This window comes from Panthera pardus, unplaced genomic scaffold (assembly GCF_024362965.1).
Source record: "Panthera pardus isolate Hobbes unplaced genomic scaffold, ASM2436296v1 HiC_scaffold_8, whole genome shotgun sequence".
Taxonomy (NCBI): Eukaryota; Metazoa; Chordata; class Mammalia; order Carnivora; family Felidae; genus Panthera; species Panthera pardus.
The window spans coordinates 99,377,258-99,449,346 of record NW_026527013.1 but is presented as its reverse complement, the minus strand read 5'-3'; the positions used below and the strand labels follow the sequence as shown (position 1 = coordinate 99,449,346).

Sequence of the window (72,089 nt, the reverse complement as noted above, 5' to 3'; positions counted from 1 at the left end):
GAAAGAAAAAAATGTTGTCATTTTATTTACTCAGACTTTATTTTTATGTTCTTTTTTTTTTTAATTTTTTTTTTTAAATTTTTGAGAGAGAGAGACAGAGCACAAATGTGGGAGGGGCACAGAGGAGGACACAGAATTCGAAGCAGGCTCCAGGCTCTGAGCCACCTGCACAGAGCCTGATGCGGGGCTCGAATTCACAAACCGTGAGACCATGAATGACCTGAGCCCAAGTCAGACGCTCAACCAACTGAGCCACCCAGGTGTCCCTCTTTTTAATTTTTAAAATATTTTTATTTATTTATTTCTGAGACAGAGAAAGACAGAGCATGAGTGGGGAAGGGGCAGAGAGAGAGGGAGACACAGAATCTGAAGCAGGCTCCAGGCTCCCAGCTGTCAGCACAGAGCCCGACGCAGGGGTCGAACTCACAAACCATGAGATCATGACCTGAGCCGAAGTTGGTCACTCAACCGACTGAGCCACCCAGGTGCCCCTAGGTGTCCCTCTTTTTAAATTCTTAATACAGCTCTAAAATTTTCCTTGAAGATTTGTTCATTATAGATTTGAGTTCTTAGGCTCTACAGTTTTCAATGTTACTATAAATGGTATCTCCTTCCTATTAATGTTTTTTGGCTAATTATTGCCAAAATTGAAAGTTGAAATTTTTAAACTAATTTTGGCAAATTTGTCAAACTCTGTCAAAATTCCCAATACTTTTATATTTGTCTGCTAATCCCTTTGAGTTTTTTATACAGATACGAAAAATAATAGTTGTTGTTCCATTTTAATCCTATACCTCTTATTTTGTTTCTAATATTATTGTTCGGCCAGCATTTCTAGTATTACACCAAATAATGGTAAGCACTGCAGCCAACCTTCAAAACTTCTCTCTATTCAGGGGGCGCCTGGGTGGCTCAGTCAGTTAAGCGTCTGACTTCAGCTCAGGTCATGATCTCACAGTTCCTGAGTTTAAGTCCTGCATCGGGCTCTGTGTTCATAGCTCAGAGCCTGGAGCCTGCTTCAGATTCTGTGTCTCCCTCTCTCTCTGCTGCTCCCCCACTCATGCTCTGCCTCTCTCTCTCTGAAAAATAAAAATAAACTTAAAAAAAAACCCAACTTCTCTATTCAGTATAATGTTGGCTGTAGATTTTTAGTAAATAAGCTTTATTTAGGGAAAAAAATTCCTTTAGGTAACATTTATTAAAAATAATCTTTATCAAATTTTCCCCCAGCTATTGGAATAACAGATTTTTTTTCTTTTAGTCCCTTAATGTGTAGAGATTCTTATGCTAAATGACCTTTGTATTCTCAAGAGAAAAACTTACTGATCATGATGCTATTGTTTTTTAAAACAACGCCACTTGATCCCATTAGCTAATAATTTTATTTATAATTTTTTAATCTACATTCATAAGTAAAGTAGATATATTTTTTTTCTTACACTGTTTTCACCTGGGTTTGAAATCAAGGTTTTATTAGCTTTATAAAATTACTTAAACAGCTTTCCCTCTTTTTATATTTTCTGGAATTACTCATATAAAGTTTAACAGTTCTTTAATAATTTAGTGAAACTCAGCTGTAAAATTGTAAAAATGCTTGATTACCATAAAGAAATGTAATTGTATTAGTCTATTAAGCTTTTCTATTTCTTTTTGGGCCAATTATTCATTTCATGTTTTTTCTCAAAATTTATATATTTTATCCAAGTTTTATTGTTGCTATTCTCTATTTCACTGCTTTGTTTTTTTCTTTTACTCCTTTGATTGAATTCTTAGCTCATGTGTTTTCAGACTTTCTTGTTTTCTGATAAATATATTTAAAATCTATATTCCACATTAGCTATATTTGATTGCCCTCTGGTAACTCCCTTTGGTGAGGGAGGGATTTTCCCACCTGAAACAGTATGAAATGGCCAAACATAAGACACCTGACATGAAACATATGAGACTGGCAGTTGTGTTAGTAATATACCTACAATCCAGGAGAGGAGGACACCACACACCATGGAGGGCCACAAGGGTTGTATGTGGGAACAGAATGGTCTATTTTTTTCCTACTGGAAAAATTTGTCCAACAGCACATTTTATGGGAATCTTATGTTATCATTTTCTCAGCCTTACATCACGGAGAATATCATAAAACCCTAAGTTCAAAAATTTTTCCTTTAACACTTGTGTTAAACAGTAACACAAATATTACTCTATTGTCTTCCATCTGGGAAAAGTTTGATAATAGCAATAGTTAAAACTGACAGAATGCTTACTATGTGCAAATGTGTTCAGAGCAATGTACATACATTAACTCATTTAATGTTGATAATAGCAATATCATTCTTGTTTCTTTATAGATATAATACCCTGTCCCCACACTCCACTTCCATTTTGGAAGCTTGTAGAATTTTTCTGTTTTGGTTGATGTTCTTAAATGTTAGTATATTATGCCTGGGTATGATTTTTTTTCATCCACTTTACTTACCAGGTCATGGCCTTTTTATTTTTATTTATTTTTCAATATATGAAGTTTATTGTCAAATTGGTTTCCATACAACACCCAGTGCTCATCCCAAAAGGTGCCCTCCTCAATACCCATCACCCACCCTCCCCTCCCTCCCACCCCCCATCAACCCTCAGTTTGTTCTCAGTTTTTAAGAGTCTCTTATGCTTTGGCTCTCTTCCACTCTAACCTCTTTTTTTTTTTCCTTCCCCTCCCCCATGGGTTTCTGTTAAGTTTCTCAGGATCCACATAAGAGTGAAACCATATGGTATCTGTCTTTCTCTGTATGGCTTATTTCACTTAGCATAACACTCTCCAGTTCCATTCATGTTGCTACAAAGGGCCATATTTCATTCTTTCTCATTGCCACGTAGTATTCCATTGTGTATATAAACCACAATTTATCCATCATCAGTTGATGGACATTTCGGCTCTTTCCACAATTTGGCTATTGTTGAGAGTGCTGCTATAAACATTGGGGTACAAGTGCCCCTATGCATCAGTACTCCTGTGTCCCTTGGGTAAATTCCTAGCAGTGCTATTGCTGGGTCATAGGGTAGGTCTATTTTTAATTTTTTTGAGGAACCTCCACACTGTTCTCCAGAGTGGCTGCACCAATCTGCATTCCCACCAACAGTGCAAGAGGGTTCCCGTTTCTCCACATCCGCTGGTCATGGCCTTTTTAAATCTAAGGTCTTATATATATCTTTAGTTCTGAAAAATTCTTGTTTATTATATCCTCGAATATTTCCTTTCCTCCACTTATTTGGATTGGTTTTGTGGGTTATATTTTCTAGTTTTATTGAGATATAATTGACGTATAACATTGTATAAGTTTAAGATGGACACTTCACATATGGAATTTAAGAAACAAAACAGATGAACATATGGGAACAGCGGGGGGGGGGGGGGGGAGAGGAGAGAGGGAAACAAATCACAAGAGGCTCTTAACAACAGAAAACAAACTGAGGGTTAATGAAGGTGGGGGATGGGTTAGATGGGTGATGGGTACTAAGGAGGGGACTTGTTATAATGAGCACTGGGGTGTGTATGTAAGTGATGAATCACTGAATTTTACTCCTGAAACCAGTATTGCACTGTTTGTTAACTAACTAAAATTTAAATAAAAAGTAAAAAAAAAAAAGATGGACATGATGATTTGATACATTGATATATTATAAAATGATTACCACAGTAAGGTTAGGTAACCTATCCATCACCTCACATAACTACCTTTTTTGTGTGTGCTGAAGACATTTTAGATCTACTCTCAGTAACTTAAGTATATGATAAGGTACTGTTAACTGTAGTCACCACGTTGTATATTACATCCCAGAACTTATTCATCTTATAACTGGAAGTTTATACCCTTTGACCAATATTTCCTCCTTTCTGTCACTTTCAGGTCTTGGCAACCACCCTTTTACTGTTTCTATGAATTTGGCTTTTTTAGATTCCACATAGAAGTGATATCATACAGTATTTCACTTTCTCTGTCAGACTTATTTCACTGAGCATTATAATCTAAAGGTACATCCATATTGTTACAAACGGCAAGACTTCCTTCCTCTATTTGTTCCCTCTTATCTTTCCTTTTATATTTTCTTGCCTGTTCCTTTCTAGGAGAGTTCTCTAGCTCATCTTCCAGCTTACTAATTTATTTTCAGTTTTGTTGAGTTCCTTCTTTATTTCAAGTCTCATGTTTTGATGCCCAGTTTCTTTCACTGCTATATTCATTCTTACAATGATTTGTGTCTGTTTTGTGTTCCTAATAATCTCTCTTATTTCTTTGAAAAATCTTTATTATGCTTAAAAAATTTTTTCTTCCATCTGGTACATTAAAGGTGCTTCATCTAGTACAGGTTGTTCAGTTTGTCTTTTTTTACAGTGCTTACACCTCAGAAAACGTCTACTTTGGCTGGTAATGTTTCCAAACTGAAGCAGCAAAAAGCCTAGGCCCTGTCTAGCACCATCAGAATGTTTTTGGTATTGGGGAGGGGATTCTCCTTGTAGAACAAGGTCTCTGATGTTATAATTCACTGTCTATCACTCATTCCACTTGTTTTCCTCCCCACCAACTAGGCAGCTGGCTTTGAAACCTTCCTATACCTTGGCCTACCATTTATCAAAAACTACCTCTCTGAACTACAATCACCTATTTCACACGGTATTGAAAGGAAAAGGGAAGAGAATGTGATAAATTCTTAAGGGTTAGCCTTCTGCATGTATGGGTTTTGTTTGTTTGTTTGCTTGCTTGCTTTGTTTTTATCACTCTTCACCCAAGCTAGAGAGCTCTTCCCCATCGATTGATCCAGAGCACAGGATGGCCCCTTGCTTTGAACTGTCATGCACCTCATACTTGGACCTAACCTCTTTCTGTCTCCCAGGATCTTCAATGTCAGCTTCTAGGATCCCTCAAACTTTTGTCTTTCTCTTTTAAGAAAGAGGTTGAGGTTCTCTTTTTTCCCTTTCTCTCTTGACAGGACCAGCCAAGTATTGTCTGGTATCCTAGTCCTCACTTATAAAATGTGTCTAAGAAAACATGTCAGCCCAGAAATATATTAAGGCTGAGTTTTCACCCAGAAAGTTGTAGCTTTACAATGATAGAAGAAGGTATTTCACAGACTTGAGGTGGCAGTTTTGTGCCAAGGTATGTAGCTTTTAGAAAGAACATAGCCAGGGTAAGACAGTATGACAGGCCTTGATAACTACATATACCTCAGTCATATTATTAACCTCCAGTAACTCTGCAGAGAATTTATCATTCATTTTCCTCTTTTTTTCCTCTCCTCTCCCCACTCCTCTTTCCCTCATTCCTGACTGACCTCTTTCTCTGCATGTGAAATGATCAGACGCTGCTTGCCCACAGCAATAGGAATCCACACAGTGGGGTGCAGGTAAAAGCGGATTTGCAGCAGGAAGTTTGGTGGAGGGACAGAGAAGCACTTTCCTCTGTAGTCAGAGGATTATGTCTAGACGAGGATGCCTGATTTGACTTCCAAATTAAAATACTGCAATGCAATTTCCCCAACAACAATAGGTGATTCTTATAAGCAAAGCAGTATATGGTTCTTTGCTCTTCTAATTGTAATGTCCCCTCTGATTTCTTCCATTAACATGCTTCTTGCCAGAAGCAAGTCAGACAATTGAGTAAAGACAGCTGGATTAATCATTCCAAAATATCTATAGTCTACAAAAGAAAAATATTACCAGAAATCGACAATTTTTATTTTCTCCCAAAGTAAAAATGTGCAAAGGACTATTCAAAAAATGTTATTTTATTTGTATTCTATGTTTATGTAAATTCACAAGAATAAGTGGTTTCCTATGACATCATCTTCCCTCCTAAGTAGATAATTAACTGACTGGTACACTTTCCAAAAGAAGGCTTTTACCAAATAAGGACTGTTGCAAATGCAAATGCACAAAGTGAACACTCGATGAATAGAAAAATAAGAGAAAGAGAAGAGAAAGAGTATACCTAAGTAACTCCTTCTTAAGAATAATAATGTTATTCATTTACTTCAGAATTTCTTATTCAGATAGTCTCAATTTATTCAATAAAGAAAGAAGGTTTATGAGGCTATTCTTCTGCATTCTTTAACATCTAAATCTATTTCATTATGACCAGAACCTATTTCAGCCAATTAATTTATCCTTCAAAAGTATGTCATAATCATTCCCTTCCTTCTTTCTATACCACTATCACATCCTTATCCCCTGTCCTTATCCTCTGTTTCAGTTACTATTGCTGCATAACAAACATGCCAAAACTCAATGGCTTAAAACAATTATTTAGTATTTATCATGTGTTTGTAGGCTGACAGGGGTTATTTGGGGCTCAACTGCTTCCTAACAATCTCTCTATAGTCTGTATAGACTAGCCAAGACATGTTCTTCTCTTGATGACAGCAGAATTAAGTCCAATCACACAAGTGCTTCTTGAGTCATACTAACATTCTAGCAGCCAAAACAGGTTACAACATCAAGTCCAGAGTCAAGGGGTGAGAGTGGTACGGTGGAAGAGAGAGGAAGTGAATTTTTGGAATTGTAATTTAACTTACCTTATCCCCTTATTTACATATTTTGATATATCAACCTCTTAGCCACTCTTGATGATTGTAGAATCACCCTTGTCCAATGCCTACTATGTATATTTTCCAGATTAGTCTTCCTTAAACAGCACTTTTATCATGTCATTCATCTCTTCTAAAATCATGAATGGATCTCAATTTCCAGCTGTACTTTGTCTAAAGTCTTCTTCCTGTCTTTCAACGTGTTTCTTTTTTTTTTTTTTTTTTTTTTTTTTTTTTTTATTTATTTTTGGGACAGAGAGAGACAGAGCATGAACGGGGGAGGGGCAGAGAGAGAGGGAGACACAGAATCGGAAACAGGCTCCAGGCTCCGAGCCGTCAGCACAGAGCCTGACGCGGGGCTCGAACTCACGGACCGCGAGATCGTGACCTGGCTGAAGTCGGACGCCTAACCGACTGCGCCACCCAGGCGCCCCTCTTCCTGTCTTTCAAAACCCTTCATGATTTGGCTATTCTCCATTTCCTCAACACATATCCTCCACTCTGATAAAGCTAGGCTCTCCAATATATTATGAACATCCTCATCTAGGTACTTTTGTTCATACAGTTCCTCCCACCACAAATGCCACCTTGTTTTCCCCAGTCCTAATTTCATCTTCTCCACAAAATTCCCTAGGTAATTTTCCCCAATTTATATCCCTTTTACCAAACATTGCCTGGCATTATAGTAAGTGCTGGAGATACCATAGGGAAAAACACCCAGTCCCTATATGATAACAAATTGGATAACCTAGAAGAAATGGATAAAGTCATAGAAACACCCAACCTTCCAAGACTGAATCACAAAGAAATAGAAAACCTGAATAGACTGATTACAAGTGATAAAATTGAATCAGTAATTTAAAAATTCCTAAGAAACAAAAGCCCAGAACCAGACCATTCACTTCATAGATGAATTTTACCAAACATAAAGAGTTAGTACCCATCTTTTTTGAATTATTCCAAAAAATTGAAGAGGAAGGAATACTTTGAGGGCAGCATTACCGTGATATAAAAAGCAGATAAAGACACCACAAAAAGAAAATTATAGGCCAATATCCCTGATGAATGTAGATACAAAAATTCTCAACAAAACATTAGTAAAACAAATATATCGAGTGGGATTTATTCTATGGATGCAAGAATGGTTCAACATATGCACATCAATCAACATTCTACATCACATTAACAAAACAAAGCATAAAAACCATGTACGATTACATCAATAGATGCAGAAAGAGCATGTGACAAAATTCAACATTGATTTATGATAAAAACTTTCAACAAAGTGGATACAGAAGGAATGTACTTCAACATAATAAAGATCATTATGACAAATCCACAACCAACATCATGCTCAACAATGAAAAGCTGAAAACTTTTCCTCTAAGGTGAGGAACAAGACAAGGATGCCCATTCTCACCACTTCTATTCAACTTAGATAAGATGTCTTAACCATAGCAATTAGGCAAGAAAAATAAACAAAAGTCACCCAAATTGAAAAGGAAGAAGTAAAACTGTCTTTGTAGATGACATAATATTATACAGAGAAAATCCAAAGGACTCCACCAAAAAGTTATTAGAACTAATAAATTAATCCAGTAAAGTCACAGGACACAAAACTAACATAGAGAAATCAGTTGCATTTCTATACACTAATAATATACTGTTAGAAAGACAATTTAGGAAAACAATCTCATGTACAATTGCATCAAAAAGAATAAAATACCAAGGAATAAATTTAACCAAGGAGATGAAGACCCATACACTGAAACTATAAGACATCGATGAAAGAAACTGAAGCCAATACAAATAGAATACTATTCCATGCTCACAGAATGGAAGAATTCACATTGTTAAAATATCCATATTACCCAAAGCAACCTACAGATTCAGTGCCATCCCCATGAAAATACCAATGACATATTTTTCACAGAACTAGAACAAAGAATCCTCTAAAATTTATATGAAACCACAAAAGACCCTGAAGAGCCAAAGCAATCTTGATAAAAAAGAACAAAGCTGGAGATATACCAGACTCCCTGATTTCAAACTATATTATGAAGCTATAGTAATCAAAACAGTATGGTAGTAGCCCAAAAGCAAATATAAAGATCAGTAAAATAGAATAGAGAGCACAGAAGTAAACCCATACATATATGGTCAATTAATCTATGACAAATGGGGGAAAAGACATTCTCTTCAATAAATGGTGCTGAGAATAGTGGACAGCTACATGCAAAAGAATAAAACTGAATCACCATCTTACACCATAAACAAAAACAAATTCAAAATTAGTTAAAGACTTGAATGTAGGACCTGAAACCATAAAACTCCTAGAGGAAAAGATAGGTTTAAGCTCTTAAACATATTAGCAATTTATTTTTAGTCCAGTCTCCTCAAGGCAAGGCCAATAAAAGCAAAAATAAATGAGATTATGTAAAATTAAAAATATTTTGTATAGTGAAGGAAACCATCAACAAAACTAAAAGGCTAAAAAACTAAAATATTTGCAAATCATACATCTGTAATGGCTTAATATAACAAAATATGTAAAGAACTTACACAACTTAATATCACACAACTTAACTAAACAATGGGCAGAAGACCTGAACAGACATTGTTTCCAAAGAAGACCTGATGGCCAACAGACACATGAAAAGATGCTCAACATCCGTAATAATGATGGAAATGCAAATCAAAAGCACAATGAGATACAGCCTTACATTTGTTAGAAGGGCTATTATCAAAAAGACAAAAAATAGCAAGTGTTGGCAAGGAGGTGAAGAAAATAGAACCCTTGTACACACACTGTTGGTAGAAATGTACATTGGTGCAGCCACTATGGAAAACAGTATAGAGTTTCCTCAAAAAAACTAAAACTAGAACTACCATATAATCCAGCCATTCCACTTTTGGATATTTATCCAAAGACAACAAAAACACTCATTTGAAGAGATATACGCACATTGTAGCGTCACTACAATAGTCAAGATATGGAAGGAAATTAAGTTTCCCTCAACAAATGAATGGATATATATATATATATATATATATATATATATATATATATATATACACATACATGCACCCAACACAATGGAGTACCACTCAGCTATAAAAAAGAATAAAATCTTGCTATTTGCAACAACATGGATGAATCTAAAGGGTATTATGTTAAGTGAAATAAGTCAGTCAGAGAAAGACAAATACATGATTTCACTTACATGTAGAATCTAAAAAACAAAACAAATGAAAAAAAAACAGACTTACAGATACAGGAAACAAATTCTTGGTTACCAGTTGGAGCAGGGGCTGGGGAGAGGACAAAGTAGGTGAAAGAGATTAATAGGGACAAATTTGCAGTTATAAAATAAGTAAGTCATGGGATATAATAATGTACAACATAGGGAATATAGTTAATAATATAATTTTGAATGGTGAGAGTTACTAGACTTATTGTGAAGATCATTTCATAATGTATAAAAATTGAATCACTATGATATACATCTGAAACTAATAGGATACTGTATGTCTATTGTACTTAAATAAAAAAAATAATGAAATAAATATAAATAAAAGTCAATAAATATATTAGGTAAAAAAAAATTTCCTAGTCCCTGTCCAACATGCTGGTTGACAATCTCTTCGGAAATAGTAAGGTGATAGAGCTGTAGAGAGGTAAACACAGAGGACACAGAAATGCATATGAGGAGCATTTAATTCCTATCTTGGGAGACTATGAAAAGACTTAGAGGACAAGTTCTCTAGAGTTAAATTTATGTGGTAAGTGAGAGTTATTCAGCTGAAAAGGGATTAGTAGAAAGCATTAACAGTAGAAGGAACTAAGAAAGGAAGAAAGATCCAGCATATTTGAAGTGCTGCCCACAATCCTGCATGGCTGTGGCATTGAATGTGAGACAGAGAGAGGAAGGAAATAAGGCTAGAGAGGAAAGCCATGTATAAGGAATACGAAACTGAAGTCAGCAAGGAAGTAAGTAGCATGCTTAAGCAGGGACATGACATAATCAGATTAGTGTTTAGTTTTTTTGTTTTGTTTCATTTGAGATATAATTGAAATATAACACAGTAGTTTTAGGTGTACAACATAATGATTCAATATTTGTATATATTATGGAATGATCACCACGAATCTACTTAACATCCATCACCATACATAGTTGCAATTTTTTTCTTATGATGAGAACTTTCAACATCCACTCTCAGTAATTTTTAAATACACAATATGGCGTTATTAACTATAGTCACCATTCTGTACATCACATCTCTATGTCCTGTTTATTTTCTATTTGGCAGTTGGTACCTTTTGACCCCTTTCACCCATTTCATGTCTCACAACCACCCACTTACTGCTGGCAAACACCAATCTGTTATTGATATTTGTGACTTCATTTTTTAATTCCACATATAAGTGTGATCATATGGTATTTGTCTTTCTTTGACTTATTTCACTTATAATGACCTCAAGGTCCATCCATGCTATTGCAAATGGCAAGATTTCCTTTTTTATGCCTGCATTCCATTTTCATATATTATACATCTATATATTATTATTACATATATAACAGTATTTATATATATATTATAAATTTTATTATACTTATAAATTATTTATAAATGTTATAAATATATAATATATATGTAATAATATAGTATAATATGACCTAATATAATAATAATATGTAATATGCCTATATCATTTTCTTTATCCATTCATCCAACTGATGGACATTTAGTTTGTTTTTATGTCTTGGCCATTGTAAATAATGTTTCAATGAGTATGTGGGTGCAGGTGTCTTTTTGAGTTAGTGTATTTGTTTCCTTTGGATACAGAATTCCAGAAGTGAAATTGCTAGATCGTACACACAAGTACACAAGTGTTCTTTTTTCTCCATATCCTCTCCTGTTTTAAATTTTTTAACACAGATTAATTAGTGTGTTAAAAAGATCACTTTGGCTGCTTTGTGGACCATGGATTAAAGGGAGATAAGAAGAGAAGCAACACTCATACGTGGAATTTAAGAAACAAAACAGATGAACGTATATGGGAGGGGGGAAAAGAGAGAGGAAACAAACCATAAGAGATTCTTAACAGTAGAGACAAAATGGAGGGTTAATGGAGGGAGGTGGTGGGAGAATGGGCTATATGGGTGATGAGTACTAAGGAGGGAACCTGTTGTAATGACTGCTGGGTATTGTATGTAAGTGATGAATCATTGAATTCTACTACTGAAATCAATATAGCACTGTATGTTAACTGACTGCAATTTAAATAAAATTAGAAAAAAAAAAAAGAGAAGAGAACTAAGTCCAGTTCAGAAGGTTGTTGTAATAATCCAGGTGAGAGATGAGTGTGGATCAAACTATAGTAGTGGAGAAAGTAGATTATTTCAGAGATACCTATAAGTGGATTTAACAGGTCTTGGCTACTAAAATGAAATGAGGGTACAAGGCAAAGAGCAGTGCCACTAGTTTGGGGAGCCAGAGAGGGAAAAGAGGAGATATGGAGAAGTGGAAAGTAGTGCAGAGCAGGATGCAGAGGTGGACAATAAAGCGGGGGAGGGGGGGTGCACACCACACCTTGATGCTAATTAAAGAATGATGTTTGTTGTAGATATCATCAAGTAGGCAGATAAGGAGGTCCTTCCTAGCACCCCTGAATCACTCCACATAGGTGAACACTTATAAGTGTCCTGCTGGTGAGTGGAAGTAAGTTCAAGTTCGAATGGGCCTAGGAGGAGTGCTATGGCCCAAAGTTGCCTGAGATCCAGATCAGCCCAGTTGTGGATACCAGGGGTGGGGTACAAAGTTGCTGAAGGTAAGACTATGGGTATATGTGTACTTTCTCCTTACTCGACTTAGAACACTGATAGTTAACAATTCCTCATTCCTTAAATACATATCCAGTGATAGTGTTCCTGAGACTTGCAGCTCAACCTTACTCATTTGATGTTGCTACACTAATAGTGTTCTACCAAACAAGAAATGAAAGAATTAACTCCAAAAAGTCAGTTTTACATTCAATAAAAATTTATATTCCTTTTAAGGAAAATGAAATTAATAATCATTTACATCTGGAGAAATAAAATTTCCTTTGCTGGAAGAATGGTCAAAATATACATATTGCATCTTAAAAACAAAGACAGACATGGAGTTTTTATGTTAATATCACTGATATTGGAATGTTGCCCCAAAAGAAAATAGCATCCATAGGAATGACAGCTATACACTCAAGGGAGGGGACAGTGTGCTTGATGGTTTACAATGCGTTCAATTACTGGGTAGATCAGCGACTCAAGGCTTTTAGCAGTGCAAAAGGCTGTTAGATCACTTACCAACCCCTATTCCATACCCCCACCAGCACAGGATTCTTCTCTTTGGTATGTTCATAAGGACTCTGTTCAGTCTCGTTTTAAAGGTCTTACGCTTGGAGGTTTTAATCACCTTCTTTAGAAGACTCTTCCCTCCTATCATAGGAAATATGTCCTTAAGGGAAATTCACTGATACTTAACCCATATTTTACTTGTTATAATTTCCTATTACTCTAATTAATACCTTTCTCTGAGCTTTTCCTTGTGACTCACCCACCCTGTATCACCTCTTCCTCTGTGGTGTTTTTGCCATTTAGATCCCTTGCATGTGGATAGTCATCCTGAGTCTCTAGTCAGTCTTAATAGTTAGGAAATGTTTAAGCCTGTAGTACTAATAAATCAGCTCAAGGTATAATTAGAGGCTTAACTCTGCGAAGAGAAGATGTAACCCATTTGTTAATAACATCACTTAGGTCTTTTGAAAACATTCCTGCCTAAAATAACTGAGTCAAATAGAGAACTAGCCTTAAACAAAATGTCAAAATAATGGGCTTTGAGGACACTGAGAGCCCAATTCCTCTACTGAAAGTGTAGCTAAGAATGCGCTGCCGCTTTCTGCTAGTTATTCCATAGGCAAGTTGACTTTTAGCTTCTCCAAAGTTGATTAAAATTCAGTTGTGATTAATATTCGCTGATGTACTAGATACTTTCATTTAATCCCCACATTATACTCATAGACAGTACACTACGGCTAAGAGATGTTAAGTAACATTTATGATACCATACAGTAGAAAGTGAAAGACTCAGGATATAAATCCACGTCTTTTGACTCCAAATCCTGAGCTCTGGAAATGTTATTCACCTGACTAGGAGATGATTACATTATTACTTAGTGGGCTTGAGTCTCTCCACTACACCCTGAGGCCTTAGCAAAATATCTGCTTTGTATTTTCTGCTGTGCCATAAAGCATCTGGGCACTAAGAACAAGCATGTTTATGGATGTATATAGAGCTATGGAATTCATATTCTCCACCTTGTAGTAATCCATACTTCCTTGCTCAACCTACTTCACATTTATTCCTTTTGTGTTCTTATACAAAATGGCCGCTGCCCCCTTTTATGGACAAGGTGCTCTGAAAAGTTTTCCAAAGAGCACAGAGTAAGTAGAAAGTGGCTGAGTTAAAAATCAAACACAAATCTCTCTGATTCCAAAGCTCTTCCTTCATTTGTTGAAAATAAGTGAAGGAAGCCTACTTTGCTTCCTCATCAGGAATCTTTTGGGGGGGTGGGGGGGGGGGCGGCGGATAACCAAAGAGTGATTGCAACATGTTTTGCAAAGTAAAATATGTCAGGGAAGAACTGATAGTATCAACAAGCTCCATAGGAATTGTGTAGATGATGAACTTTAAGACTCACTAAACTAGTTTTTCTGTTGTGTAATTCCTTTTCTTGTCACTCTCCTAAATATGCAATGTCATCTCTTATGTACTGTAACCTGTTCAGTGATAGCTAGTTCTAATTTTATTGCTACTTGGGTAAATTATGTTTAAAATTAAAGTTAGTAATTTTTAATGAAGAGAACATTTTCTATGACTAAGTAAAATATCAAAAGAGCATGTAACCTGACAAAAACTACTTCAGCCAGGTAGTCAAGGTGATTATCAACAGTGATAAATCATGGGATTAAATTGGCACTTTATGTCTGTGGTCTTGCTTCCAAAGATGGTAACTTCCATCCAATTGAGAAAAAAAATTAGAAAAATCTCATTAGAGGGACATTTTACAAGATAGCTAATATAGATATAGCTAAAACCAAAAGTACTCCTCAAACCTGTCAAGGTCATCAAAAACCAAGAAAGTCTAAAAAATTGTCACTGTCAATAGAGGCTTAAGGAGAAATGATTAAATGTAATATGATATCCTGGAACAGAAAAAAGGACATTGGGTAAAACTAAAAAAATCTAAGTAGAGTACAGACTTTAATTAAAAACAATATATTGATATCGGTTCATTAATTGTGACAAATATACCATACTAAGGTAAGATGTTAATGACAGAGGAAACTAGTTGTGGGTTATATGGGATTCTCCATACTATCCTCATAATTTTTCTATAACTCTAAAACTGTTCTAGAAAATAAAGTTTATTAGAAAAATAGCTAAAATGAAAGATTATGTAAATAGAATTTTGCTTTGAATAAATTCCTTAAAATATATATTCTCCTCCCATTTTCATGGTTTTGTTATTTTGTTAAATTTTTTCTAATATTTTAGAATATTCTAAATAAATAAATATTTATTTTTGGGAGAGCACAAGTGGAGGAGGGGCAGAGAGAGGGGGACAGAGGACCCAAACTGGGCTCTGCTCTGACAGGCTGACATCAGTGAGCCTGTTGTGGGGCTCAAACTCATGAACCGCCAGATCATGACCTGAGCCGAAGTCGAATGCTCAACTGACTAAGCCAACTAGGTGCCCCTCATGGTTATTTTTTTTTAATTGCAAGCACACAGGAAAAATAGCATTTTTTAAGTTCACAGTAAATGTGTTTATCATGGAAGTCTAAAAAATTACTTTTCCCTTGCTATCATGAACAGAGATGAAGAAACTCAGGGCTATTTTTCTTTAGCTTATCATTGATTAATTATGATCTTTAAAAAGTCATTTTTCCATTTGTAAAATAGATAAAATTCTACTTCATGGGAGGCTTATATAGTTTAGTGAAATGAAATAGATAAATAGTGCCTAAAAGAGAATTACTTTAGGGCTAAAGTTATAATATCAGAGCTTTTTAAAAATAATCAATGATCCATTTCACCCACTGACCAAAATATTTGACTTTCCTGTCAATGAATATGACTATAATGATTTTATTCCTTTGTTGAATTTTCTTCACACAAATCAGATGCACTTAAACTTGGCTTAAATACCAAAACATGCTGACACAAGTTGAGGACAGAATTGCATAGACAGTCCACACCCTGGCTCCTGCTCAGTTTTTAAAATCCAAGACACAGTATAACCCAGCAAGTCACTGTTTCATGAATCAGCCCCTCGATGTGAGGGGGAAAGTCCTTGGCAACCTGACTGTGCTGTTCTAAGGTAAGAGAAGTGATTGCCTAGGGAGAAGACATCAAGGCCACCACATGTATAGACTTGCTCTGCCCAGGATATGGGGAATTTTGCTTTGCTTGGAATCAGCCCCAGAATTCAGAAGTAAGCTAACTATAGCTTGCTTCTCTAATATCCTAAAAATTCATGCTTTTCATAAGACCCTATGTGCTGGTTTTCATATCTGTGCTTGCTTTGCTCTGCTCACCATCCCTGAGCCCTTGGAGTTGACACACCATTGCTTGATCTAGTCAGGTAATGTGAACTGGAGTGAGGCAATCAGCCATTCAATTCAGTCACAGGTGTGAGTGTAGAAACAACCTCACATGTAATCAAAGGAAGTCACAAGACAGCAGAGGCAACTGCAGGTTTTGAAAAGAGACATGATTAGGTCTATACCAGAATCTAGGTAGCTAGAGTGGGGTATGGTCACCACTTCTGTGGTGTCTGTTGTTGTTATGGTTTATGCTATCATTGCTTAATTCAAGAGAATCTCACCTGGTGGGACCAACAGGAGATAGAGAGGCTACTCTTCTGTGGGGTCCAGTCTCTGACCTAAGGTTATTTCCAACTGCTCCTTTTATTCCCTCAAGTAGGCCCATGGAACTCATGTGATTAGACTTATGACTCATGGTAGTTACTAACAAGAATTTTATGGAACATAAATTCACCACATGACTTTAAAGTTGTAAGACTGAATTTCATAGCCTGCATTCCTTTTCTCTTTATTGCTGTGCCTACTGCATCTATCCCTAGAGATTCCTCTTTTTTCTCATCTCCAAGACTGGCTGTGAGTGGATCATGTACTCTCTAGTACTTAGTTGTTAACAGTATGGACATGCACACCATTTCTGCTTTAGAAGTTTAGACCAAAGTACTATAGGAATGCTGACACCAGAAAAGAAAAGAATGTAGTAAGCATGGGGGAAGTTGTAAAACAAAAACAAAAACAAAAAAAAAACAATAAATTATATAAAAGTCTTCCAGTCATAATCCCTAGTCTGAAGTTGTGGGATAACACCCATTGGTATTCAGTTCTTGTTCATAAGGGTGAAGTTTGAAAGAAATAAACTTTTATTTCCTATCTAGGGGTAATGTTTATTTTTCAGAAACTTTCAACTAAATGTTACCAAATGTAGTGGGCATTTTCACAGGAATGGGTATTTAAGGAATTACTACCTCCTTAAACATACTGAGATACTTACATCCCTATCCAAAATTCTTTGAATGCTAAGGAGTTATTCAGTCAATATACTCAAAAAGAAGAACTTGACTTCAAATTTTACTTCTATCATTTGACTCATGAGGGTAACTCACCAGAATTTTATTGAATATATATGTGATTCTGAAACAAATGCAGAAGGCTCTGTGGCTTGGTTTCTAATTTCATTATCATCTCTCTACTCAGCAATGTTGCTTGGACTCAATGCTAGTCTAGGGTTTTTTTCCTCATTTAGATCCAGAGCTTCATCTGACAGAGTTTAGGCTTATGTTCGATAAAGTCACTAGAAAACTTTATTAATTTATAACACTAAGAACATTAATTTTTTTTCTCTAGATACTGACCTCAGAATTGAACCAAGGACAGACACAGGCCTAATGACTATGGAGGTAGGGAATAAAGCAAAGAGAACATTTTTTAAGCTGAAACAGCTTGAGGAAACTTCCCCTTACAATTATGGCACCACAGACTTATATCTGCCCAGGAGCCTAAATATTCCTGTCACTAGTCTGGGGGCCCTTAGTTTACAGACATGCCCCCAAATTCTTTATAATTCCCATCTTTCTGGATGCCATATGTACCCACACTTTCTGTATCTTCACCCTCAATGCAACCCTCTTACAACCTTTGAACAATGTCTTCTACGTTCCATTTAGCTGACTTCCAATGGGAAAAAAGTGCCTATGTATATTAATTGCTGTCAGTCCCACAGTAGGACTTGCCTTTTTTTCTCTCCTTTAAAAAAAAAAAATGTTCTAGCATTCATCTTATTTTGGTCTGTTTTGTATATCCAATTATTACAATTGCATACAGCAATTAACTCACCACATTTCAAATTTGTAGTTATATCATCAGTGACTAGGTACCATAAGCACAAACGAGAGCAAAATGGTATTATAAAATCGCAAAGGAGAATCATATAGGATATACATTCCTTTGTTCCTCATCCTATATATGTGAATGGGGGAATTAATATAGGTTGACATAATGGTAGGGATCTTGGCACTTTAATACATAACAGTAAATGAAGGAGTGTAATTGAACAATTGCCAATCTTGTGTTCAGTCATTACTGACTTGAGGTTTTATTTTTAAATGTTTATTCATGTTTGAAGGAGAGAGTGTGGTAGGGGAGGAGCAGAGAGAGGGGAACAGAGGATCCAAGGCAGGCTCTGTGCTACAGCAGTGAGCCTGATGTGGTTCATGAACCATGAGATCATGACCTGAGCCAAAGTCAGCCACTCAACCCACTGAGCCACCCAGGAGCCCTACTGACTTGAGGTTTTAATTCAATGGACATTTGTTTTGTTCTAAATAGGAGTGTTTACAAATCTTTGACAGAATAGCAGAGAAGCATGCAGAGTGGGGAAATCGTATTGTAATTATTATTAATAAACACACTATAATTAATATAGCCTCTGAAGTATTTTTACCTAAATTTTGAAAGGATCCTGTGATTGGGATAACTGGATATGATAAAGAATAAAATTGGACCCTTATTTCACACCATGTATAAAAATTAACTCAAAATGGATTACTGACCTGAATCTTCATGACCTTGGATTATGCAATTGTTTCTAGACGTAACCTAAAAGCACAAGTGATAAAAGGAAAAACAGATAAATTGGATTTCATCGAAAAAAAATTTTTTTAAGTTTATTTATTTGAGAGAGACAGAGACAACGTGAATAGGGGAGGGGCAGAGAGAGATGGAGAGAGGGAAAATCCCAAGCAAGCTCTGCACTACCAGCACAGAGTCCAACGCCGGGCTGGAAATCAAGAAACCATGAGATCATGACCTGAGCCGAAACCAACAGTCAGATGTTTAATGGACTGAGCTGCCCAGGCACCCCAAGCTTAAAAACTTTTTAATTGTAACTATGTGAGATGATATGTTAATTAGCTTAATTGCAGTAATCATTTCACAGTCTATATGTATACCAAATCATCATGTTGTACACTTAAATATATACAGTTTAAAATATATAAATTACAAGATTAAAAGCTTTTTGCTTCAATGGACACTGTTGAGAAAGTGAAAAGGCAACCCACAGAATGGGAGAAATTGCAAGTCATATATCCAATAAGGGACTTGTACCCAGAATACATAAAGAATTCTTATACCTCAACAATAAAAAGACAACCCAGTTTAAACATGGGCAAAGATTTGGATAGGCATTTCTCCAAAGAAGATATATAAATGTCCAATAGCACTTGAAAAACTAAACATCATTAGTCATACAGCAATGCAAATCAAAACCCTAATGAGACACTACTTCACACCCATTGGGATGGCTATAATCAAAATGACAGACAATGACAAGTGTTGTCAAGGTTATGGAAAAACTGGAACCCTCATACATTGCCAATGGTAATGTAAAATGGTGCAATGCTTTGGAAATAGTTTGATAGTTCTTCAAAATGTTAAATATAGAGACACTATAGGAGTCAGCAATTCCACTCCTGCTGAACTCATTCCCAGTTATATCCCATGAAAAAATGAAAACAAATCCACACAAGTTCATAATAACCAAAAAGTGGAAACAACCAAAATGTGCATCAACTGATAAATGGATAAACAAAATGTGGTATGCCCATATAATTTTATATTATTTGACCATAAAATGGAATTAAGTATCCATACATGTTATAACATGGATGAACCTTGAAAACCTTATGCTAAGTGAAAGAAGCCAGACACAAAAGACCACATATTATATTTTCAATTTGCATGAAATGTCCATAATAGGCAAATCCATAAAGAAGGTGATTAGTGGTTACCAGGACCTGGGGGAAGGGGTAATGGAGACTGCTAATGGATATTGGGTTTCTTTTTGGAGTGATGGAAACATTTTGGAACTGGATAGCAATGATAGTTGCAAAACTGAATATACCAAAACCCTGGAGTTGCAGCCTTTAAAATGGTGAATTTCATGGTTTGTGAGGTAGGTATATGGAATATCCACACTTTAAGGTAAAGAAACAATGGTTCAAAAATGCTGAAGACTTTATTAGACTAATGGTTCTCAAAATGTGGTTTGCAAATCAGCAGCATCAAAATCACCTGGAAGCTTGTTAGCAATGCACATTCTCAGGTTACTCCCCAGGTCAAAGGAGTCAGAACTTTTGGAGGAGGAGCTCAGCAATCTGCGTTTTAACAAGCTCTGCAGGTAATTCTGATGACACTCAGGATTGAGAGTCACTGGGTTAGTTATAGCTTTAAAGCTTATTGCTCTCCTGGTCACTAGATGTATAGCCTTTGGCAAGTTTCTTGACCTTTCAGTGCCTCAAATTATTCATCCAGAGAAATCGTTCTTCACAGGGTTATTATGAGGATAAATGTTTAAACACAAGTAACTTGCTTGGAAGAGAGTTTGCCACTCAGTGAGCTGAGTACTCAATAAGAATCAGCTTCTGTTATGTAACAGTACTGAGCTGATATAGGAAACAAATGTAGATCCCTTCACTTGGGGAAACTGAGTCACAGATATAAGTTTTCTAGTAGCCACATAAAAAAAAGTAAAAAGAAATGATAAATTAATAACATATGTTATTTAACTCAATGTGTTAAAAATATCAGCATTTCAATATGTAATCAACACAAAGTTTTTGGATAGCTTACACTTTCTTTTTCAAACTGAGCCATCAAAATCCAGTGTGTTTTATACTTAGAGCACGTCTCAATCTGAACTAGCCACATTTCAATTGCTCAGTAGTTACCCGTGGCTGGTGGCTGGTATACTGGACAACACAGCTCTTACTCAAATGCTATGCTCTTTTCCTTACCTAAAGTTCCTAAAAAAAATTCAGCATGTAGTCTTTGAGGATATTCAAAGAGTGGAATGATGAGGTGGGGACAAGCATAGAGCATCCTTTACTAACATATTCCATCTTAAAAGGTGATGTTGGGTTGCAGATGAGCTTTGAATCCATGTCCTCAATTGCATATTATTACACAGGAATTATCTGGTGAACTGCCTGAGAAGATTTTTTTTTTTAAGCTTTAATTCACTTTATTTTTCTTACAGCTGAAGCCTGGGTCCTCTGCATGGAGACTCTGGTGTGGATCTTTACAAGATGGTCGGTAAATTCCTGATAAGGAGACTTGGTGAACACAGTCTCTTTCCAGAGGTCAGGGGTAGGTCTTGGAAATGGCATCAAAAGTGGCCTTGGCAAGGTTGCCCAGGGTGGCAGTGCAGCCCCTCGCTGAGGTATAGCAGTCGTCCATACCGGCCATCATCAGTAGCTTCTTGGGCACAGGGGCTGAGACAATGCCAGTGCCTCGAGGGGCAAGGATGAGGCACACCAGCACAGACCCACAGTGGTCATGGGACAGTGTGGGGCTTGCTGATCTTGTTCCCTGAGTAGCCTCCTTGCACAAGGACAATGGAAAGCTTGGCCACGATGATGGCCCCACAGATGGCAGTGGCTACCTCCTCAGAGCAGTTAACACCCAGACCGATATGTCCATTGTAATCTCTGATAGCAACAAATGCCCTGAACCTGATCAGCTGGCCAGCAAGGGTCTGCTTTTGCACAGGTATAATCTTCAATACCTCATCCTTGAGGAATGCCCCCAGGAAAAAGTCAATGATTGATGGGCAGGGAGAAGACAGAGATTTCCTCCAGGGAATTGATCTTCATGTCCTTGACCAGGTAGCCCAGCTTGGTAATGGGGACCCATTCCTTGTCCTCCTTGAGGAGAATCTTACTGGAATAACATAGTAGACTGCAGACCTTTGTGTATTGTTTGTTCTTGTTCATTCTTGTATCCATAGAATCTAGAAAACTTGCTAGGCACATTGCAGGCACTCATCACACTTTTTTTCAATTAATGAATGAACATTGAAAGTGATTTTCTAACTTAACTTTTAATTTTATTACAATTTTTTTTTCAAATATCTGAAAACATCTAATAATTCCTTTCATATTGTCTTTACTTCTCAAAAGCAAAATCCACTTTTTGTCTTCTAAATTGATTTATGCTTTTCCTTATGTTTAAATATTTATCAAGTCCCTAGTAAAGATTAGATTTCAAGAACATGAGCCTGTAACAGAATTGCCAATATTAAGGGTTTATTTTCTGTGACAGAAGACATAGTTCATATATGTGTAAATATCGTACAAAGATCACAAATGCAATTTTGTTTGGATTTTTTTATTGCTGGTCTAAGAATAAATGGAAGCAAATATCCAGAGTTTCAATATTGATGAGTCTTCCTCATTCTCAGTAGCAGTAATTATAGGACATACTTTTACATTAAGGGCCCACATCCCTGGATAATGCTGACATTAGTAAAACTTACAGACTTAAGTAACCTGCAGAAACACTATTGATATATGGGTGGAATGGTTTCCTAGGAAATTTGATACCTGGAATGAATTAGTTTCTTACTGAGTTCCTAGAATCCTAGAAGCAAGATATTGTGGGTAGTTAACTCAGATGGAGTAAAAGACAAGGTCGTGTTAACAACCTAGGCTTCCTTGACTCACTCTATGGTTTTCTTTATGCTCACTCCCCTCCAGCCACACTAGCCTCCTTCCCGTTCCTCAGACACACCAGGTTTGCTCTGACTTTCCTCCTATACTTAATGTTCTTCCCCCAAAATTCACCTGGCTACCTCCTTTCACTTCCAGTCTTGCTCAGATGTCTCTCCTCCATGAGTTCTACCCCAGTTGCATTATTAAATACAGTCACCTGCTGGGATTCCATCCCCTGTCCCTCATCTTTTTACCCCACTTAGCATTCATTACTTCTTATGATACACCATCCTGTGTTGTTTATTGTTCATTGTGCTAGAATGTAAGTTTCACAAGAACAGAGATCTTGTCTGTTTTGTTCACTGATGTACCCTACCCTAGAGTAGTGATTGGCTTACAGCAGGCACTCCACAAATCTTTGTTGAATGAATAGTTCACTCATAGACCAGATTCTTTAATTTCTTTTCCTTTTCACTTTTTAAGCCTGCTCTAGTATTAAGATCAGCTGGAAGGTTTTGCAAGCCTAACTGTGAAGCTGAACTCTCCCAGCCTTCTAGTTGGGCTTGCTCCCTGAAGGGTCCTGTCTCTGGAATTCATTTCTCTGGGCAGGTTGCCAGGAGTCTGAATTTGTCGTCTTTGGTGTATGATGCAAGATTTAGGGTTTTTGTTTTTCTTTTTGGAGGGGCGTGTTTCAATTTTGGCTAACTTTATTGTTTTGTCTGGAGTTTTATTCTTGTGTTGAGTTTTGTTTGTCTGGGTTGATCAAGCAATTTAGCAACTATTCTTCACAGAGCTATGGGATACTAGAAATTAGAGCTGAAAAAGACCTCATGGTTGATCCAGTCCATCCCCCTTGCCATTGAAGTCTTGCTCTGCACAATACAATGTCCACGGCTTTGTTCAATGAGGTTTTAAATGTCCTCAGAGATTCCTTTGGGCACCCACTCAACTAACCTAATACTCTCAACAACTAACAAAAATTCCTAGTGTATGTCTAAACTCTCCCTTTCTATTTTCATTTTATTTCTATGTGTCCAAGATGTCAAGCCTTTTCTCTTGTGGGATTTTATATCTTTCAAAGAAGTGTGGACTTATATTTCTGCTATATCAGTTCTTTAGCCAACTATGCATGCATTCCTACCTTCATTCTTTTCAATTTTGGTTTTGCTTAGTGAATTCTTTCAAACTCCTTACCTTTTTATTTAGTATGTGTAGTTTTACTAGTCATCCATTGAATGACTGTAACATAATGCTTTTCCTTCTGAAACCTTAAGACAAAGCACTGCCATCTACCATATGGAATTGCAAATATATCCAATTTGCTGCCATAATCAACCTAGGGTGTTTTTATTTTATTCATCAGACTATTAAACAAGTTCTATGCAATGCTCTTCCCTTGACTTTAAAATTTTGATGATAATTGTGTAATATCAGACATCTCACTTAAGCCCTTTGTACTTTTGTTTTTCCATCTGCAAAAGGAGAGAATATTGGCTTCAGCCTGCTTTGCTGTAATCTTATGAAAATAAAGATGTTATATTAGGGCTAAAGAGAGATCTTTCAGAGATAAAAACCTTTCACTTCCTAGCTTTCAGAATCACATGGAATAAATTATTGTCAATACTATGAAGTTCAAATGGCACTCTTTTTTTTTCTGGTTTATAGTAATTTATGCTAGATCAATGCAGCTCAAACTAATTGTAGTAAAGGGCAGCTTTCAAAAATTTTCAAATGCCATGGACTGATTTTTTCAAAATACAAAATCACAGGGTTCAATGAAATAGGAAGAGTCAGTTTTTATATTTATCTTTTCCCAAATGGGCAATGGTTCATGGACCCTACTTTTAGTAGCCCTAACCATCATTGTCCTCACTTTCAGATAAGAATACTTTATAAATATTTCTCTTATGAAGATTAACATAGTACTTGCTTTTACCTTTCAGCTTGTTTTCTGCTTCACTTGAAAATCAACTTTTAGAAAAAAGAGCCAATTAATCATTTCCCCAAAATATTTGGTTACATGTTTCCCATTTATTTATCTTCACTTTTTTTGAAGTGTAATAATCCCTAATTTATTTCATAAAATCAAATCTGAGTGAAAAATGTATTTATGAAAGAAAAATACATCTCTTGGAGTTTACACCAAGTCAGCATCTTATAGGATAGTCTCTTGGTCACACAATGCCAGTTGCTTCACTGCTCAAACTGTCACTAGTCTCTAGCAATCCTGACCACGGCCAGGGCAACACTGTTGACAGCAGAAAACCACCAGTCCAAGAAGGTAAAAAACAATCTCGCTTATTCCACTTTGTCTGGCACTCTGCCATCAACCTGCACTTTTTGGATTTAAGACGCAGATTATATGTCACCAATAACTGGAGTAGCTATTACATAAGCTGGTTATAAGATGCCATGTGCTTTCAACCGGCATCTTTTATAGTTTGGGCATAACAAAAATTTAGTTTTAGCACTCTTTTCTGAAATAGGCTTCTCTTATTTTTAGTGGGTTTTAATTACTTTGAGAGGGAATTAAATAAAAATATACTGAAATATCATTTCTCCAGGGAATTAAAAAAATAAAGTTTATGGGAAAACATGAAATGTAAGGAAATATTAAATATAGTAAACTGCACAAATGTAACATAAGTTACACATTGGGCTTTTTATGATCTAAAAATCTATTCCAAGAAAAAGAAAAAATGAAACTTGAAGACTTATGAGCTTGTTTCAAAAAATACTAAAAATAAGTTCCAGCTGGTGTGAGAACATGGTAAAGGTATAACATGGTACTAGGGTAAATAATAGCACAGGATGGGTGAGGCATTGGCAGAGGAAAACTTTAAATGCGTAACATTTTATACTGCTTTTGAAAGGAATTTTTACAAAAGTAAGAAAGCATATATACACACATCAACAGCAGAGAAAATGTATTGAAACAATATATCAGATATGTTTTCTTTACATAAGAGAAAGCACAAGGCCAATATGGATTAATCACTAATGAATTTAATAAAGTGAACAAATTATTAGCTCCTAAAGCTAGTTATTTTATTTTCTAATGTTTCAATGTGCCAGATGTTTCATAAAAATAGTTTTTATTATTTAAAATGATTTATGAAGCTAGAATGCCCAACTTTTATTTCTGTGTTAAAATTTAAGAGTTAAAAACCGTTAACAAACAGAATTTGCAGTTCAGTTAGCAGTCACTGAATGTGAAAAGAGTTCTTAAAATGCTCCTCTTTAGAGCCATTCTTGTTCCCATAGAAACCAATGTGAGATCCTGGAAAACAAGGTAAGTTCTAAAATAATCACCATTATAAATACCCATTATATAAATGTAAATACAGGCAATTGAAATGATTTAGATGATTTTGAAATTGCATATCATTTCCCAAACCATAATGATTCCTTCAGAGTGGTTCTTGTCTGTCATATAAATACAGCATTTACAAAATTTTTAAAATTCTTATGATTTACTTGTGAGACCATAATCGCCTTTTCAAACAAGACTTCGGCATGCAAATATCGATTTTTGAACATGTATTTTGGTGCAAGATGAGTATTTTGGCTGGGCTTTTCCTTTGGGTAGATTAAGTACTTACCATTATTAGTATTTGGATTTTATATAACCACTTCTTTATTCATTATTAATTGCCCTACAATGAGATCTAGATATTTTAGAGTTATTTTGCAATTATAAGTTTTCACATTTTTATTTATCCAAGCATTTTGTCATGTTAAAAGAACCAAGAAATCTTCTTTTATTGGGATTGTAATTCTTTCCAAAGTCCAGAACCAATCATTGAGTATAGATAATAATATTAATAAAGATGTGTGAGTTGCTCACAGATATATATCCCTCTAGCAGATAAGCTTCCTAATGTTTAAGGAGCAAGAAAATTTCAGAGGTAAAGTTCCATTAGTAAGAAGCAAGCATTTTAATTTAGTATGGCTGTTGAAGGAGTTCTGGATATGCTACCCCAAAACATGCCACTTTGGTATAGTGATTATTTTGAGGTGAAGGCACTTGGAAAACAACAAATGCAGGGAGAGGCTTTCTCTGAACTTCCCTCAGCTTCATAAAAAAAGAGCCTTCAAAAGTAATTCAATTGTCATAAATTCCCTCCCTGGGATTGACTCCTACCATTGGGAGGAGACCAGAAGTCAACACCACAGCCAGACAAACTTTGTCACAAACTATTATATCTCCCATCTATTCTTCTAACGGCCCATTCATTTTCCCTAAAAATAATTTACTGTCCCCTAAGTTGCCTATATCCTCTCCTTCCTCTGTTAAAGATGGCATATAAGTTCTCAAATCTCACCACTTCTTTGAGTATTCACTTTTTTTCCCTCTGTGATGTCCTAATAAACATAATATTAAAAATTAATAAATTACCTTTTCTCCTGTTAATCTACCTGTTGTCAATTCATTTTATAGACTCAGCTATTGAACCTAGTAGAAGAGTGAAAGTCTTTTCTCCCCTACACTGTTAAAGGAGCCACAAGTTATAGACTAGTCATGCAATGTTGTTAGCTGGATCAATGTTCAGAAACTCGGATATTTTCTCTTCCATTTCATCTAACCCTTGCTTCTTAAAACTTAGTGTCCAGAACAGCAATCTGAAAGCTTGTTAAAAATGTAGAATTTCAGGGGCACCTGGGTGGCTCAGTCAGTTAAGCATCCAACTCTTGATTTCGGCTCAGGTCATGATCTCACAGTTTATGAGTTTGAGCCCTGCCTCAGGCTCTGCCCTGACAGTGTGGAGCCTGCTTGGGATTCTCTCTCTCCCTCTCTCTGCTCATGCGCTCGCTCTCTCTCTCTCTCTCTCTCTCCCTCTCAAAATAAATACATAAATAAAACTTAAAAAAATTGTTTTAAAGATGTAGAATTTCAGGCCCTAGGTAGACTGATTCAAAAGCTGCATTTTAATGAGGTCACCAGTGGTCTGAATGCACATTAAAGTTTAGAAACACAGCTAGTCTCAAATATTTGCTCCAAACAAATTTTTGCTTTATTCCAGTTGGACTGATGGAAGCTACTAGGATATAAACTCTGAGAGGGGAGGGACTGTGTCTGCATGTGGCATCTGTCCATCATGTAGGTTTAGAATAAAATCCATAAACAACGTTAAGTAATTTTGAGAAAAGAGAATGAAAAAATATCCCTTTATTTCACAAATGACATATTTTCAAATTTTATCTTTTTAAAAGGAAATGTTCTTATATTTCATTTTGTTTTTACCCACTCCCCACAAATCAAACCATTAAACATATATCATGTGCAAAAATCAACTCAAAGTAAATGGAATATTGAAATGTAAGACCTGAAGTTGTAAAACTCCTAGGAGAAAACATAGGGAAGAGCTTCAAGACATTAGTCTAGGCACTAATTTCTTGGACATGATACCAAAAGCACAAGCAACAAAAGCAAAAATAAACTAGTGGGACTAAATTAAACTAAAAAATTCTGCACAGGGAAATAAACAATCAAGTGAAAAGGCAACTTACAGAATGGGAGAAAATATGTGCAAACTATAATGTAACTAATAAAGGTAATAAAGGGTTAATCTCCAAAATACATATGGAACTCCTACAATTCAATAGCAAACAAACAAACAACCCAATTAAAAAATGGGCAAAGAATTTCAATAGACATTTCTCCAAAGAAAACATACAAATAACTAATAGGTATCTGAAAAGATACTCAACATCCTGAATCATCAAGGAAATGCAAAAAACAAAACAAAACAAAACAAACAAACAAAAAAACCCGCAATGAGATATCGCCTCACATTTGTCAGGATGGCTATAATAACAGTAATAATAAAAATAATAACAACAACATATATTGGCAAGGATATGGAGAACCGTAACCCTTACATACTGTTTTTGGGAACGTAAAATGGTGTAGCCACTATAGAACACAGTATGAAGATTTCCCAAAAATTACGAGTAGAACTACTATATGAACCAGCAATCCCAATTCTGGGAATTTATTCAAAAGAACTGAAATCAGGATCTCAAAATGATATCTGGATTCCCATGTTTACTCTGCAGCATTATTCACAATAGCCAAGATACAGAAACAACCTAAATTCCTATTGACAGATAAATGGATAGAATATTACTCAGCCTTAAAAAAAGAAAGAAATTCTGACATATTAAACAACATGGATGAACCTGGAGGACATTATAATAATAAAATAAGACACTCACAGAAGGACAAATATTGCCCTTACATGATTCCACTTACATGAGGTATATAAAATAGTCACACTCGTAAAAACAGAAAATAGAAAGGTGATTTCCAGGGGCTGGGAGGAGAGGGCAATGGGGGAATTGCTGTTAAATGGCTATAAAGTTCAGTTATACAAAATGAGTAAGTTCTAGAGATCCTCTGTATAGCATCATGCCTATAGTTAACAGTAATGTATTATGTGTTCAAAATGTAAGAGGGTAGGGGTACCTGGGTGGCTCTGTTAAGCATTTGACTTTGGCTCAGGTCAGGATCTCACGGTTTGTGGGTTCAAACCCTATGTCAGGCTCTGTGCTGACAGCTCAAAGCCTGGAACCTGCTTTGGATTCTGTCTCTCACTCTCTCCCTGCCCCTCCCCACTCACTCTCTGACTCTGTCTCTCTCTCAAAAATAAATAATAAAAATGTAAAAAGGTAGATATATTAAGTGCTCTTACCACAATTAAAAAAAAAAATAGATCACAGCAGGGTTTAGAGCTAGCTGCACATGTTCAGAGTCTGACTTCATAATTATAGTTCACTTTTCTTAAAGACCTTACAGATCTGTTTCAGGGGAAAGTGAATAAAATTTAAAAGTCCAGAAAGAATGAAAATGTGAACATGGAGCTATAGATTTATATGAAATAAGAGATGTTCTATAAACTATATCCCAAACACTTTCTAAATCTCATCCTTTCTACATTTCCCCTGCTTTATTTCCATTGCTGAAAATTACATATGGTTTAGTTTACCCTACCCTTTCAAATTTTCTCCTAACAGAGTTACACCTACATTTACCACAATTTATGTAAACTCTGTTGATGGTGTTGATAGTTGTCTAAATGTTGTGACCTGGTGTGTAGAGAAGGGTCCTAAAAGTGTGCTTACAGATTTAATTTCATCTAGGACCTGTCCCTCGGAGACTGAGAGAAAAGCTGAAACAAATAATTGTGTTCTGGATGTTAGAAAGGGCAGATAAAAAGATAGATAAGACATAGGAAAAGTTCAGTACTTCTTGATGACAAGCATGGATGCTGTTGGAAATAAACTCTTGAGGAGTTTTATGCATTGCTAGAGGGCAGAAATCAGCATTATCATTCTCTTTTCTACTTCAAACTATTACTATTTACTGCCTATTTACCACATGCCTTCTGAGTGTTTTACATGAAATAGTTCATTTAATCCTTGTAACAACCTCACAGGGAAAGTAATTATTCCTCCCATTTCAAATCTAAAAAATTGAGGTCCAAGAGGGAAAGTAATTTTCTAGGGCCCCTCAGCTGGTAAGTAGCAGAGTGTGAGTCGGGTAGAGTGACTCTAGAACCAAAGCTTTTTACATACCCTGAAAGGATGTCTTACAAACTTGATATGTAGACGTGCCTCTTCGGTCTTCATGGCTGGCTAATTAGCTGTGACCCCCTGAAGAAAAAATGAAGGTGCATTTGAAATCATTCCTTCCTCCAGCTATCACTCACTTAGCACTCACCATTTCTTCCTGGATAGAGACAGATACAGAAAGGTCAATCTTGCAGAATCCATTCTGCCTCATTAACTAAATGGTCACTCTATAGCAAACTTAAGGATTCAGGTATTTGTGGTATAACTAAAACTATGTAGATCCCAAACGGAACTTTGGGGGGGGGGGAGGATTTGCCAGAGACAAATGGAATCATCTACTAAAAAATCTGCTGCTAGCTTGATTTCTTCTGAAGTTAAATATAATCAACCAATTACAGATATGATATGTAAAGGCATAGTTTTGACTATAAACAATGCTTCTCTCTAACATTGTGGCGGGTTTCCTAGCCATATACAGCTAAGTCAACATTAAGATTTTATTTCTTCATTCTACCTCTTTGCCTTCTGCACTTCTGTCTATATTTACATCTTTGTTATTTTCCTATATATGTGTATGTTCAGCAGTGTAGAAATGGCTCCAGGGGTTCCTGTGTCAACTGTCTGCCTCTCTACACACTGAGATGCTTTTTTTCTTATCCTTTTAAAAGCCCTTAGGAAATACAAATCAAAACCACACTGAGCTACCACCTTACACCAGTGAGGGTGGCTAAAATTAACAACTCAGGGAACAACTGATGCTGGCGAGGATGTGGAGAAACAAATGCAAACTGTTGGTGGGAATGCAAACTGGTGCAGCCGCTCTGGAAAACGTGTGGAGGTTCCTCAAAAAATTAAAAATAGAACTACCCTATGACCCAGCAATAGCACTACTAGGAATTTATCCAAAGGATACAGGAGTGTTGATTCATAGGGGCACGTGTACCCCAATGTTTACAGCAGCGCTTTCAACAATAGCCAAATTATGGAAAAAGCCTAAATGTCCACCAACTGATGAATGGATAAAGAAGACATGGTATATATATATATATATATATATATATATATATATATATATACACAATGGAATACTACTTGGCAATAAGAATGAAATCATGCATTTGCAGCAATGTGGATGGAACTGGAAGGTATTACGCTGAGTGAAATAAGTCAGAGAAGGACAGCTATCGTATGTTTTCACTCTATGTGGATCTTGAGAAACTTAACAGAAGACCATGGGGGAAGGGAAGGAGAAAAAAAAAAGTTACAAGCAAGGAGGGAGGGAGGCAAACCATAAGAGACTCTTAAACACAGAGAACAAACTAAGGATTAATGGGGGGAGGTAGGAGAGAGGGGAAAATGGGTGATGGGCCTTGAGGAAGGCACTTGGTGGGATGAGCACTGGGTGTTGCATGTAAGCGATGAACTATAGGAATCTACCCCAAAAACCAAGAGCACACTTTACACACTATATGTTAGCCAATTTGACAGTAAATTATATTAAAAAATAAAATAAAAAGCCCTTAGAATACAATAGCTCCGTCACTTCTTAGCACTGTGACTTTGGCCATATTACAACTTCTCTGTGCCTCAGTTCCCTCAAGTATTAAATGTATTTCATTCGTACTCAATACACAGAAAAGGCTTGGCACGGTGACTGATACAAAGTAAACACTAAATACATGTTAGCTATTGTTAACTTGTGGAGGAACTGACTTCTTCCTTGGAAGGAAGGGAAGGAAACAGAACCCACATTTAAAGACCAACTTTTACTGTTGGTATAGAGGGTCTGAGATATTTAAAATTTAAGTCCCTTATTTAATAAGAGCTAACATGTATTTATCAATTATCACATGCCAGGTATTGTGCTATGCCCATTATATATATCTATAATGTACATGTATATCTATATAGAGATAGATACAGTCATTTAATCTTTGTTATCTCTTCAAATCACTAAAATATATTTTGGAGAAATTAAGCAATTTGCCTAAACCCCCTATTTAGTAGGAAATGAGCCTACTGGTTCATCAAATATGTATTCTTATGCACTTAAGTTAGCAAAGCAATAATGTATCTTACACTTTAATAGCTATCATTTTCCAGAGTTTTTCCATGTGCCATGACCATTTAAGTGAGAAGTTGCTCATTGTGGAATGTGCCACATGATTAAAATAAGTTTTTTCAGTGGTTCCAACATTCTGGACTTAACAGATCAAAAATTGAAAAAAATTTTTTTTTAATTTTTTTTTAACGTTTATTTATTTTTGAGACAGGGAGAGACAGCATGAATGGGGGAGGGTCACAGAGAGAGGGAGACACAGAATCTGAAACAGGCTCCAGGCTCTGAGCTGTCAGCACAGAGCCTGACGCGGGGCTCCAACTCACGGACCGCGAGATCATGACCTGAGCCGAAGTCGGACGCCTAACCGACTGAGCCACCCAGGCGCCCCTCAAAAATTGAAAATTTAACATAAAATTGTTATTTGTAAATTATTCCTTTACATTAAATATATTCAGCTTTAGGGGGGAAATCACTATATTGCTATTGATTTTTTCTTTTTCTAAGAATTCATACAAACATCAATTATATATCAAATAAATTAAATAATACACATAGGAGTTAGAATTTGGGACCCCTGACTTCTTGGCCAAATTTTTAATAACATTTACAAAAATTCAGATATACTTCACATACCATAAACTTTATCATTTTGAAGTGTACACTCAGTAGTTTTTAGTACATTCACTATGTTTTGCAACCATCATCACTATCTAGTTTCAGAATATTTTATTACCCCCACAAACCCTATATCTATTAGCAGTTTGTCCCAAATTCCACCCTTCCCCATCTCCAGGTAGCTGTTAATCTTTCTGTCTCTATGAATATGTCCTAAGGCAAATCTTTTATCTCTGCACAAAAATGGCAATCTCAGACCTGTGATTTTTTATTCCTTGCTGCCTAAATCAAACTGCCTGCCCAAAGCTTTACCTTGGTATGTTGTTCCCAGTGGCATATGTAATATATATGATAGAAGGCATGAGAGTGTGAAATTCTAAGATAGCTCATCAAGGTTAGCAAATGCTGCCATATGTATGGATTTTATTTTATTTCATTTATTTATTTTTGAGAGAGAGAGAGAGATGGAGGCAGAGAGAGAGAGAGAGAGAGCAGGGGAGGGGCAGAGAGAGAGAGAGAGAGAGACAGAGAGAGAGAATCCCAAGCAGGCTGCATGCTGTCAGCAGAGCCTGACCCAGGGCTCAAACCCATGAACTGTGAGATCATGACCTGAGCCAGTATCAAGAATCGAATGCTTAACCGGCTGAGCCACCCAGGCGTCCCAGTATGGATTTTAGTATGAAGAAATATACTACATTCTTTCTACATTTCCACTGTCTACATTTACTTACAGTTTTAGTTTACTTCCAATTTACTTCCAATTTTAGATTTTCCTCATCTTTTCTTTCTCTTCTTATGGCATCTATTTATATAATATGTCAAATTACATACACTTTGAACTTGAGGACTGCTAATGTTTTTAGTAATGAATAGAAATCAAAATAGTATTATAATACTCATCTTATTTTTCCTTTAATTTATATCTAATTGTAGGATCCCAAATTCTAGTCCAAATTTGTGCTATATTTAGCTGATCTGTACACCCATACACTCTGTTCAGTTCTCAGATAATTTCCTTTTAAGGTAGACATTCAAACGTATTGCTATGTTCCACTGTGATTTATCTGTTTACGTGTCTCTGAACTCCTGGAGGGTAAGGACTTTGTCTATACACCTTTGATTTCCAGTATAATGCCTGGTGCATGACATAAACTATTGTTGTTGAATGAAGGAATAGGATTTAAATATACAAACATTGCATCAAAATTTATAACAATTACATGTTATATTACATAATGTCCATCTAGAATATTACATACCCATGTAACAGATCTATATAGTTCACAGCTACATTAAAAAGTTTTTAATATTTGAAAAATTCAAAATGATACATTTTGAACACCATAAAATGTTACATGTATCGAATTTTACATAGTATTATGTTATAATAACCTGTAAACTAGTTATTACACACACAGAAACACACTGTTTAACACAGTATTCACTGCGTAATTATAAGATGGAGGCACTGAATAATGTGAAAGTTTGTGGAGATTAAAGTCAGGTAAACAAACCTGTATTTGGATTGTCTAGCACTGCCTTACTGATTTTGCCTATTTATTTCTGAACCTGAATTTTCTGTGACTGGAAATATTTAATATCAAACCTCTTAGGGAATTGGTTTAAGGATGGAGCTAATCCATATTAAGGGCCTGACCTTTAGCCCTTCAGGAATTTTAGCGGCCACTTTATCCCTCAGACGTGAACTAAGTAAAGGTGTTTAATTTTTTAACACGAGTCTCTCTTCCAGTGAGGAAAACCTACCCGGACGCCAAATTTGTCAATTCAGAGAGTCCAGATAAAACGGTAAATGCTCAAAATAATCCGCCTCTAACTCTGACGGACTGCTAAACCCGCAGGTAGCGCTGGGCGGACTTCCACTATCCCAGCATTCCGCGCGCCGCTCCCGTTACTCTTCTATCCCGTCTCTATGGTAGAGCCGGTCTCAGAGGCGGCAGTGGTGTTGGCGACTTCGGTGAAGAAAAGTGAGAGTTCCAACTTTGCTCTTGGCCCGGGAGGGTTTTGGCGCGGAGCGTTGTCATGTCAGAGAAAAAGCAGCCAGTAGATTTGGGTCTCTTGGAGGAGGACGACGAGTTCGAGGAGTTCCCTGCGGAAGGTAACTGGCTGGGCCCGGGCCTCTGGGCCGCGCGGACGGTGACTCAGGCCTCCGGGTAGAGTCGGCGCGCTGGGCGCGCCGGGCGCTTGGGCTCGGCCTCGAGGCGCCCACGGGAAGTCTGGACCCCTGCGGCCGGCTCTGTAGAAGCTGTGCACGCGCTACGCTCCGTGAGAGCTGCTTCGGGTTCGGAGTGTCACGGTGGGCCTCACCGGTGAGCGTCACCGGTGAGGCTGAATGCCTTCTGCTTCCTCTTTGGGAGGAGCCACGGTGACCTGGGTTAGCGCCGTGTCTGGGATGGTTGGTCCTTCTGCTCTTCAGTCGGGTGACCCGCCACCTCGTTCCTGTCTGTATAAACCTCTTTGCTCTTTATTTTCTCGCAGTGTAGCAGCCTGCCTTTGTCCTTAGACAAGCCAGAATTAAATTGTTGTTCCCGGTTAGGCCAATTTTGCTTACTTTTAGGACTTTAGAAATGAAGGCTGCGAAGAAGGATGGGAGGATCACGTGTTGGGTAATACACGTTATTGCCTTATCCTTGTTCCTTGTTTTGGATCACTTCAAGCTAACAAGTTGAAGGGTCTGTAAGACCCTAAAACGTGTACGTTTTTATTAGTTTAATGGTTACTAAGACAAACTGTAGGTTTTTCATTGTAAATAATAGCAAATAGCTAACATTTATTGGGTGGTTACTTGTCTAAGTGCTTTGCTTGTATTAGTTCATTTTCATAGTTCTGGCAATTATTAGGTACTGGTGCTACCATTTTTCAGATAAAGAAATTGAAGTTTGGAACTATTTAAAGAAACTTGTCCAATGCCATAGCTGGCTAGAAATGATGGACACCTGGCCCAGTTGACTCCAGCGCTCTTAAATCTTTTGATGTACTGCTTCTGTTTATTTAGTAGATCGTTGTTACCAGGTGGGTTTTCAGAATTATTTGCTTAATCGGCTGGTTATGTATAGGATAAATGCTTGTAAGAAAAGACTACTGTTGGGTAGCCTTTCTGAAGGTGATGGGAAGAGAATTGGTTAATGGTGTACAAATCTGTTAAGCAGTTACTGCTTCACTAAAGTTGTGTTTAATTGTACCCCATCGTGATTCTATTGTGCATAAAACCGCATAGCTCGAACATTTGTTCTTTTTATTTATGATGTACTCTATTATTTTCCTTACAGAAGAAGACATTAGTGTGCATAGGACATAAACTAACCCAAGTCACATTTCAATTATGGGATTCATTATATATTGAGGGGATTGTTTTGTTTTTGTTTTGATAGTGGATTTATCTGTCCAGACATGTTTTCTGTACCTCACTTTAATGTTGGTTCATAATCTAACATAGAGCCATACAGTAACAAAAAACTCACTTATTGAGGACAGGATCCACTTTTTACTCAAACTTCATATTTCAAATAGTATTTATCCATTGTTTATCACATACAAGGTAGAATGTTAGGCATTTTATTTACATTTTATAGTCTAATTATCACCATATCTGGGAGGAAACTGTGGCTTAGATTTAAAAAGTTTCCATTAAGTAGCCAAGCCAGAATCTGAAAGGTCTAAGTGACTCCCTAACACAAGCTTTTATTTTTACCTTTAGCAAAGTACGTGTCACATAGTAGGTGGTTAATAAATATTTCTTGAATGAATGAAGTTGAGAATTTACTACATCGCAAGCTCTAGAGATAACTGTGTACCTAATGATACACATGATTTTTCTCAGCACCTTTCATCAATTTTGCAGAATATGTAGTTTTTTCTTATTCTAAGTTTATGTTGTGTGAGCAGCAATTTGTTCAGTTTGGTAGTTACATAGTAAAAAGTCTCATTGAGAGGAAAAGCAGAGAATGTTTTTGTTTTTGAAGAGGAAGGCCTCTCACAACAGACTAATTTATTAGCATTAAGTAACTCACCATTTATTGGTCACCTTATAGAATATTTGCTGTCTTCAGGTTTGAATGTGTAGAACCTAATTCATTTAGGAATTTTTCCATTTAGAATGAGAAATAACATTGCAATGCCATTGTTCTGTTCAGTTTTCTATGTTTCTCTTGTTTATAATTTAGACAGGTTTTCTTTTCATGTTAATTTGAATTGAGATTTTGCTGGATACAAAATTACCCCACTAGGTGAAATCAATCAATATTTACTAATAAAAACTGCCCTTTAAAAAACAAAACTAAAAGAAAGAAAAACTTGGAGAAATATCATCAAAGAATTATTTCTCTTTTGAGACTATGTGTGTGTGTGGCGGGGGGGAAGGGGGCACTTAGCCATGGTTTAATCTCCATTGCTGCTTAGTGTGATCCATGCAGTTTTGGCATTACCTGGCAGCTTATTAGAAATGCAGCATCTCCGGGCACCTGGGTCGCTCAGTCAGTTAAGTGTCCAACTTCAGCTCTGGTCATGATCTCACTGCTTGTGGGTTGGAGCCCTGCATCTGGCTCTGTGCTGACAGCTCAGAGCCTGGAGCCTGTTTCAGATTCTGTGTCTCCCTCTCTTTCTGCCCCTCCCCCACTCACTCTCTGTCTCTCAAAAATAAATAAATGTTAAAAAAAGAAAAAAAAGAAGTGCAGCATCTCAGTCTAGAACTACTGAATTGGTTTAGACTTTTGCAGTCTAAATCTTCCTAAAAGATTTGTGTATGCATTTAAAGTTGGAGAAACACCCAAATGGCCTATTTTGAATATTTTAGTATTTAAGTTTTCAGTTCAACTATTATAATAGTCCACTTCTCAAGTTCTCTGCCTTTTTTTGGAAATTGTCTTTCTTGTGATTGTCCTTACAGTAAATGTACCATTGACAAACTCACTAACAGATACAACTTAAAATGGCCTGTAATCATCTTTTCTATGTATAGGAAGTCTGATTTTCAGGGGCCTCGTTTCCTGTCTGATCCAGAAAGTGGATGATAACCATTGTCTAGGGCAGAGACTGTTACATGAAAGCCATTACTGATATTTGACTGGTTTGACTAATGGATTGTCCATCTTTTTGGGGAGTATTGTTGGCTACATCTCATCCTGGATAAGAACTTGTTTGGTAGAGTGCCATTCAGTCATTTTAAGAAAGGGGAATTTCTATTTTAAAAAGGAAACTAAGATAATATGTTTTCATGGAGGGCTCTTTGTTTCTTCTGAACAGTTTTTCAATGTGAGGTATAGCTGTGGGAGGAGGAGGGTAGGGGTGGTTCTCTGAAGGTACAAAGGAACAATTGCTTTTTTTTTTTTTTTAACTTTTTACTTTTTAGTCTGTAGATCTGTGTTACATTGGCAGTTCACAGTTATTCTAATTGATGGGTGTGTAATCTGGTCCTTAAGCAAAAACCGTTTAAAAATCCTGTTTAGGGGGCCCCTGGTAGCTGGGTCTGTTAAGCCTCTGACTTCTGCTCAGGTCAAAATCTCAAGGTTTGTGAGTTTGAGCCCCATATCCGGCTCTGTGCTGACAGCTCAGAGCCTGGAGCCTGCTTTGGAATCTGTCACTCCCTCTCTGTCTGCCCCTCCCTCCCTCCCTCTCCCTCTCTCACTCTCTCTCTTTCTCAAAAAATAAATGTTAAAAAAATTTTTTTTTAATCTTGTTTAGGATCTTTGTGAAATGCATTCTGCAACTTTTTGACTGTTTAAACTGAGAATAGGCATATATTAAGAATTTCAACATACTGGGTGTGATTGATTATAATTAATTTTGAAGGCTTTGGCATGGTTAGAATTTTAGAACTGGAAAACAACTTAAAGTCTAGAGAAGATAAAACTTGTCAACCTTATACAGCTAGGTTGGTGGTAGTAGAGCAGGATCTAAAACTGAAATACTTTATAATTTATTTGAAACTTCAAACAATTTTTCATACCAGATATTGAAAGGGTATTAAAAATATTTTCATTAATCTCCTCCCTCTGACAATTTGAAGTGGGTGAGAGTAAAAGTGGGAAGAACAAGTGGGCCTTTAGGCTCTTTTATTCTCTTCTTTCTGTGCCAGAATTGAGAGGGTTTTTTTTTTTCTTTTTTTGAGGAAATAACTTTTTAGAATATTTAAAAGGAAACTGAGTTTCCTCCAGAAGCAATGATATTTACAAGAAAATTCTGTTAAATACTAAGTATTCTGTAATTTTTCTACAATCAGTGAAACTGCTCTGTTATTTGATAAAATCAAGAGCAGTATACTACCTAACTTCCTACCCTCCTTGAGAAATTGCTGACGAAGAGACTGTTATTGATGATGGTCCCCTCTAGAATAACTGAGGTACTTCACCTAACAAAGTAGAACATCTTATAGTGGTTCTTATCCAGGGAAATATTTTTGGATGTCACATTCACTTGACAGATGCAAATGTGAAATCATGATCATGACCAGAATTTAGGGGTAGAGATGAAGGATTTTAAAATGCTTGTTGTGCATAGACCAGTCCTGCACAAGAAGAATTGTCCTATGAATAATGCCAGTGAGGGGCACCTGGGTGGCTCAGTCGGTTAAGTGTCCAACTTCTGCCTGGGTCATGATCTTACAATTTGCGACTTTGAGCCCGGCATCAGGCTCTGCACTGACAGCTCAGAGCCTGGAGCCTGCTTTGGATTCTGTCTCCCTCTCTCTCTACCCCTCCCCTGCTCATGCTCTGTCTGTCAAAAATAAATAAATGTTAATAATGCCACTGAAAAATATTTACATGAACATTGGATACCAACTGGACTAAACCAGCGATAGGATTCCTTAGAATCCTTAAAAAAATTTTTTAATGTTCATTTATTTTTGAAAGAGAGAGAGAGAGAGAACCCAGAAGGGCAGAGAGAGATGGAGACACAGAATCCGAAGCAGGCTCCAGGCTATGTGCTGCCTCACGAGCCATTGGATCATGACCTGAGCTGAAGTTGGATGCTCAACTGACTGAGCCACCCAGGTGCCCCCTTAGAATCTTAAATGTAAAAGTAGATAGAACTGATACTATGTCAGATAATATACTAGTCAGTTAACTAGTGCCAAAGGGGCTCTGCTATTTTCAGTTATTAAATGTAATATAATGGACCTGTAAATAATACCATCACACATTTAAATTATTTACATGGTCGTAGCAAGAAATAGAGAAATCACTCCCTCTCTCTGTGCCCTTCCCCCGACTCGCACTCTGTCTCTGTCTCTCTCTCTCTCTCTCTCTGTCTCTCTCAAAAATAAATAAACATAATAATAAAAAAAATTTTTAAAAAGGGGCGCCTGGGTGGCTCAGTCGGTTAAGCGTCCAACTTCGACTCAGGTCCTGATCTCAAACTCATGGGTTCAAGCGCCGCGTTGGGCTCTGTGCTGACAGCTCAGAGCCTGGAGCCTTCCTTCAGATTCTGGGTCTCCCTCTCTCTCTGCCCCTCCCCCACTCTCACTCTGTGTGTGTGTCTCTCTCTCAAAATTAAACATAGTAAAAAAAATTAAAATAGAGATATAATTTTTATTAAAAATTAAGAAAAAAGATAAATACAATGAATGGCGGAGAGCCTGTTGAGTGTCCATTCATGGTAATCATATGCAAGAAGAAAGTTTTTGAATCCTGAGATGGAAAAAGCACAATGAATCTAAGATCAGACCTAGGTTCAGAATCCGTCTTTCATCAACTTTTTTTAGCTTGTCAACTCATGCTGGTTACTTAACTTCTTTAAAATACTTTTATAGTATAATATATAGCATAAAAGGGCATAAATTAAAAAATAAAAGCACTGTTTCTCCCTGCCTTTCCCCCAAAACATTTGTTATGCTCCAGGGTAGCCACTGTTAAATGTTTTTTTTTTTAGTATCCTTCCAGAAATTATGTATATATTGTGTGTTTTTATATATTTTAAAAATACAGAGGACTATATTATATATACTATTTTTCATTCTAGAGCAGTTCTCATTCTCAGTTGGTCTTTGACTTTCATGATTTTGACACTTTTGAAGTTTACAGGCCAGTTATTTTGTAGGATGTTCCTCAACTTGGGTTTGTCTCATGTTTCCACTTGATTAGATTCAGGTTCTACACCTTGGCAGGGATATCATAGTTGTGATTCTGTGTTCTCATTGCATCCTATCAGGTGGAACATGATTCACATTTGTTCCATTACTAATGATGTTCACTTTGATCACTTTTCTAAGGTAGTGTCTGTGAGACTTTTCCAACATGGCTCATTTTCCCTTTGTAATTAATAGACATTTTGTGAAACTACAGAAATACAGTATTCATTAGCAAACTTTCAATTTATTCACTTGGTTATGTATATCCGTACAAACTCATGGATTCTCATTTAATGGGTTATGATTTTTTGCTATTGTCTATTTCAATCCTCAAATTGTCCTATCTTTGAACATGCAAAACCCCTTCATACTGTCTTCTGTGACCTTTTGACATATCACCATCATTCTTTGTGTGTTTTCAAGCATTCTGACACAAAAAGGTTCCCCTCCTCTAATCCTGGAATTAGCCATTTCTCCAAGGCTCATTTCTTTTAGTGGAGAATGATATTCAGAAGGCAAGATCTTAACTCCAGTTGTGGTCATTGCTTTGGGGAATGGAAGGAACTAGGAAATACACAAATGTGTGTATACATATATACACTTTTACATTTGTGTATGTGTGTATATAAAATCATGAGTTCACACGGTATCTCCATTTACATTTCAACACTACGGAGTTCATTCTCATTGATTTCCATATTTGTAACTCCCTTCCCAAACAGTGAGAAACCTGGCTTTCTTATCTTAAATATATCTTGTATTTGTTATCCTCTTCCCTAGCCAATTTTTGTTGCCTTCTCTGCCCACAGATACCTTCCTTTTGTCACTTGGGCTTCAGCATTTTTTGCCAGGCCACCCACTTCCCTCCTAACTTCAGCACTGTATGACTTCTTCACCCTGTTCAGGTCTGACACACCAGTCACGTTGTGCTGCCTCTCTATAGGAATGCCCTCTTGGCTCTCCTTTGGGCACTGACACCTTACCTGAGATGAGGTGCATTTCAAATTTTGACATACATCTTCACATTGCCTTTTAGAATGGATATACCAATTAATATTTCTATCTACAGTTTCCCTTTTCCCTTGTAAGGTTGCCTACACTCCACATTAAGCGTTTTAGTCATTGTGAACATGAAATGAAAATGGATGAAAAATGAAATCTCATCATTTTGATTTGTATTCATTTGAGTGAGATTGACCATTATGTTTTTCCTTAAACTGTTACCATCTTAATCCTAAATTTCTTTATATGTAATTTGTGGATAATAGAGTCATATAAGTACTGCATGGATATGTTAATCTATTCAAACTACCATAGCAAAATATTGTAGACTAGGTGGCTTAAACAATGGAAATCTATTTTCTCACAGTTCTGGATTCTGGGAAGTCCAAGGTCAAGGTGATGGCTGATTCAGTTACTGGTGAGGACTTTCATTTTGGCTTGCAGACTGCTGGCTTCTCATTGTGTCTTCACAAGGTGGAGAGAGAGAAAGGAAGCTCTGTAGTGTCTCTCCCTGTAATGGCACTAATCACATTATGAGGACTACACCTTCGTGACCTCATACAACCCTAATTACCTTCCAAAGATCCCATCTCCAAATACCATTACATTGGAGGTTAGGGCTTCAACATAAGTATTCTGAAGATGGGGAAAGGAGACACAAACATTCAGTTCATACCAGTGATAAATGTAGAATGCATAGGACAGAGTTTGGCACAAAGTGGTACTTATTCAATAAACATTAGTCCTCTTTCTTTTCTTCCCTCAGATCTTCTTGGGGAATTGGATTGAATATTTGGTATTTACTTAGAATTTGAATTGTTTTTGACATTTTATTTGTAATTTTAGGTATATCCAAAATTAAGCTTGTTTATTATTTAAAAATTGATTTTTGTTCAGTATTAAAAACTTATAATATTGCTAATTTTCTTTCCAAAAGTATGTTAAAAATAGTTTTATTATTCATATAGAATATAAAAATATTTATAAAACAATAGCATATATTGTTTAAGGATGCATACAGATGTATAAGAGGTATAAAGAAACACGGGGGAGTGAAAAACCCCCAAATCAAAATACTAGTGTTTCGCACGGGATAGTGAGAGGTGTGCCTCAGGGATATTAAACAGTAAAACTTACTTTGAAAGCTATCTGATTAGCTGTTTCACTGATTTTATAGAATGAACAAGCAATAAGCAATTGCGACTTCGGTATTTAACCTTATTACTGGTTTGTTGTTAAATATTTCTCATTGAAAGATGTGATGAATTGTTGAAAACACTGAGGGGAAAATAAAAGTTTTGAAAGCTATATTTACACTCTTTTTCTGAAGTATTAAAAATTCACCAAATATTTTTTTTTCCTGTTTTGTGTTGTGTTGTATATGTAACTATTTGGTAGAAATGGTATTGTCTTTATTATGGAACATATTTTTCTTACTTTCTTTACCCCTCAAGTTGATGTGAAGTGATTAGCACCCAATAAATGATTTATTCATTCAATATATGCTTGTTGAGTGCTTCCTATAAATCTGGCACTGAATGGTGCAGAAAGAATGATGTTAGCTGCCATTTATCAGTGGTAAGTGCTGTATATACATAGTTTTATTTAATCCTCATAGAAGCCTTTTGAAGGTTTTATGCTTGGGGCTCAGCAAAATTCAGTAGCTTACCAGGTCACAGTTAACTAGAGGCTGCACTGAGGCAAATTTGACTCCTTAGTTAGATACATGTCTTTGAACTTAGAAATATCAATGCCCAGGGAGATAGGGCACAGTGATTTTCATAGTCAGCTTGAGCTTTTTAGTATTGTAGAGGTGCTTATCCTGGGAGGTGGGGCTCCAAGCTTTTCCTTCTCCATCTCCAGTTAAACCAGAGCAACTTTACTTTTGCCTATCATTATCTTTTGGGCTTCTTCTGGGTGAGATTTTATTGAGTTTCCTTCCAGTGGTGGGGCAGGGAATTAGACAATGTGGTAGTAAAGTGTAATAGCAGCTAAAAAGAAGGGAAAATTATTTCCAGTTCTGTACAACGTGAGATAGCGACATTTGAACAGAGTTTTCAAAAAATAGAAATGTAGAAAAAGGGTTTCCAAAGATAGAAATGTAGAACAGTGGTTTCCAAAAGAAGGGGAAAAGAGTAGATACTTGGAGGTAGAAAAATAATGTGTGTGTGTTTTTAATTTGTCTGTGAAATAGTGATTGCAATTGCAGGTAGTTTGGGGCCTAATACTGGAAGGCTTTAAGCCAAATGGCCAGTTTGGACTTTATCCTTAGATACATGAAAAGACAGTTTTTTTGTTTTTTGGGGTTTTTTTTTTTTGGTTTGATGTATGTGAACTTCCTTTACGCAGTAGGCAGTTTAGGAAAAATCAACCCAGCAGAATTAATTTGAAAAGATAGAAAAGAGTCAAGGAAGCTGATTAGCAAGTTGTTAAAATAGCTTAGCTGAGGACTAAGGGCCTGAAATAGGTTGTTATTAGGAAAGAAGTGAAGAGAGTGATGCAAGAATAGCAAGTGAGCTTTTTGGCAACTGGTTTGACAAGGACTGTTGGGAATAGGAAGAAATCGGAGATTGTGATTTTGCATTTGTGTGTCTAGTGGAAGACAGGTGGTGGGGTTCACATCTTAATAATATGGAGGATTAGAATGAGGGAATTGAGACGTGGTGGGCATGAGGGCTTGCAAAAAATGAGAATAATGGCTTTTGAGAATTCTGTAAACGTAAGAGACAAACACTAAGCACTAACAAAGAAACAGAGTCAGCATGACTTTGTAGTGGAATCATTCTCCCAGAGGTGTGTATTTTCAGATTAACTGATGAAAAGAATTGTGTCTGAATTTCCTTTTTTTTTTTTTTAATGTAAGAAAAATTATAGAGGTGCCTGGGTGGCTCAGTTGGTAGAGCGTCCCACTTTGGCTCAGGTCATTAACTCATGGTTCGTGAGTTCCAGCCCCGCATCGGGCTCTGTGCTGACAGCTCAGAGCCTGGAGCCTGCTTTGGATTCTCTGTCTCCCTCACTCTGTTCCTTTCCTGATCACACTTTGTCTCACTGTCTCTCTCTCAAAAATAATTAAGAAAAATAAATAAATAAATAAATGTAAGAAAAATTATAAATGGTTATGTAAGTTATTTTGAGCCTCTCTTTGAGCTCAAATAACTGCTGACCACAGATAACTGAAAGCTCATGAGTAATCTGGTAGCAGCATCATTTATGACTTGCTTTTCACTGTTTGGTCTGAAGTTCCTCACTGACATTTTTGGTCCTTGTTGGAGAAAATACAGTAGTATTATGGTTCTCTCCTAGGTACTAATTTTTTAGCCACTGAATAGACATTAGATCTGTAGGGTATAGTTGTTTTTGTATCATGATAACCTATAGAACTTTTTTTAAGTTTTAATCTATTTTATACAGTTTAAGCAGGAACACATGTATTTCAAAATGACTAGATTTAGTGTAGCTTCATTCTCATATTCATAAACATAATGATGTTACTGTTGTCATTTACACTTAACCTATGATGGTGAGTATACAATTAAGAATTTTTCAAACTTTCATCTGTTTTTTAAAATATTTTTCTTCATGTAATGTTCTGTATATAGATGCACATTTTTTATTTGAAGAAACTTTATTGAAGATTAGTTTGTTTATAATCAGAGGAGTTTTACTATTAAGGAATGAATGAGAATTTGATCTTCCTGAAAATCGTTAATAGGGCATTTGCAGGGACCCTGGGTGGCTCAGCCAGGTTGAGCTCCTGACTCTTGGTTTTGGCTCAAGTCGTGATCTTACAGTTCATGAAATCGAGCCCACGTGGGGCTATAAGCATAGAGCCTGCTTGGGATTCTCTTTCTCTCTCTCTCTCTCTCTCCCCCCGCCCCCTTGCTTGTCCTCTCTTTGTCTCCCAAAACAAATAAATAAACTTAAAAAGGAAGAATAGGGCATTTGCGACACTATTTGCTGTGAATGTAATTTCTTCTTTACTTTTCTTCAAGGAAGTATATTTCATACTTTTAAGAAATTTTAGAATGTTTATTGAAGAGTAGGGAGAGTAATTTCAAAAATAATTGAGAGAAAACCCTTTTCCATGTCAAGGTGATACTTAGACTAAGTATGTGGGATCTTTGATAGTTCAGATTTGTGAAATTTAAAGCTAGTCACAGATGTAATTCTCACTGGCAAATGTGAACAAAGCCAAATTTGGGGGCAAAGTCTTAAATAATGTAGAATTCCTAGAAACTTATGTATTAGGCATCTGTTATTGGTTATTTCCAATTCTGACTTCTTAAAATATGGTAATTTTTTTTTTTACCATTACACATCTGGAGGCCTGCACACTGAAGTAAACACAGCTGTGGTTATTTAAACAATTAATCACAATCCTGGAAATGCATTTCATGTTGAAGATAAAGTGTGTATACTTTATAAAGTCATCTACATATTGAAGGAAAGCATTAGATATGAATCAGGTATCCTTTGATTTTATTATTTTGCCCTTTTCAAAAATGGTGTTTTGGAGTTAAGTCTTTAAAAAGGAGTGATTGAATAAAATTGCATAGTTATCAATGTAGAGTTATAATTGAAAATTAAAACACAAATCAGGGATATATTACACGAAATGTCAAATACCATAGATTATAACAATCATGGCTTTTTAATTTACACATTCATTTAGTATGAGCTTGCATATATTGTAATTTACATATATTGTAACATATGTACAGTATAGGGAATTTATAAGTGTTGGAAATAATATTTGGGCGCATTACACCTTATCACTTAAAATTTTTAAATAATATTTTTTAAGTTTATTCACTTACAGAGCATGCACAAGTAGGGGAGGGGCAGAAAGAGAGAGGGAGAGAGAATCCCAAGCAGGCTTTGCACCATCAGCACAAAGCCCAGTGTGGGACTTGAACTCACGAACAGTTCAAGGCACCCCTAAACTTTTTATATAATATGTTCAGTACATTCTTTGTTAATAAAATATTTTAAAGATTTTAAAGAATCTCAAATAAATTATGGATTCTGGTTTGTCAATGTGAATGAACACATACTTCTTAATGGTGCTCTTGTTAATAATTTAAAATGCTTAGTAATAAGTTGTAATTCAAGAGGTTATTTATTGTCTTAGATTCTTTACCTGTGATAGTCAGAAGGCTAGTATGTTCAGGGCATTTCACTCCCAGGATAAGGCATTAAGGTTAAAGAGTAATACATTGAAATTCATATGATGATTAGTGAAGAATTTAAACAGCTTTCCCACTTTTTCTATCCTTGTATACTCAAAAGTGTCAATTATAAAGTGCTGTATAATACTACTAAAGAAATACAGAGTTATCATTATGAACCTTTTTGTGTGTTCTCTGTAAAATTTTGCTCACAGTACTGTCCCACTGCACCCTCATGAGCACCTTTCTTTCTCTTGGGACTTTATTTCTACCTTCCTTTTCCTGTCCTTGCTACATTGCAGTTTAATAATATAGTTGTATGTGATTTTTTTTATACTGGAAAGCCTTAGTAATTAGCACAAAACAAGAAGCATAAAATCCTGAGCTGTCCACAGCTCTAATAGCTAATACTATTAGATAGCTACAGAGCTATAGGTTACAGTAAGACTGGAGGGAATGTGGAGGAAATAGCATTATAGTCATTGTTTACTTGCTATAAAAGGGATTGTGGATTTAGTTGTCCCCATACAAGTTCAATATACAAGAATACACATTTTGGGAAAGTTAAATTTGAGATTATTTGAAGTGCTTTATTCAGCTTTAATCTTAAACATTAAAACCATTCAGTATCTGAGAGAAATAGATCTACTGTTTGAAATGAAGCTCCTTAATTTACAGTTTGATCTTAGCTGCACCCAGTACCACCTTTACTTAATGTTTCTCTCATGTACTTAACATTGCCATTTCTGTCCCCTTATTTGTTCCTTAGAATAGCTTATTCTTTCTGAAATTTCTCTTATTATAATGTATATAGTAAATAGTTCATTATTGATTGAGATGGCAATATGAGAGTTAACAGTACTGTTTTATCCAAATAGCTAATGATCAACTCTTGACTTAACTAAGTCACTTGTCTAGTCTATGAAGGTACAAAAATGTTATTCTTTCAGTTTCTTTTAACTTTGGGAGTATATAGATATATAAAAATGGGTTGCAGTAGCTTTCTGATTACACTTCTATAGACTAAGGGAAATCCTTAATGTGATTCCTTATTTTTTTTTAACTATCTTTACTCTCATTATAAAGTATAGCTAGTTTCACAAACAGAATAAAAATTTTCAGCATGAGCTTCAAGTTACCATAAGAAAGGAGAAAATGTAAGGCTGTCTCTAGCCCAGTCAAAATTGAGATGTAATTAATACTACTATTAAATATTACTGTTGTTAACGACCTCAGAGAATAGTGTAGGATTTGAATTTAGGTAATTACAGTATTCTCTGTTTCAGAATAATATTGCTAAGGGATATAAGAAGATTTACGTGGGTAAAAATACTTCTGATTATTGAGAGTTTTTATTAATGAATATACATTCACTGATTTATATCCAGTGATTAAAGTTGGGTATACATTGTGTGTGTGTGTGTGTGTGTGTGTGTGTGTGTGTGTGTGTGTGTGTTTTAAGTAAGCTCTGTGCAACGTGGAGCTTGAACTCATGACTCCAAGATCAAGAATCGCATGCTCTACCAACTGAGCCAGCCAGGTGCCCCTAAAGTTTGGTATATATTTGAGCTTCCTAGCAACCTGAAATAAATTGCCTAAGAGAAACTTTTTCATCTTTTCAGGTACTGGGATCTTAAATTTCCCATGATCTCTTTTTGAGGAGCATTGAATGAGGTGATCGCTATTCTCAAAAGAATTTATAATAAATGAGAATTCTACATGACCCATTCACAATACGTGATATCGTTTATCTCTTCTATCTTGAAATATATACTTTCGGCTTCACTGAAACTACACTGGCCAACATTGGCCACTTGGAGGGCACTTGAGAAATGTAGTTCCATTTACCCGGTGTTGAGTGTCTACTATGACCTCAGAACTCAGTGCGGGGCATCAGAGTTGCAGATTTAAAAAAATGTGGTTCCTACCTGAAGGTTTTGAATAGTAATGGACAAGAATGGTGGTGGTATTTTAGACATCAGTGGAGGATGGGTATAAACTATGTAAGACTGGGGAGGAGGGGACAGAAAGAAGACTACAGTAATATTTACAAGGAGAATAATTCTAAACTAACAAGTGGCAGTAAGAATAGGGAAGGGGAGACTTAACTCTGGAGATAATTGGGAGTTGAAATGGAAGGGACATAATGAGGAGAAAGTAGCTAAGATGCCGCCTAAGTTTCTGGTTTGGGGGACCAGGTAAATAAATGTACTTCTATTCTTAAATCATGATGATGACGTATACTGCATTTAAAAATTTTTGTCAGTGACACAACATAATACCATGCCCATATTATGAACCATTGTTGAATAGATTTAAATTTATATGTACATTATATAAGAAAGCCTAAATTATACCTTTTGTTACTTAGTTACTTTTCTTTTCAAGTTGAAATGTTCTTAGCCATGTTTCTAATAAGCAATTACTATGGTGAAGCTTATGGCTAGGACATACTTAAGAGAGAGTGTAACTCATAATTACTGTTTTTGAAAGGGGGGGGGGGTCATACAAAAATACACAAGGCCTGATTTAGAGTTTTGTTTCATCTTTCATAGCCTTTTGTTGTGCAAATGCTAGGTACTGTTTTTAAGAATACAAAGGTAAATAAAATAGCTGTTAGTCTTGAGCTCAGACACTAGTAATGGACAAAGACATACAAATTGATCATTATGATTGTACAGTATGTAAGGGCTATAATAGAAATAGACACAGAAGAGGGAACCTAATGTCTGAAGGTAAGGAGGAGAAATGGGAATAGGGAAAGCTTCCAGAGATGATTCCAAACTGATTTTTTTAAAAAACTATCTTTCACACCTTTTAATTTTGAAACTTTCAACCTACAGAAAAGTATAAAAAAAGAGGACAAGGTGGGGGATGAACAAAGTGGGTGAGGGGTCAAAGGTGTAGACTTCCAGTTATAAAATAAATAAGTCATAGGATGTAATGTTTAGCATGGTGCCTACAGTTAATAATACTGTATTGCATATTTAAAAGTTGCTAAGAGAGTAGAGCTTAAAAGTTCTTATCACAAGATAAGATTTTGTAACTATGTATGGTGATACATGTATACTAAACTTATCGTGGTTATCCTTTTGCAACAAAATGTACAATTGAATCATTATATTGCATACCTCAAACTGCTATAATATGCCAGTTGTGCTTCAATTAAAAAAAAAAAAGCAACATGGGGTGCCTGGGTGGCTCAGTTGATTAAGTGTCTGACTTTGGCTCAGGTCATGATCTCACGGTTTGTGAGTTCGAGCCCCGCATCAGGTCTGTGCTGACGGCTCGGTATCTGGAGCCTGCTTCAGATACTGTGTCTCCCTCTGTCTCTCTGCCCCTTCCCCACTTGTGTTCTGTCTCTCTCTCTTTCAAAAATAAATAAACATAGAAATTAAAACAACAACAAATACCTGAGTTTTGTCAGTTGCTAACATTTTATTGTGTTTATTTTTATTATCCCTCATGATTAGATTAAGGGTCAACATTTTTAGTGAGAGTACTGTACTGAATGGGTGATGTTTATTTCTCACTGCATCACATCAAGAGATACATGTCAAGTTGTCATAATTTATTGGTGATGTTAAGTTTCATCATTGGTTAACATTGTGATTACCAGATCTCTCCATTTTCCTCTCGTAAGAAGTATGTAATCTATCCTGTAGTCCCAACTATTTTTTACTTACCAGTTTTAGTATCCATTGTTGACCCTTGCCTAAATTGTGCTGAGGGTTGCAAAATGGTGATTTTCTAATTCTGTCATTCTTTCTGCATTTATACACCTGAGAATTGTAAAGAGGATCTCCTCCCCAGTGTCCATCTCCCAACATATTGCTATGAATGCAAGTATTTTTAAATTTAATTCAGTGTGTCATTCTTTGTGATTATCAAGTTATTCCAGATTTGGCCAGTGGAAACACCTTTAAGCCAGTTTTTGCACCTTTTGACATGTTTTCAGGCATTATAAAAAGGAATCTCATACTTACCTATTAATTGCCTTATTCCAGATCTGAGATCAGTCCTTTTAATGGGCAATGGTATTTTAACTAATTAAGGTGTTTTAACTAAGTACAAGTCAGTGTGAGTGGTAGGTTTGAAAGATGGCAAAAAGACGAAGAGATGAGGAACAGCATGTTTGATGAATAGAAATTTTAAGCCATTTCAAAACATGAAGTAAAGTTAGGCCTGAATAAAAATGAAGACCTTGTGGATTGTTCTTCACTGTTAGTTTCACATTGAGGAAATGTGTGTGAGTGAGTACTAACACGAGTGAATTGTCCAGTGGTTTTAAATTTAGATAATTTAAAAAATTAGATAATTAAAAATACATATTTTAAATCAAATATGTTATATAAAATCATAATTTTTTTGTGATAAAACCGAAAGCTATGTCAAGATTATAGTAGGTGGTCTATCTTAAGTAAGAAAGCAGAGTATGCATAAACTCTCTTGCTTCTGGGATGGTTTGATGTATTAAAAAAAAAAAGTATATAATGATATTATTACCCTGGAGACTAGATTTTTATCAGGACCAAGAGAGTAGAAGGAAGAAGACCTGATAGAAGAATATTGCCATTGTATAGGTAAGAAATGATAATGGGAAGGTCTGAAGTAATAGGGAAGGAGATGTTAGTTTACATACATGTTTTCTGTGTTTTCTGAGTATACTAAATAAAAGCTAAAATCTAATCCATCCCCCTGTAACCAGAAGGGAAGGAAGAAAAAAGGAAATTGAGAAAAACTAAAAGCTACAGCATTACTCTTTGAGCATATTTTTATTTGTGCTTCCTTTAAAAATAAAGATTTTATATTAGTAGGCAAATGTTAGTGATACTTACATGTTAGTGATACTTAACAATTTCTTTTACTTTTCATTTATGTATGAGTTATCCTTTTTTTTATGTTTAGCAGTTTTGAATTCCAGGCTGGTATCTTCCTGCTACTCAACTTGCTTTAGCAGTGTTGGTGCTGTTTTGAAAGATTGTAAAATAGACCTTATAAAAATCAGCCCAAGGAAAAATCAGGAAAGTAAACATCCTCCTGAAATTATATTAAATTGTCATGGCAAATAGAATGTATTATATTAACTTCTGTTTTAGATTATCAGCCAATATAAGAATTGAGAACAAGACAGTAAGTATAAATTGAGATTTAAAGAGGAAGATTACCATTATTTTATAAATATAAATATTTATTTTCTATTTATTATATATTATTTATATATTTATATATTTTTTTATATTTTTATATTTAGATGTTTTTATAAATATTAGATGTTTCGGATTGTGAGAGTCTTCAGTGGACAACTTTCTGAATATATATTTATATTTAGATGTTTTTATAAATATTCGATGTTTTGGATTGTGAGAATCTTCAGTGGACAACTTGCTGAAGTTTTTGTATATGGAAATAACATATGAGAAGTATTTAGACAGTGTCTGTTTCTGTTTTTAGACTGGGCTGGTTTGGATGAGGATGAAGATGCACATGTCTGGGAGGATAATTGGGATGATGACAATGTAGAGGATGACTTCTCCAATCAGTTACGGTAAGTTTTAAGCCAGTTTTTACATAGCTTAGTATTAATTATAAGGATGGAATATGTAGCTTACATATGATAGCTGACCTCTTTAAAAAAAGATAATCTTTGAAATATGTTTTTGAATTATGAAAAGGAAAACCTATTACCTTCATCTTCTATGTTTCTAAACATGAATACTTTGTGTAATTGTGCAGAATTTTTATTCTTTCTAGTTGCTTTACAAAGGTAGTTAAATAGAAGCATATTTGCTATTTTTAATTTCTGTAGGTTTAATTCTGTCAACGTTAATATTCCACCAATATTGAATAACTCAGCAGAAATTAGAATCACAGTGTTAGGACCTAATAGATTGGTAATTCTCAAACTGGAGTGGAGATTGGGGTGATGTGAGTGTACTTTTTCATATTCATGTACAAATTTACCTAATATGATTGATTGAAGTAAAATTCATATATCATTAATCATTTTAAAGTGTACATTTCAGTGGCATTTTGTATATTCACAGTGTTGTACAGCCATCATCTGTGTGTAATTCTGAAGCATTTCCATCACCCCAGAAGAAAACATCATACCTATTTTAAGTTTGTTGATTTATTTTGAGACAGAGAGAGAGCAGGCATGCACATGAACAGGGGAGGGACAGAGAGAGAGAGAGAATCCCAAGCAGGCTCAGCATGAGGCTCAGTCCCGTGAACCGTGAGATCATGACCTGAGATGAAATCAAGAGTCATGCTCAACTGACTAAGCCACTCAGGTGCCCTGAAACACCATACTTATTAAACAATCACTTTGTGTTCCTCTCTTCCCCCAGCTCCTGGTGACTGCTGATTTGTTTTCTGCCTATAGATGTGTCTATTTTAGATATGTCATAAAAATGGAATCATATAATATGTGATCTTGTGTGTCTAACTTCTTAGAGTTAGCATAATATTCTCACATTTCATCCATGCTGTAGCATGTATCAGTACTTCATTCCTTTTAATGGCTAAATAATGTTCCATTGTATGGATATGCCATAGTTTGTTTATCCATTCATCAGTTGATGGACATTTGGGTTTCCAGCTTTTGACTACTGTAAATCGCTACTGTGAGCATTCATGTACAGGTTTTTGTTTGAATACCTCTTTTCAGTTTTTGGGATGCAATCCTAGAAGTGGAATCTCTGGGTCATATAATTCTGTTTAACTTTTTGAGGACCTGCCAAACTGTTTTCCACTGCAGCTGCACAATTTTACATTATTACCAGCAGTGCAGAAAGGTTCTAAATTGTCCATGTCCTCATTGAAACTTTTTTATCTTTTTTATTATAGCTATCCTAGTGGGTGTGGACTGGCTTTTTCTTGTAGTTTTGATTTGCATTTCCCTAATGACTAATGATGAGCCTTTTTCCATATATTTGTTGACGATTTGTATATCTTCTTTGGAGAAATAATCTAAGTCCTTTGCCCGTTTTTAAATTGGGTTGTCTTTTTGTTGTTGAGTTGTCAGAGTTCTTTATATATTCTGAGGACTAAGCCCTTATCAGACATATTATTTACAGATACTTTCTCCTATTCTATTTGTCTTTTGAGTTTCCTCATCATGTTCTTTGCACAAAAGTTTTTAATTATTTTGTTTGTTTGTTTTTTTAGCATTTACTTATTATTGAGAGACAGAGACAAAAAATGAGCAGGGGAGGGGCAGAGAGAGAGAGAGAGAGAGAGAGAGAGAGAGAATCTGAAGCAGGCTCCAGGGCTCAAACTCACAAACCATGAGATCATGACCTGAGCTGAAGTTGGGTGCTTAACCTACTGAGCCACCCAGGTGCCCCAAAAAGTTTTTAATTCTAATGAAGTCCAGTTTATCTACTTTTTATGAATTTATTGCCAAATTCAAGCAAAATTTATCCCTATGTTTTCTTCTAACAGTTTTAGAATTTTAGATCTTACATTTAGGTTTAAGATCCATTTTGAATTAATTTTTGTAGATGGCTTGAAATAAGGGTCCAACTTAATTCTTTTGCGTGTGAATATCCAGTAATAAATACCAGTACCATTTGTTGTAGAGACCATTCTTTCCTCCCTAATTTTATTCTGATTCAACCCATATGTATCTGTCTTGGCCACAAAGTTATCTAAGTGAACTGTCACATACTTTGCTCAAATCAAGGTCTTGCAGTTCTGCAGTCTTCTAATTTTCTAGTCTACTATATTTGTTCAAAAAGAAAGATGATTTATAATAAATTAAAAATTTTAGTAATGATGCAGTACCTTTTGTTCTATACTGCCTTTTATGGCCTCAAAAACCCTACATTCTGAAGATGTTTTAGTATTTTGCTGGAGACTAAATAACAATTGTATCTATCACCTTTCTCCTCTTTTTGGAAATAGCACAATTTACCTTTCACTGTTATTCTGATACTTTTACAGTTCCCCATGATTTCTCAAAATGGCTGACTGTTTTTTTGACTATACTTTTTGTTTTTTCAGTACCCTGAGATGTAATTATGCAGAGCCTAGAAATTTTAAACTACTTTAATGCAGTTTAGAGTTATCTCACCTGTCTTAGTTTTCAGTTTTGTGTTAATGATGTTTTTCCTGTTGCAGTTTTATGAGCAAGGTAGGAACAATAGCTGTTGAACAATAATTCTGCTTTTTCTCTAAATCTGTTAATATTGCATCTATTCCAAGCATTGGATGGATCTGTCCTCATTCTTGTTTATTCATGTATGGATTTCAAGGCACTTTTTGTTCTTTGTATAGCTCTTGATCCATTCTGCAATTAAATTCTGTGTGTACAAATTCTTGCCACTTTTCTATTTGCATGTATTCTTGGTTTATATTGTTTTAAAACTAAGCAATATCAGAGAACACTCTGCTACCTTTAAAAAAAAAAAAAAGCACATTCCCTCCTTTCTTACCTCATTAGAATCATATTATGCTGTTAGAATATTTTCAGGCTTCCCACCTCTGTTGATCCCCGTTCTGAGTTCTTAGTCATATATCAGTTTTTTTCTTTTCTGTTACCTAGAAATTTTTCAAGTTGAAGCTAAATGAGTTTTATTCCTTTGTTATTCACAAAAAAGTCAAATTTCTCCAAATTTTTTTTCTCTTTTGTCTTTCAAAGTCAGACCATAGCACTTTTCTCTTAAAAATTAAATCAAGATATTATTAAATACAATCATCAGGAGACTTTTAGCAGTAAATATATTGGTAATTGGAATTTTTGTCATTACTCCTTCTTGCCTTTTTACTGGTTTGGAAATAGAACTTTATTCCTATATTATTTGTGGCTTGTTGTTTGTATAATACACCTTCACAGTGCTCTTATGTTTTCTTGTGTTCTGCCTTTAGGTTTGTGGATTTCCTTAAGAGTATAAATCCTGATACTTTTATTAGTAAATAAGATTTTTCTTTTTATTTTTCTGTTTGAGTCATGAGTTTTTTCTGCATGGGTATTGATACATCACCAGTGCCAAAAAATAAAACTTTCTGTACTGGTAAAAATGTTCTATAAGCTGCCCTATCCAATATAAAAGCCACTAGCCACATATGGCTATTGAGCACATGAAATGTAGCACAGCTGGTGAACTGAGTTTTTAGTTTAATACACATGGGACTACTGTATTGGACATTGGAGCCTCAGATATTTTTATCTTTGCTTTAAAAGAATTGTCATGGTTAACAAGTTTCCTGCAGAGATGGTCTTCTCAGTCTTTGTTAAACATATAGATGTTTAATGTGATATTATAAACGATGGCAAAGAAAATATTTTACTGTGTTCTGATATTGTATATAGGTCTTAATCCCTTTAACTTTGGAAAGGCAGTACATTTTCTAGAGTCTTTCTGGTTCCCTGGGTTTCAACTCCAGATCTGCCTTTTGTTAGCTGCATGCTTTAGCAAGGATTTAGCTTTCCACTTTCCATGTTTTTCTCTTCAGTCTAATTACAACTAAGAAGTAGAAGTAGAGAGAAAAAGGTTACCTGTGTCTCCAAGTAACCAAAAGTCATTATAGAGAAACAAAGGTATCAGAAACACAAAACAGAATTACCTCTTGGAGTTACTTGGAGACATATTTAGTAGAAATAGGCAGGATTATGAGATTTTCCTAATCTTGCATCACATGTTGCATGAGAAATCCAAGAAGCCAATATCGTTCTTGATTTGCTGTGTGACATATAGCTACCCTCCTATAGCAGAGTCGTTTCTGGGATAATAAGAGGAGTTCTCAAACCTACCAGTGGCTACTTGTCTTGTTCTTGTTTTGTTGAAAAAGGTATGCTGCCGTTTTTGTTTCAAATAGTGTACATTCATAGGAGTGCCTGGGTGACTCAGTTGGTTGAGTGTCCAACTTCGACTCAGCTCATGATCTTGTGGTTCACGATTTCGAGCCCCGCATCAGGCTCTGTGCTGACAGCTCAGAACCTGGAGCCTGCTTTAGATTCTGTGTCTCCCCCTTTCTCTGCCCCTCCTCAGCTGTGTTCACTCTCTGTCTCTCTCAAAAAAAAAAAAAAAAAAAATAGTGTACATTCGCTGTGTGGGTTCTGTGATGATGTTCCAGTTGTGCTGGACTTCTTTCCTCTTTCATCTCCTTGTTGGATTTTTTTACTCAACAGGCTGATGTTGCTAGTGTGTTTGTGTTATTTTGTGTTTTGTACTTGGTGGCCTCAACTTACTTTCATTTCATTTTTTTATGTCCTAAGTTCTCGCAAAAACTTTTCTTCTTCTCTAAAAATTCAGCTAATAGAGAAACGTATCATAATCTCCTTTGTGTTTGTAAACAGTTTATAAATGTGTAGTTAGTCACTATCTCCTGACAGGAAGGCAGGTACAAACCTGGACAGACTTGGTATACTTGTTAACTAAATTGTAAGCTGAATTTCAGGGATGTTTTGTTGTTATTAAGAGAAAGTGAATAATCTACATCGATTCTGTTAAAGGCAGCAGAAAACTATTGTTTAAGAAACTTTTAAAGTTATTTCCATTTTCAGTAGAAAACATATAATCTTCAATTTCCTGAAAAGGGGCAGAGGGCAAGGGAAGCATTTTGTGCTAATCTTTTGACTCCTCAACAGGTATTTTACCACCAGCCTCTATACCTGAGCAGAAGACAAAAATGTCTTATATTAGTAATCTCTGGCTTTAATATTATTCATAGACTTTAGATCAGTATTTGTATCGTTAATAACTGTACATTTATACAATGTTTGGTCATATTTTGGCCCTGAAATAATTTTGTTGTGAACTTCTATAAAATTGAATTGTGGCAGAGACATTATTGGTGATATTTGGAGTGGTAGTTTAAGTAGCTGAAATTGATTACAGGGCTAAACTTTTTTGCAGTTGATATTTTCGAAGTATGACTGAAACTTGTGATTGAATAAATTACTTAAAATTATAAAAAGTATCTTTTTGAAGTGTGTATATTTGTAATATAAATTTTTGAGGTTTTTATCCACATTTAAAATTTAAAAAGTAAAGTGTTACTTAATATTTTATAACTTATTTGTTATATATATTTTGCCTACATATAGTTAATGCATAAAATTCCCATGTACCTTTAAATTTGATTGATAATATTTGTCTTGGTTAGCACAATGGATACATGTCAATATGGGAAGCAGTCTGTTTATTCTTTAGGTGTAAATAACAGTGATACCTATTATGATTATAAAATTCCTAAAAGTTTGGTGCCAAATGTCTTATGTTAGCCATATGGCTGATTATTCTTAAAATTTGTTTAAAGATTTATTATGGATAGGATATCTGTATGGTATTTTGAAGACAATTTGGAAAATAGTAGCAAATCTCTCATATTTTTCTATCAGAAAACTAAGGAATTTAAAATATAAGTTTACTAATGGGAAAGCAGAATTTTATTAGCATTATGTTGATTCACATTCAATTTTCTTAATACAGATTTCTTTTAAGGGAGTAAAGTAAAGCTATTTGGTAGTATTTTAAATTGGTGCCTAGGCTTAGCTCATTGTTTTTATTAATTGTATTATTTGTAAAAACTTTGTTTCTTTATCATAAAGAATGTCTAGTGATTTTGTTGTTTTGTGTTTTCTTATAGAGCTGAACTAGAGAAACATGGTTATAAGATGGAGACTTCATAGCATCCAGAAGTATTGAAGCAACCTAAACTTGAACTGTTTATTAAATTCTAGGATGGAGAACCCAGGATGGGACACTTAAAAAAGAAATATGTTTATTTCATTAGCAGCTTGGATTTATTTTTGTTTTTGTAACACACAAAATAAATGTTTTGATCTAATCTTGATTTGGTTCAGAAGTCTTGATCTTTTGCTTCTAGTCATTAATTTTCTCATCCTCTTTATGATTTTCTAAGACTTTATTATAGAGAGACAGTAAATTCATCTGATCCCCAATTGAGTACTTTTATTTAACCACATCAATTTAATGTCGATCTTATTTATAAGGTTACTTCTTTTAAGTTACATTTAACCTTAATCTCATCTGTATTTTGAAAGCTTAGGAAACATTTGCTGACATCTCTAAGGTGACCCTTCAAAACCTATGTTTTAAAAATATTAATCATTTTCAATTGCTATAATTAGCTCCTGAGCCATTAATAATAGTATTAAAAGTTGATAGAGTATTATTAGTACTTAAAATCAAGCGGCTTGATCACAGTTCTAAGAACAGTGTCCTGTGTCAAAATTGGGGAAGTATAGGGGCACCTGGGTGGCTCAGTCACTTGAGTGTCTGACTTCGGCTCAGGTCATGATCTCACAGTTCGTGAGTTTGAGCCCCACGTTGGGCTCTGTGCTGACAGCTCAGAGCCTGGTGCCTGCTTCAGATTCTGTGTCTCCCTCTCTCTCTGCCCCATCCCCACTCATGCTCTGTCTCTCTGTCTTAAAAATAAATAAAACATTAAAACAATTTTTTTTAAAAATTGGGGAAGTAGGATCAAGATACTTTGTTAACAGGCATATTCTCAGGTACTACATAGTAGATCCATTGAATATAATTAAGTTTCTACAAGATGATTGTTGTTGCCACATCTACTTTTGTGAGTGGGAGATACAATTTAGTTGGTAAAAGATTCTGTTAAGACTTAGAATGAAGCTAATGTACAATTTTTATTAGTAATATTTTCAAACTCGTATGTGTTACTTATTTAGAAGGAGAATTTTCAGAACTGTTGAGTAATTTAAAGTGTAAAATTTCTGTAACCTGATGTAGTATTGACACCAAAATAGAGTTGGGTGCCTGAAATATGCCTCAAGATGATTTTGAACCTAAGTAAGTTTTATTCTCCTAAGACAAGCATAATTCTGCCTTGCCTACCTTACAGGTGGTCGGATAAAGAGTAAAAAGAACTTTGGAAAGTGTAAAGGCATCTTATATTTTTGTAATCCTGTAGTGTAGCACAGGAAATCATGCTATTATTGAGGCATGTGCATGAATACTTCAATGTGTATATTCTCAGTACTCTAGTAGGTGACTATCTTTAGACCCCATATCAGTGGTCACCTTGACAGTGTCAGATAATTACCCCGAGGGATGACCACCTCATGACTTTAAATTGGTGCAAGGTACGATTTTGAAAACTTACAGGAATTGGAGAGAGGCTTTAATGGATTGTCACTAGTTATGTAGTGTTTTGTCCTTAATGAAATTTCAAAATTCAGGCATTTTCTTCTGTTAAGGATTGAGTGCCTGGAAATTGGTGTTTGGTATCAGGATGATGAAGCCATCAATGCAAAAAGTGAGACTAGTCAAGCAGCTGAAGAAAATTGTTTTTATGGGATTTTACAGTTAATAGACTTCTTGAACTTTTGGTCTTCACAGTAGTCACAGTAGCCCTGCCAAAGCAGGCAGGAAGGGCCTGTTGATTGTAAACATTTTGTCAAATAGAAAACAGCCTCAGAGAAAATAAGGAAGTGAATAGGTGTCAGATAAATACGAGAATCCAGGGTTTTCATTTTTCCTTCCTCATGTTCCATAATCACTTAATTCCATTTGCGATAGTTTTGAATTCAAATTGTAGATGTAATAATAATGGTCAGCATTTTTCATCAGGCCTTGGATCAGAATTGTTGCCATTGGATGCCATGTCTCTTTAGCCTATTTCCACTAAATGTTTAAGAGAACGATGATAGTGAGCCAACAACAGTCTTTTGAAAGACTGTAAGGTGTTAATAATGCCTTTTTATGAAATACCGTGATCTGCCCTGTACCTTTTGGCAGAGAGCCAAAATTTGCACTATTCTCTGGCTACCCACACATACTGTGCTGGGGAGTTAGACTTGAGTTGTCTAGCTACCTTAATGACTCTGGTTGTATTCTGCCTCTAAATCTTGGCATGCATCTAGATTCTGTCCTGCGTCTACTTCTTGCTCTATCCGTACTACAATCTCTTTAGTAATTTCATTCAGTCCCAGTTGCATAAAAAAAAAAAAAAAGCTCTATATGTGTGATTTCATTCTCTATTTTCAGTCTTGCCCTCTCCTTGAAATTGCAAACTTTTATATCCACTAACAACTTGATCACCTCCCCAGTATCCAATGGATATCTTAAAGTTCAGTGAGTGAAAACAGAAGACTTATTCTCAAACGTGATCTTTCCTCCAGTCTCTCCCATTTCAGTAAATACCCCACCTCCTTCCCAGTTGCTGAATCCAACACTATAAGAACTGCTCTTGAATCTTCTTAGTATTTAATTTATTGGCAAGCCTTGTCAACTCCACCTTCAAAGCATATCCCATGTCGTTGATATCACTGCTTGTTGTTTACCCACCATCTGTTCCCCCCTTCCTCTTTTCTAACAAATAATCATTTTTTCCCTTAAGTATCCATCCTCTTTTCACATAAGCCATGTGACTCAAGGCAAGTCAACCCCATTCCCAGTTAGGGAGGGCTCTGCTTGATCTTTAGTCCGTTTTAACTCCATCTCTCATACAAATGAATGAATGAGGGATGGGTAAGCTTAAAGAAATATGGGTCAATGAACAGGGCTAGGGGCATCTGGCAAGGACGAATCCTGGCTTTTGAAATAGCCACATAAAGTAAGCGTCTCCCTCTAGGTATAAATAAGGAGCATATAGTCTCAATTGTTAGTAGCAGTCATCTAACAACTATTCCACTCTAAGGCTTAAGATGATTAGAAAGTCTGGAAGAATACACTTCTTTGATAATATCATTGAAGCTGCTCTGGCCCTAAGCTTCCTGTAAAATAAGCATACAATTGTCTGTATGTCAGAAATCTTAGGTTGGGTATTTGGTTACTTGTATCCAGAAACAACTGATAAATTCAGAATCTATCTACTACTACTTACTAGCATCTTAATCTGAACCCTCGCCATCATGCACTAGGATTTACTGCAGTGGTCACCTAACTAGTTTCCTACTTTTATTTTTTTCTACCCTACAGGTTTTTTTCTGTAAAAAACAGGGATCTTGTTAAAGTTTAGGTCACATCACCCCTTTCTTGAAATGCTGCTCTCAGGTGCTCCTTAAGGCAGCCTAAAACTGCTTATAAAGCCCAGTATGATTGGCTTCTGCCTATTTCAGGTACATCACTTGGTTTTCAGTAATGTCTTATTTTGGTGACTTCTGAAGAGTAAATTAAAGCGAAATCACTAAGCAGAAAGCATTATACTCAAATGCTTGAACACACCAGTGGTCTTTCCACAGGTTGGTCCTTGGAATGTTTGCCCTCATCTCCTCACAGGTCTGGGCTTCAGAAGGATTGGCAGAGCCAGTATAGACCAGGAAATAGAGTAGAGACTGTTTTTGTTTGTTTGTTTTTTTAAAGCAAACAAAAAAACAAAAACCAATGAGGACTTCTGCCTTCTTGGTTATAAGGCACAAATCCATGTAATAAGTCATGTCATCTCATTGGTTGTACCTGGACAATTCAAACCTTGTATCCTGCCAGAAGAGGTCAGTAGGGTCACCAGTGATTGTGAAATACACTTTTTTTATTGTTGCCTGCAGTGAATGTCTTGCAAAAAAATCTTCATAACTCTTGATTTGACCAAAATATGGCACCATTGTTCAATAGCTATTCAATAAACCAATCACGTGAATCTTGTTTGTATTTTCAAGAGTTATCCTTAAGGTAAAATGATTTGCTTTTGTATACATTAGTATAAATAAGTAAGGATAAATTAGGATGTTTGAACTTTGCACATCTCATACTCAAAGACTCATGGCATTGTATGTATAGAAACGTGCGTTCCAAGTTAATAGGATAGGTCTTCATGATTTTGACGGTGATATCTCCAAGTAGAGGAATGGACAGATTTTATGAGAAGAGGGATAGCTTCTTTTTGCTAGGGCTAAGAAGGTCACTATCATTAACCACAAAGTTGACAATTTGTGTTTATGTCATTAAATATTTTTCAGTAATTTCCCCTTTGGTGATTAAGAACAGAGCATACACTAAATTTGGCTTTGGAGACATGTATCTTTCCTCTGAAGCAGGACTGCAGGAAAAAAAATCTTACAAAGGTGTCTTGCTAAAATGTGTAAAAATTATAAGCTAAGTTTTAAGTGCTATTGATTTATATATGAGAGGTTTCTTCATACTTTCAGTTTAGTTTGTTAAATAAGCTTAGTAAAACTTTTGGTGGCTAAGTTTTCACTGATACAATAGTCTCAGTCTATATATTACTAATTGACAGTAGCATAGGGGATTAACTGCTGTTAGATTTTGTTTTTCAAGTTAAAATTGTTGATAGACTAAAAATTGTCTCTTTTTTTAAAGCCATCGAAAGAGAGTTTATGTACTTTTCCATGTAAAGTTTATTCCTTAATTTTTCTTGTCTGAATGAAATTGGTAATCTCAAGGTACAGAAAAGTCAAAATATTTGGGAATTTGATGAGTAATGTCTAATAGTATTCCTAGGGAGCTTGTGGATGAATGTGCAAAGATGGCGTCCATACATCCCTCTTTGTTTCATTTGAAGCTTTTTGACCTTTATTTGTGTTAGAAATTGGGATTCAATGTAAGATTTCATTTGAAAAAATCGATGTGGCTGCCTTTCTTTAAAGTTTGATAACAGTGATCTAGATTTTCTATGATATTGGCAATTTCTCCTAAGTACTACCAGGTAAGTTAGGTTTTGCTTTTTGTCCAGATTCAGGGTAAAACCACTACATACTGTGAAAATTATAAACATTTTTTTTTCTAAATTTGCTGAGTCTTTGTCATCTATATATTTGTGATCATGGTGTTAGATTTATAGAAGTGGATATATTCTTAAAGAGCATCTACCTCTACCACTTCATTTTGCAGTTGAAGAAATAAACCCAAAGCAGTTTTGACCTGCCCCCAAGGTCACATAGGGCAAAAGCAAGAAGATTCTATTCCAGTACTCTTTCTACTGCTTTTAACTTTCTCTTTTGGGGGTTCTACTTCATCAATCTAGAACAAGGAATATTTGTTAAATAGTAGGAAATATAAATGGCATAAAGGAAAGGATAAGAACAAATAACATTGAAGAAGAAATTCATTTATTCTAAAAAACATTGAGCAGCCACCATATATCAGGTACTGTATATTTATTGAAAGTAAGCTGTTAGCTTACATACAAAATCTGTATGTGCCCTATACAGTGTTAATGTAAGTTGAATAGATGGTTCCTGGCCTTTAGGATTAAAACAATTTCTGTTTTAACACCACAGTGGACATTGGTTGCAACTCAGCCACCCACAATACATTGCCCCTTATGTTGATAACAATATCCAGATATCCTTATGGGTAATGAACACCACCACCTCCGCACCACCCCCATCCACTTTCATTTTTCTGCAGTCTTCATGAGGCCAAAAGTTAAGGTTCCCTGTTCAGCCCTAACCAAAAGGATGAAAGCATATGGCCAATTTTAAGTCCAACTGTTTTCTCTGGGACTTGCTGTCTCAAGCAGAGAGATAAAAAGATGGGGAAAACTGTCAGAATTCATTTCTGCTTCTCAGACCATCTCCCCTCCCAGAGCATCTTGGATTCTTTTTCAAGCTTGGCACTTAAGCATCATCTTGGATTCTCTTAACTTACTTCCGTTAAATTCCCTTTTCACTTAAGCAAAGTTGATTTCTGTCATTTACAACCAGTTAATCCCAACTGGTATCTATGTCTGTGAAAGATTCTGCAATTCTTTATTGAATATGACAACACAAATTGCTAGAGAAGAACAGGACCCATGAAAGTTTAGGCTTTTTGTCTCAAAAGTCCAAAACATGAGTCACTTCATTGAGAGAATGTGACCCTAACGCCTAAACAAAACTTTTAGCTCTTTTAACAAGCTTGGTATCAGGAGACCTGTTACATAATAAAGATAATTTCCTTCCTTCGATCATCTTCTCCCTTCTTGCTTAGAGGCAACTTCCTAAGAAGCCACGCTGGACCTCTTAGAACTGTGAAGCACTGCCATCTTTTTCCCAGTCTTCATTTTGATCTGCTGAAGTACCATTGCACTGGCCCTCTGTGGAGTGCTAGTGACTTTACTCGCTGATTACTTTTAGTGATTCCTTTCAGTGGTTGATGAAATGACTATACAGTAATGAAAACAGAGCTCATTCACTTTCTCTTATCAGGATTAAAACTGAAAACAAATCTAATTTTCTTTTATGGGGAGGAGAAGTAAGACCAAAAGGTTTGATCAGCATCTTAAAGTAACATGAAAAGAAGACTGCAGGATTTAAGATGGTAAAAGGAAAGGACACATAACTGTTAGGTTCCTAATGGAAGAACTGGTGATGCTCTGATTTCCTTGTTAACAATAAATTCCATTTACATACCAGGCCCAGTATACATATTAGCCCACATACCCTCCAGATAGATTTTTAATCTAAGTTGGGGGAAAAAGACATGCGGGAAATGTAAAAACTCATGGGAAAATTGAAGAGATTAGAATTAGAGCTTTGGACAGTGCAATTTGAGATTTTTCCCTTTCCACGATATCTGTCTATCAAGTTGGGAATATTTAGTTTATAGGAAATTAAAGATACTTGGAAAGTTCTTGACTTCTTTGAGATTTTCTGCCAGTGGTGAATATGAAGGGTTAATTTAAAAATTATTGCACAGAATGTTAGATATTTTTAAATTAATTAATTTACATATTAGAGAGAGAGCGCATGTGGGAGGGAGGGGCAGAGGAAGAGGGAGAGAGAGAATCTTAAGCAGGCTCCACTCTTTCATGACCCTGCAATTATGACCTGAGCTGAAATCAAGAGTTGGACATTCAACCAAATGAGTAACCCAGGCACCCCTAAATATATTTTAAGTTAAAATTCCAACCTTTTAATACTTGAATGCAAATAGGTTGGTGCAATTATAGAAGGATGGACTGTACACTAACATTCCTTGTTCTTTCACATTTTTTTCCTGAAGGAATAAATACGTGGTAAAATCTATAGGTAGAGAGAAAGCCAGAATAGCTCAATGTAGTATCAGTGCATTATTGTAATCATAGTGTATATGTCAATGACTTAATCTCTAGACCTCTGTTTTACAACTGAAAAATGGGGTTTTATCAGTCAGGGGCAGGGCCACTGCGCACCTATAGATGTCACTATGGAAATTGGAAAATGCCACCCCTTTCTTCAGCAGAGTGTAGCCCCACAAGTTTGACAAGTGAAGCACAGGCTAGATTTCAGCCACCATAGTTTCTTTTGCTGGGTTCTCTTTTACAATGTACAACTCAACTGCATATAGCTGCCTTGGTCTGAGTTCTTGGTTGCCTGCAACAAAGACCAACCCTAAATACCTTAAGCCAAAGAAGAATTCACTGGCAGGATATCTGGAGCTGTAAGAATATGAGAAAATGACAAGATGTGGGGCATCTCCGGCATCAGGACCTTAGTTAACCAAGGTTTCAACTCAGGAGCTGCCTGGTTCTTGGGCCCTGAGTGCTGCTGCAGTGAGTTTGGCCTCTGCTTGTGCCCTCTTCCTTTGTATTCCTCACCCACTGGGATTTACAGTCCTAGGGGTGCTGTTTGCTTGCCTGGTGTTAGGGTATACCAGGGAGCTAGTGAAGGAAGGAATGAAGGAAGGAAAATGCTCCCCCTTCTGAAATTGGAAATGGTAGTGAGAGGTGGCACTTGATACCCTCCCACTAAGACTACACACCACTTGAATCTGCAAGAGGAGATGCTATGAGGAAGGTGTGTGTGTAGACAGTTGGGTGCAGGATAAATAGAAAATGTTAAATATCTGGTATAGGACTTAGGTATTTATATTTGCTGTTTTTACTTAATGTATTGTCTAGTCCTAGTTCCTATCAGATCAAGAGCCTTCTACATGACCCTGTCCCCACTCCTTCCTGCTGTGAAGGATCACTGGTGCTTCTGGACAGGATTACCAGAATGGCAGAGTATAATAGTAATTCTGGTTTTCAGTTCTTGTCCAAGACTTTGCTGATTTTCCTTAGATGTGAATTTTTTATGCCCTTGAGTTTCTTCTGTGTACAAAACTTTTGTAGTCAAGTCTGTGCAGATTTCTAGCCTAGCAATTAGTCCAGTGGAATTTGTCTTTCTCCTAATGCTATTGTCTATATTATGGAACAATAAACTTCCTTCTACTTATATGTAGTTCTTTTGATGGATCAATGTTCGTTCATTAAAGAAATAATACACTATTTTAAGACCTAGTGATGTTCTAAGCCCTAGTTTATCTTTTTTTTTTTTTTTTGGTAAGTGAAACTTAGATGATCTTATAGATTCCTTGTGTGTTACAGACAAGTGGTGGAGACAAGGAAAAAACCAAATGGACATGTTTGTAAATATGTAATTATAAATTATGAGAGAGAATCATTTTAAAGAAAAAACAGAGGGTAGCAAGGGTGACACCTACTTAAGAAGGGATGACTATTAGGCTACTCTGAGGAACAGATGAGTCATGATCTGAAGATTGACAAGAAACCTGTCAGACAGATGGGTGGGGAGGTGGAGGTCAAGGATGTAGGAAGTAGATTTAGGGTGGGGTTGGGTGTAAATGGTGTGTATTACTCAGGATGGGCAAGGCTTAAGCTGTGGTAACAAGCAGCCCCCAAATCATAATGGCTTAACATTTAAAGCATTTCTTGCTTATACAAAGTCTTTTCTCTGGAGCAACTATACTCTTTTGGTGACTCAAGTCCATCACATGGCCCCTATCTCCACACATGACTGCCATATTCTCCACCAAAAGGAAAGAGCAAAGGGGAATGTTATGCAGTGCTTTTCTCCACTATTAACAGACCATTGACCTGAATGAGTTCACAGCCCTTTCTAACTGCAATGAGCTGGGATACTGAGGAAGGAATGGAAAGCTGTATATTGTTGAGCACTAGTTATGCCTTCCTCGAGGAGTGTGGGAGTGAAAGGGGAGCTAAAGCATTCCAGGCAGAGAGAAAAGCCTGGAGGAAGGTCTGGAGGTAGGATTATTATTAGCATACTGCAGTACTTTGGGTTGTAAGAGATTATGCCACCTTCCATAGCCATGTAGAAGATGCACACTTGAGTGACACCATTTATTGTTCCCGTTACTGGAGTTCAGTGGAAAGTCATGTCTTTCATAGAAACATATGGCTTCCAGGACTTCTGGGGAAGATGTCAGAGTAGAAGGATCCTACGCTTACTTTGTCCACAGATACACCTAGATAACACCCACATCAGTGTAAATAACCCAGAAAATGACCTCAAAACTGGAAGAACAGACTTGACAGCTAAATGTAGAGAAGAAGCCATATTAAGAAGAGTAAAAAGGGTGGAGATAGTAGTTGGGAACCAAGCTGGACTGTGAGAATATACAAGGGAGGAGGGACACCACAGGCACAGAGAAAGAAGATGAACAGACACCACACTGGGACCCCACTCCAGGAATACCTGTATTGGGAAGATGAATCCCCGTAACGTCCAGGGATTAAAAGACAGAGGGGCTTCACATCACAAGTTCTTACAATCAGTGGGACTTAACACCTAGAACTTTAAAAATTAGCAAGCTTGGTTCTGGGAAGGCCTTTAGGAAGCTGAATCCTGCCTTTAGAGAGACAGCAAAACAAACAGCCCCACTGAGATACAGCATAGAGGCAGCAGTATACAGGAGGGAGATTTGTTTACTCATCTTAGACTATGTGTTGGAGGGGCAGGGATCATTGGGAGACTTCTCCAAAAACAAAGGAGGGTTCCATTTCCCTCTTCCATCCCCAGGCTAGATACATGGACATCTGTGGGAACAGCACAGTGCAAAAACTTTCTACCTTGCTTGCTAACAGCATTCCCTGCCCCTGCGCTGTTCTATGGACCCATCCTCTCCAACCTAACCTCAGAAAGAGTTCTCCAAAGCAGCTACAGGTCCCTTCCTACAACAGACCTGCTCAAATCTTGTTAACGGATGGTGCCTTCCATCAGTGTGTTCTTCTGTGGACTTGCCCCCTCCAACACACCCTTGGCAGGACACACCCAAAAGCACAAGAGAGTTCCAACACACCCAATAAAAAGTGGTTCCTCAAGCCTGGCAGTGTGCAAGCAGTTACAACAGGGGCCAGCACCATTCCAATATGACTCCTGTCCTGGGGGAAAGAGAGGATAACCACACACCCATTTTGACTGTATTGTGGCCCCAACAATGGGCTGGAGCAGACATCTGGTCTGACTGCAGGCCCCACCCACTCACAAAAGCTTTTCAAGGTACAACACAGGGAGAGCAGTTCAGTGCGATGTCAGTTCTGGCCAATGCCTGTTCTGACCCAACTCAAGCCCAAGGCAGCCCCAGACTGTCCCACTAACAGCACAGAAACCAAACCCTGGTCACAACAGATAAAAAGAGCCATTGTAGATTATTGAACTGAAGGCAAACACAGCTCAGCCACAGCAATAGGGCACATGTAACACACACAGGAGACACCTTGAAGTGTGAGATTCTGGTGAACAGGGGATATTGCACTGCAGGGAACTACAGGACCTCTATTTCATAAAGCCACTATTTTCAAGAGCAGGAGACAGAGCTGATTTACCTAACACATAGGAACAGACCCAGAGAGACAAAATGAGGAGACCTAGGAATATGCCCCAAGTGAATAAAAACAGGATAAAATCACAAGAGAGTTAAATGAAATGGAGATAAATAATATGCCTAATATAGAACTTAAAGTAATGGTCATAAATATACTCACTGTACTTGAGAAAAGAGTGAAAGATCTCAGTGAGACTCTCAACAAAGAGATAGAAAACATAAAAGAGAGCCAATCAGAGATAAAGAACTCAATAACTGAAATTAAAAATACACCTAATGAAATAAATAGTAAACAAGAGGATGTGGAAGAACAGATGAGTAACCTAGGAAGATAGAGTAATGGAAAACAAAGAAGCTGAACAGGAGACAGAAAAAGAATAATAAAAAATGAAAATAGATTAAGGGAACTCAGCAACACCATCAAATGTAACAACATTTGCATTATAGGGATTACAGAAGGAGAAGAGAGATAAAAGGGGGCAGAAAATTTATTTGAAGAAATAATAGTTGAAAACTTTCCTAATCTGGGGGGAAAACAGAGATCCAGATGCAGAAGGCACAGAGAGCTCCCAACAAAATCAACCCAAGGAAGTCCACACCAAGACACATAGTAATTAAAATGGCAAAAAGTAGTGATAAACAGAGAAATTTAAAAGTAGCAAGAGAAAAGAAAACAATTACAAGGGAAACACCATAGGACGATTAGCTGATTTTTCAGCAGAAACTTTGCAGACAAGAAGGGAGTGGCATGATAAAGTGCTGAAACTCAAAGAAAAAAAAAAAAACCTGCAACCAAGAATACTCTATCTAGCAGGGCTATCATTCAGAATAGGAAAGATAAAGAGTTTCTCAGACAAACAAAAGTTAAAGGAATTCATCACCACTAAACCAGCTTTATATGAAATGTTAAAAGGGACTCTGAGTGGAAAGGAGAGACCATAAGCAGGAGTAAGAAAAATAGCAAGCACAAAAGCAATTAAATGAAGTATATCTATAAAAATCAGTCAAGGGGCTCACAAAATAAAAGAATAATGTATGACACCATATATTTAACACATGGGGAGGGGCAAAGAAGTAAAAATTTAGTACTTTTAGAATGGATTCAAACTTAAGCAACCATCAACTTAACATAGGCTGCTATATCCATAAGATGTTATATATAAACCTAGTGATAATCACAAATCAAAAATTGGTAATAGAAATGCAAAAAAATAAAGAGAAAGGAATCCAAGTATATCACCAAGGAAAGCCAACAAACTGTGCAAGAAGAAAGCAAGAGAAGAAAGAAACCGAGAACTACAAAAAGAAAATCATAAAACAAATAACAAAATGGCAGTAAGTATACACCTAACTATAATTGAATGCAATGGACTAAATGCAATCAAAAGACATAGGATGACTAAATGAATAAAAAAGTAAGACCTAACTATATGCTGCCTACAAGAGATTCATTTCCAACCTAAAGACACTGCTGATTCAAAGTGAAGGGATGGGAAAGCATTTCTCATGCAAGTGGAAGTGAAAATAAACCTGGGGTAGAAATACTTACATTATACAAAATGAACTTTAACAAAAGACAAAGAAAGACACTATATAATCATAAAGAGAACAATCCAAAAGGAAGTTATAACAGTTGTAAATATTTATGTGCCCAACATGAGAGAGCACCCAGATACATAAAACGGTTTATAACAAACATAAAGGAAGTAATCTATACTATATAATAGTAGTAGGGGACTTTAAACCCCACCCAGATCAATGGATAGATCATCCAAAGAGAAAATCAACAAGGAAACAGTGTGGCTTTCAATGTTACCTTGGACCAGATGGATCTAACAGATATATTCAGAATATTTCATCCTAAATAGCAGAATACATATTCTTTCAAGGTCACATGGGACATTCTCCAAAATAGATCACATATTAGGCCACAAAACAGATTGAAAAAGATTGAAGTCATACCATGCACCTTTTCTGACCATAATGCTATGAAACTAGAAATCAATCACAAGAAAAAAGTCTGGAAAGAACACAGATATATGGAAGTTAAATAACATTATACTAAACAATGAATGGTCATCCAAGAAATTAAAGAGGAAACAACAACAAAAAAATACATGAAGACCAATGCAAATGAAAACACAATGGTCTAAAACTTTGGAGATGCAGCAAAAGCTCTTCTAAGAGGGAAGATTATAGCAATATAGGCCTATCTAAAGAAGCAAGAAAAATCTCGAACAACCTAATCTACACCTAAAGGAGCTAGAAAAACAACAACAAACAAAACCCCAAACAAGAAGATGGCAGGAAATAAAAGATTGGAGCAGAAATAAAAGAAATAAAAACCAAAAAAACACAATAGAGAAGATCAATGAAACCAGGAGTTGGT

General features: G+C 36.1%; 1 protein-coding gene, 1 long non-coding RNA gene and 1 pseudogene across 2 annotated transcripts; 1 reads left to right on the top strand and 2 right to left on the bottom strand.

The window, feature by feature from the left end:
* Window positions 1-20,755: 20,755 nt before the first annotated feature.
* Window positions 20,756-22,067, bottom strand: LOC109263720 (40S ribosomal protein S2-like; annotated as a pseudogene).
* Window positions 22,068-25,618: 3,551 nt separating this feature from the next.
* On the bottom strand, window positions 25,619-34,838 carry LOC109263723 (uncharacterized). The gene is made up of 3 exons (XR_002078350.2): window positions 34,725-34,838; window positions 30,287-30,364; window positions 25,619-25,988 (listed from the first exon to the last, which is right to left on the bottom strand). It is a non-coding gene; the product is annotated as an uncharacterized LOC109263723 (long non-coding RNA).
* A 41-nt stretch (window positions 34,839-34,879) lies between these two features.
* Window positions 34,880-59,018, top strand: SEM1 (SEM1 26S proteasome subunit). Its single transcript, XM_053896915.1, has 3 exons — window positions 34,880-35,076; window positions 52,668-52,761; window positions 58,812-59,018. The coding sequence occupies exons 1-3, from the start codon at window positions 35,001-35,003 to the stop codon at window positions 58,852-58,854; spliced, it is 213 nt and encodes a 70-aa protein (XP_053752890.1). The 5' UTR covers window positions 34,880-35,000; the 3' UTR covers window positions 58,855-59,018.
* Window positions 59,019-72,089: the final 13,071 nt, after the last annotated feature.

Bases quoted from the DNA above. Each gene is read 5' to 3' on its own strand.
- SEM1 (XM_053896915.1), top strand. From the start codon at position 35,001: ATGTCAGAGAAAAAGCAGCCAGTAGATTTGGGTCTCTTGGAGGAGGAC. The intron at 35,077-52,667 runs GTAACTGGCTGG...TTCTGTTTTTAG, and splicing joins CGAGGAGTTCCCTGCGGAAG to ACTGGGCTGGTTTGGATGAG. The intron at 52,762-58,811 runs GTAAGTTTTAAG...GTTTTCTTATAG, and splicing joins GACTTCTCCAATCAGTTACG to AGCTGAACTAGAGAAACATG.